This window comes from Cajanus cajan, chromosome 8, assembly GCF_000230855.2.
Source record: "Cajanus cajan strain Asha chromosome 8, NIPB_CcT2T_4, whole genome shotgun sequence".
Taxonomy (NCBI): Eukaryota; Viridiplantae; Streptophyta; class Magnoliopsida; order Fabales; family Fabaceae; genus Cajanus; species Cajanus cajan.
The window spans coordinates 5,553,365-5,625,453 of NC_138524.1; the positions used below are offsets into that span (position 1 = coordinate 5,553,365).

The 72,089-nt window shown below is 31.4% G+C and overlaps 6 protein-coding genes across 10 annotated transcripts; 2 read left to right on the forward strand and 4 right to left on the reverse strand.

Annotated features, from left to right (window-relative positions):
* Positions 1–8,715: 8,715 nt before the first annotated feature.
* Positions 8,716–19,553, forward strand: LOC114915910 (uncharacterized). The gene is made up of 9 exons (XM_083062494.1): positions 8,716–8,917; positions 8,962–9,188; positions 11,416–11,860; positions 11,946–12,305; positions 12,381–12,559; positions 12,716–14,983; positions 16,055–18,900; positions 18,983–19,038; positions 19,149–19,553. Exons 1-7 carry the CDS (start codon positions 8,716–8,718, stop codon positions 17,600–17,602), a joined length of 5,229 nt encoding a protein of 1,742 aa, XP_082918620.1. The 3' UTR covers positions 17,603–18,900; positions 18,983–19,038; positions 19,149–19,553.
* A 7,076-nt stretch (positions 19,554–26,629) lies between these two features.
* JMJD5 (2-oxoglutarate (2OG) and Fe(II)-dependent oxygenase superfamily protein) lies at positions 26,630–31,141 on the forward strand. Of its 4 annotated transcripts, none has more exons than XM_083062726.1 (7): positions 26,638–27,255; positions 27,518–27,727; positions 28,749–28,817; positions 28,898–29,032; positions 29,137–29,280; positions 29,739–29,831; positions 30,739–31,141. In XM_083062726.1, exons 1-7 carry the CDS (start codon positions 26,782–26,784, stop codon positions 30,925–30,927), a joined length of 1,314 nt encoding a protein of 437 aa, XP_082918852.1. In that variant the 5' UTR covers positions 26,638–26,781; the 3' UTR covers positions 30,928–31,141. The 4 variants fall into 4 exon arrangements, with proteins under 4 accessions (XP_082918853.1, XP_082918852.1, XP_020214972.2 ...); XM_020359383.3 differs by having other exon boundaries at positions 28,752–28,817; XM_083062727.1 differs by lacking the exon at positions 29,739–29,831 and having other exon boundaries at positions 26,630–27,255.
* Positions 31,142–33,500: 2,359 nt separating this feature from the next.
* LOC109799067 (IRK-interacting protein) lies at positions 33,501–36,469 on the reverse strand. The gene is made up of 2 exons (XM_020359557.3): positions 35,991–36,469; positions 33,501–35,140 (listed from the first exon to the last, which is right to left on the reverse strand). The coding sequence occupies exons 1-2, from the start codon at positions 36,228–36,230 to the stop codon at positions 33,611–33,613; spliced, it is 1,770 nt and encodes a 589-aa protein (XP_020215146.2). The 5' UTR covers positions 36,231–36,469; the 3' UTR covers positions 33,501–33,610.
* Positions 36,470–44,251: 7,782 nt separating this feature from the next.
* LOC109798269 (Transducin/WD40 repeat-like superfamily protein) lies at positions 44,252–59,495 on the reverse strand. Of its 2 annotated transcripts, none has more exons than XM_020358476.3 (18): positions 59,344–59,495; positions 59,158–59,254; positions 59,027–59,080; positions 58,886–58,938; positions 58,209–58,242; positions 57,527–57,614; positions 56,804–56,895; positions 56,401–56,475; positions 55,498–55,586; positions 52,061–52,190; positions 50,279–50,368; positions 48,409–48,474; positions 47,412–47,503; positions 46,949–47,014; positions 46,783–46,849; positions 45,947–46,035; positions 45,580–45,706; positions 44,252–44,711 (listed from the first exon to the last, which is right to left on the reverse strand). In XM_020358476.3, the coding sequence occupies exons 1-18, from the start codon at positions 59,400–59,402 to the stop codon at positions 44,655–44,657; spliced, it is 1,425 nt and encodes a 474-aa protein (XP_020214065.2). In that variant the 5' UTR covers positions 59,403–59,495; the 3' UTR covers positions 44,252–44,654. The 2 variants fall into 2 exon arrangements, with proteins under 2 accessions (XP_020214065.2, XP_020214066.2); XM_020358477.3 differs by having other exon boundaries at positions 59,158–59,251; positions 59,344–59,494.
* Positions 59,496–60,625: 1,130 nt separating this feature from the next.
* Positions 60,626–61,318, reverse strand: LOC109798323 (histone H3.2). The gene has a single exon (XM_020358545.3). It carries the CDS (start codon positions 61,242–61,244, stop codon positions 60,834–60,836), a length of 411 nt encoding a protein of 136 aa, XP_020214134.1. The 5' UTR covers positions 61,245–61,318; the 3' UTR covers positions 60,626–60,833.
* A 4,587-nt stretch (positions 61,319–65,905) lies between these two features.
* LOC109799124 (uncharacterized) lies at positions 65,906–69,582 on the reverse strand. The gene is made up of 5 exons (XM_020359644.3): positions 69,364–69,582; positions 68,820–69,263; positions 67,466–67,749; positions 66,674–66,901; positions 65,906–66,576 (listed from the first exon to the last, which is right to left on the reverse strand). The coding sequence occupies exons 2-5, from the start codon at positions 69,244–69,246 to the stop codon at positions 66,109–66,111; spliced, it is 1,407 nt and encodes a 468-aa protein (XP_020215233.1). The 5' UTR covers positions 69,247–69,263; positions 69,364–69,582; the 3' UTR covers positions 65,906–66,108.
* Between the last annotated feature and the right edge of the window lie 2,507 nt (positions 69,583–72,089).

The window sequence follows — 72,089 nt, forward strand, 5'->3', positions numbered from 1 at the left end:
TATTTTATTATGCATCTGTCTTAGTAAAAATTAAACTGTAAATTTTAACTGAATAAAAATTAAGTGATACAATCATGCTTATGACTTATTTTATTTGAAATTTTCAAATAAGTATTTGTTGGAAAAAAAAAAGTTAAAAAATTAAATAAATAAACTTTTTTATATGTTAAAATTAGTTAATCTATTTTATTTTTAGATTTAGATTTTGCTCATTTAACTTTTCTAAAAATATTAAATTGTATAACTTTATTTTTCTAATATTCTTCCTCTTCCACTTGTACATGCTTGAGTTTAATTCCTAGCTGTGAAAATTTTGCTTCCCTTTATTACTGGGAAATGACTTTTTGTACAACCAATTATACAATAAAATTCACAACTAAGAGAGAAATAAAGAATGAAAAAATAAGAGAATTTTAAAATGTAATAAATGATAAAATAAAAAAAAATTATGTGGTATATATCATTGTTTGAATTGTCAGCTATTTAATAGAATCATATTGAAACAACAATAACAATATAATAAAAAGTTTTATGCTAACAATGCGTACATATATAATCATTAAATTCACTAACATAACACTGAGAACGAGATTTAATTGAAATATAAAATAACATCGATCAAATCCAGTCAATTGAAAAGAAAAAAAACAATACCAGCTGAAATATAAAATAACATTCAAAACCATTCAATTAAAATTAAATACCGGATTTCACGGCGTAATAGTAGCATAATAGCTGCATTGAATTACAGCACAATGACGTTCAAACAATAGCGTATATAACATAACATAACAGTGGATATTATCATATTAATATCAAATGAACATTCCATCAACATAGACTAACGTTAAATATAACAGCATACAATATAAAATTCAATTAACTAATTCAATCGAATGACTATTGAATGGATAAATACAACATTGAATTACAATATATGTATATGTTGCAAGCAATTCAATTGAAAATATACTTGGATATTGTAATAATTAACATTTTATATATATAATCCAATATCCACAAACCTAAGCGAGTGAGAAGTGTCTTACGTCACTTTGCCGAGTAATAAAATTCTAATTCTTGAGAATACAAGAAATTCAACTTGAGAGAGGATATTCTCCAATTATAAGTAAAAAAAAAAAAGAAATATAATTGAATATCCTTACAATAAAAAAAATTACTTTGTTCCTATTTTTTTTCCTTGTAAACTAAGGTATTCTTTAATAAAAAAAACTAGAACTAATCTTAGGAGGGTGTATTGGTTTAGGATTTCGTAGGATTTTAAAAGACTTTTTTTGAGTAAAAAAATCCATTGGTATTCAATCAGGATTTTATGTCACTTAAAAACAATCCAGTGGTATTCAATATGGATTTTCAAGATTTTTTAAAGAGTCCATTAAAATCTACTGGTATTCATTTGAGATTTTTTACAACTTAAAAACAATCCATTGGTATTCAAAAATATAAGGATTTTAAAGGATTGTTGTGTGAGAGGGATTTTGAAGGACTTTCTAGTGTTATCTATAAATACCAGATTCATAAAACAATCTCATCCAAACCCAATGGATTTTGAAGGATTGTTTGAAGTGATTTTTCAAGTGTTACAATAATTTTCAAGTGAGTTTTTCATCTTTTTTTTCTATGCTCCTGTCTTCTCCATTTTTTCTCAACTAATAATACTATACTATTATTCATTGCTCATATATAATATTGTAGTACTGTTCTCATCCCATTCTCCTATTTTGTGAAACTCTGATATGTAAATGATAGTGTCATTGACTTGCTCTATTTTTCTGTTCGTTCTCTTTAATTGACTTGCTTTATTTTATTCTATGTAGTTGAATTTGTTCCTTTATATAACAAAAAAAAATGCTTGAAATTTCAACTTTTAAGTGGTAATTTTTTTTATAACATACGTCAAGAAGAAAAAAAAGGTGAAAGATGAAATTGATATCATAATCTCTAAATATATATATATATATATATATATATATATATATATATATATATATATATATAAGATGAATTTGTTAGGGTTTCTGTGAGTAGAATGAGATGAAAATGGATCTTAGTTGGGGGAAGAACCCTCTCAGCATAAAAATTGCGAACTCTCTCATTCCCTTGAATTTGTTACTCTTATCCCTCCTTTTATGACTCAACAATTATTTTATTTTTTTTACTATGAATTTTTCTTTTTATTTTTATATTGTGAATTTAAGATTTTTTTTATATTTTTAAAAAAGAAAATTAACATAAGACATTGCAGTATCTAATTTTTTAGGGTTTAGGATTTATGCCTTCATTAGCTTATTTTTAAAAAATAAAATATTGTTAAAATATTTGTTAGAATAATTTACATTTATAAATATCGTTAAAAATTATCATATAATATATAACTAAAATAAATAAATAAATAAATATATATATATATATATATATATTTTTTCTATATCTAAATACTCCCATTTATATAAAAAGATTATATATCTAAATATTTTCTCAGTATCGAATATACTAATTTTTTTTTATATAAAAAATTATCTTTTGTTTCTATATTTTCGTTTTTACATTTTTTTTATAATGATTGAGATATTTGATCCATTTGGATAGCCAAAATATATTCGATCTTGTATAATTGGTGTGCTTCTAAAAATAATAATATAATTTTATTGATTCTGTCTCTTATCCATAATTATTTATATAACTGATTTTCAACATATATTATTTTAGTAATTCAAATGGGAGATTCACATGGAAATAATAAAGAAAAAGGAAAAGAGAAAGAAAACTATGAAGCTTGGACCAAGGAGGATTCCGATGAATTGTTACAATTGATAGTGGATGCTATAAAAAGATGATAGAATATTATGGAGAATTATTATTATTATTTATCTAGACATTATTGTTTTTTTTAATTATTTTATCTTTGACTCTTTTTAAATTTGAATATATGAATTTTTTTTTAAATCTTATCAAATGTCAAAACTCCACAAAATCCCACAGAATCCATTAAAATCCTGATTTAAAAGTCTTGTAGAATCCATTAAAATCCTGATTTTAAATCTTGTAGAATCCTGCAAAATCTTAAAAGTCATGAAAATCCTGCAAAGTCTTTTAAAATTCGCAGGATTTTTTTTCACTAAAAAAGTCCTTTAAAATCCTAATCCAATACACCCCCCTTAAAGTATGAAGATTCATTTACAGAGTTTACATTTGTTCTTATATATAAGAAATAAATAAGAAAATTACTTTAATTATAATTATAAGAAACATTTTTTTTACACTAAACATAGGTTTACTTTTTAATATATCATTTGATGATTTTTTATATTCTTAAATTATTATGAATCTATTAATCAATCATGTCGCATTTTTTTATTGAATAAATGAATTTATTTGGCTACTAATACTATAAGTCATTTATTAATCGAGATTTATTGACCATATATTGGTTCATGGTTTTTCTAGATTTTGTAGACTCATAACTAATGTTCGGGTGTAATTTATTTGCCATATATCAAGGACTTCTGTTTGCTTGAAATTTTGATTATAGCATACAAGTTATAATTGTGATCTGTCTTTGCATTATCACTAAACATGTTAATTGGATTCGGTCCTTTTTGAACAAGCCTAATACTCTTTCTTTTTATCATTTGTTTATGGGAGAGAACCAATATTGTGTTGACCGATTATTAAGCATGGACAATTTATTTATTTTAAATCAATCCATAATTAAATTGTTCTATATTAAAAAAATTTATCTATTCATTTTGTAAAATCAATTTGGTTATCTAATCTATTTTTACAAACTAGATTGGTTTAGTTAGTTCGATTTTCTTAAAAAGAATTGATCATATTTTATAAAAAATTGAACCAATTTATTTTATAAAAATTAATTAATTAATTAATTCATTTTTATAAAATGGATCGGTTGAGTTTGATTTGAATTTTTTAAAAACTCAATCTATAAATATTCTTACCAATTAGTTAAGCAAATTTTTATGTCTAAAGACAGATTTAAAATTTATAATCTATCTATCTTTTGTGCCGGTAGATGTGATATGAGTTTTTTTATAGGGTGTAATGTTTGATTTTATATTTCTCAACAATAAAAAATATTTATTAATTGAAAAAATTATTTTGATTTATAAATAATGTTATTAAATATAACTACCATTTATGTAATTTAATTTTATGAATATTTTTAAAATAATCTTTTTACTACTTCTAGGACCTTATTATAGGATATAAATAACTAATTTATCAAGATTAAAAAAAGTTAATTTTTTAATTTTTGTTAAAATCAATAAATATGTCTTACATTATTGCTTTTTTTACTCAACTATCCTAAATTAGCAGGGGAAGTGTGCAATGTAATTAATGTTTTCAAGAAAAAAATTGCATTTCAAGAACAAAAGAAAAATGAGATGATTTGTTGAAAAAACTATTTCTTAACTTATAAATAATGTCAATATATTTATTACTTGTCTAACTTAATTCTATGAGTATTCTTAAAATAAAATTTTACTACCTCCAGAACCTTTATAGGATCAAAATTTTACTACCACAAATCAAGTCATCTACATTTCATTTACACATCAATTACATAATAGGCCAAATATACTCATGCCTATGTCCCGTCATAAATACAACCTAAGCTAAACATAAATATATAACAATTACAAAAATAATAAACATCATAACCTTCAACATTTTCAACTCTATCATTAATTTATCTAGTCGAACATTCTAGTTTTCCACCCTTGCTCCATTGTAATTTGTTCTACTTCAAACATATCCCCTAAGTTTTGTTCATTATGTCCATTTAACCAAGTAAAGAAATTGCAACTACTTGAATGATTCACACCAATAAAAACAACCTAAATGTTAGACCATTAAGAGGAAAGAAAATCCAAAAAAATTAAAACATAAATAACATAACTATTATACCCTTAGCAAAGGATAAGTGAATAAATTTTTTTTTGGGCTTTTGGTTGTTCATAAAATCCTCAACAAAATCTTATTTTCAAAGTAACATAGAGAATAATTATTATATTCCTAAAGTAGTAATTAAATTAGACGAAGAAATTAAAGATGACTGAAAAAAAAAATTAAACTACAAGAAATCTTACGAAACTTAATAACAACTTTTCATTTTATCTAAAACACCCATGATCAGAGTATTTAAATATGACAAGTGTTTATTACGAATTGAAAAGTACAAAAATATTGTATTATGATCCATATTAGGTGATTAGGTAAAAGAATAAATGTTAATCTAATACTTGACTATTGTTTAAGAAATTAATAAAATTAATAATTAAATATAATTAAAAAAACTAATTTATTTAATAAAATTAAAATTTAAGAATTCAGATGTCACTAAAATTTTTTAGAACCTATCAATCACCTTTATCAAATTTTATGAAACAAATTAGATATTTATTTTTTATTTTTTACATAACATGTCCGAAGGATTTCCCTGCAAGTAAAAAATATTTTTTAGAAACCCATTTTTTTTAATTTTTTTAATTTACAGATCTAGAAACCCACTGAGTATGAACAAATATTTTTCACAATAAATTAATTAATCTGGATGACCGACCGCAGATACCTTTTTAGAAATATATGCCATTAATAAAAAAACAAAGTCATTAAGCTTAATTGCGACGTTGATAACAGTGACGCTTTTTTTACTACACCGCGCCACCAAGAAAAAGACACATAATTAAGCTTAATTGCAAATCGGTAACGGTCATGTTTATGCTTCCATTTTTTACAAAATCCTCGTGTCAAAGGAGCAAATAAATTTCACTGCGGATAAAGATATACGTAATGTTCTAAAACAAAAACGAAATCTATTATTAAATTATAGTAATGTAAAAGGAAGAACTTTATGCAACTTCTTCCTTCCCTCTAAATCTTCTTCTACATTTTCTATATATATCATTATATATAAATTTAATTTATTATAAAATAAACTAATATTATAAATAAATAAATATATCAAAATCATTAATATCATAATAGTTAATAAAATATTATAAGTTTCACCTCTATAATTAATAAAAAAAATTATAATCAAAATGATAAATTGGACAAAATAAATAAATAAAATTGAATACAAATAATTATAGATTTATATAAACAAATAAAAAAATCAACTATTTTAAAAAAAAATCCACACAAACAATTCAATTAAAATAAAAAATATAATATTAATCAAATTAGTTTCTTAAGATATATTTGTCAAATCAAATTATTCTCTTACAGTATATTTTTTAAAAAATTCATGTAAAGTATTTATATAGAAAAAATTGTTAAATCATTAGGCACCAATAATAGTGATTTTATATTTTAGAGAGATAAAAATAAAAATAAAAATATTTTACAAGACCAAAATTAAAAATTTACACATTTTACAAGAATCAAAAATATATTGTAAAGATTAAAAATAATGTTTGCTAATTTTTAAAAAATGGAAATAGAGAAAAAAAATTTCAAGAACCAAAATTCATGTAAAATATTTATACTAATTATTAATATATGATGGAAAAATAATTATTGAAAAATAATGTTATTTATTGAGATATTATTTTTCCGAAAATTCTCACCAATTTTTTTTTTATAAAACTCACATAAATACATAACAAATTATTAATATAAAAAATTATAATAACATGACATAATATACAATTAGTTATAATGAAAGATTAACTATATTAAATAATAAGTATTGAAGGTTTTAAAATAAATTGAAATTATAAAATTTTAGAAAAATTATCTTAGAAAAAATTTGTTCATTTACACAAACGTTTATATTTAATTGCAACTAATTGTATATGTTAAATTTGAATGATAATTATTATTTCATTTAACTAAGTCATTAAAAGTTATTTTTAATTTTTTTTAAAAAAAAATCCTCATGTATGAATAATAGTGATTTTATATTTTAGAGAAATAGAAATAAAAATAAAAATAAAAATAAAAATATTTTAGATGACCAAATTTAAAATTTACACATTTTAAAAGAACTAAAAATATATTATAAAGACTAAAAATACTGTTCACTAATTTTAAAAAAATGAAAATAGAGAAAAAATTCAAGAACCAAAATTGATACTCGCTTATTTTATAAAAACTAAAAATATATTTAAAACTTAATTATATTAAAAAAAATAAAAAACAATGTTTACAAATTTAAAAAAATAATAAATAAAAAATTCAAAAACTAAAATTAAAATACCCTTATTTTGTAAACATTAAAAATATATTTAAAATTTAATTATATTATTATTTACGCACTTAAATTGGTGGATAACTTTACTAGTATAAATTAAAAAGAAAAAAAGTCTAACAACAATCATAGTAACTTCCGCTGTTAACCGATCGTGCCTCCCAAATCCCAATCAAGAATTGGTATCTTTTGAAGCATAATCCCAGTCAACAACTGTTTTGCTTCCATATTGGTTACATTATGTGAAAAACTATGAATGTAATTTTCGCATTACAGTCTGTGAACCCATCATGCATAGCATATATAATATTATGTTAGAAATGTTACTCCATGGATGACTAGGCATGCAGATGAATTCTTTAAAAGGTGGTAATATTATTAACATGACGGTGAAGAATCAAAACTAGAATATCTCCTGATCCTGAGTTGAATTATTCTTGACGTGATGGTGATGATATTCAGGAACTCATCGTAGCCTAGCCGGTGAACAATATCATCATCTACTTGTCTATATTCTATGAAGCCTTCGACCCTTCTTTGTATATAAACACTTGATAGTAATGAGCTTAACAGCTTCCACTTGTGGAACTGAAGCCACGTACCATTCTCTCTCTCATATTCTTACACTTTTCCTACTTGTCATTTGGCATATACACTTAGAACAACCATACGTGTTTCATGGTCGCTCAGGTACTGACCAGTTAACTTCTTTATTACCCTTTTCTGTTTTCATCATGCTCATGTTTAGCACTTTACTAAAATGGGTTGCACTGAGCATGAGTGATTCTGAAAATTTTGCATTGATTAGTGTGCATTTGATTCTTGTATGTGTTGTTTTACGCTTTTCTGCTCAGTGCTCACAATAGAAGTGTGTAATTACAGCGAGAGCTGCATGTAAGGCACCGAGCTGATTGACAAGTGCTCAAGAAGATTGATATTAAACTGCATAGCTCTCATCTCTTCTCAGGTATGTTTATTGTTAAATGTTTCTATATTTTCTTCTGTTAAATGATCAATGAAAGACTAACAACAATTTGTCTTTTCTGAATTTAGCTACCAACATACCATAAGGTAGTGTGAAACACTTGGTTTGGAAAAGAGCATATTTGTTTTAACATTAATTTGATTTTTAGTGTGTAATATTTCTTAACTTCCCTGTGAAAACTTCTCTTGTCATTTGTTGCTGTTTCTCAGCAATTCAGTTTAATTTTCAACCAGACTATTATTTTACCACAATACATACCCCACAATACTATTCTATTTAGTTATCTGACATGTACGTATTGTGGGGGATGATAAATTTGGACAACATTTTTATGTTACTTAAAACATATCACCACAACCCGCTTCATGTTGAATCAATATAATTATCTTTGTATATAAGTAATGAAGTACTACTGAAGTTGATGATAATTGGACTTAGTTTGTTACTTGATCTCAACAGGTTTCACAGAATTTTTGTTTCAAATTCATACAAAATGGATTTAGAAAGATCGATAGAGGACCAGTTCTCCAAGTTACACCCTTCCTTGCCAGAAAACACCAGAATCGGAATAGTGGGTGCTGGTCCAAGTGGCTTATCAGCAGCTTACGCACTAGTCAGACTTGGTTATAAGAATATCACAGTTTTGGAGAAACATCATACGGTTGGTGGCATGTGTGAATCAATAGAAATTGAAGGTATATTTTGATTACACTCTCTTAACTCATTCTAATGACAATAGATTTTGACTACGCGATCTATGCAGGAAAAGTTTATGATTTGGGCGGGCAAGTTCTTGCAGCAAGCAGTGCTCCAATCATTTTTCACTTGGCAAGAGAGACAGGCTCAACACTAGAAGAATTGGACTCACACAAGCTTGCTGTTATTGATCCTTCCTCCGGAGAATATCAAGATATTAAAGTTGCCGATGATTATGTATCTATTATGTCACTTACATTGGAAATTCAAGTTAGTCTCTCTCTTTTTTTTTTGTCCATAACATGTTTCATGTTCCAAAGTTAGGGATGTAAGCGGTTACGAGTAATCCGCAAATCATGTTCCAAAGTTAGGGATGTAAGCGGTTACGAGTAATCCGCGAACCTGAACTGATCTAAATTAACTCAATAAGTATGGATTGAATTTTTTCAGTATTTAAGTCAGACCTAATCCAACCTGACCAAAATCTGGTAATATATAGATTGAGTAATGAGTTTTATGTTTTCAACCCGTTAGGACCTGACCCAACCTGGTAATAATAATAATAATAATGTTTGAATGATTATTTGTTCAAGATAATATTCATTGTCACTCTTACTTAATAACAAGTTTTGTATTTTTAGATTGATAACATTGTAATAATATAATATATTTATTTTAAATTTTATTTTGTATTAATTAATGTTAGATTTTTGAGTTGATAATGATACAACAAAATTAATAAATTTATTTTAAAATTTAATTTGTGTCATTGTTTGTTTTATACGTTGATAACATTGAATTTGTAACAATGTATCAAATGATTTACATCTATTTTGAAATGTTTAATAAATTTTTACAAAAAAATATAATTATTTTGACCCAATTAACCAAACTCAACCCAACCCATTTTGGGTTGGATTAGATTTTAAAATCCAACCCAACCCAACTCAACTTATTAAATTTTGATTGGGTTGGATAACGGGTTTATCCAAATTCGATCCAACTCAACCTGCTTACACCCCTATCCAGACAACTAGGCATGACAACGGGGCGGGGCGGGGGCAAATTTAAATCGCCCCCGCCTCCGCTCCCACCTCCGCCCCCGATACCTGCCAGGGTAAAATCTGGGTCCCCATCCTTGCCCCTGGCGGGATTTGGATTTCCCTGCCCCGCCCCCGTCCCTGCTCCTATTTTTTTTCTTTTTTTCTTTTAAATAAATATGAACAATTAAAAAAAATAAAAAGAAAAGTAAAATAATATAAATTTTTACATATAAATATTTTTAATTTTGGTTTATATATATATAAAAATATTTTTTTAATTATATTATTAAGCAGGATAGGGGCGTGGGCAGGTATGGGGGCGGGGTGGGTATTAACATCCACATCCCCGCCCCCGCTCCCGCCTCCGATTTTATCAATCGGGGAAAACCCGAACCCGATAAACACGGGTTTTTCCCGTCCAAATCGAGGCGGGTTCGGGCGGGTACTCATAGGGCGGGTTAGATTGCCATGCCTACAAACAACTGAAAGACTAATATGCATTTATGAGGTGTGCTTTCTACCAACCAAATACTATTGAGAGTATTTGTTACGCGAAATATTTTTACTTTCATAAAAAATTTAAATTAGGAATCTTAATTTTTCATGTTTGGTAATCATTAAAAAAAACTATTTTTATCTTATTTTCTCACGAAAACATTCTCATGAGAGACAGAAAATTTAACTTTTTCAAGTTAGGAAAATTTTTTTATCTATATAAAAAGATCACAATATTCCTTTTTAAAACAAAATCTCTTTCTTTCTCCTTTTATTTCTCTTTCTCTCTTAATCTCTCTCCCTCTCACTCCCCCTCTCTCTCCCTTCCATATTTCTATTTTTCTCTCTTTTTTCTATCTCAATATTTCTCGTTATTTCTTGACCTTGTTAATTTTAATAATATTATTAAAATCTATTTTATTTTTAATAGTATTTGTTAGCACTTATTTTTTAATAAAATAATATCTTTTATCTTTAGCATTTTTCTTTATTTATTTCTTTTGTTAAATTTTGTATTTAAATAATTTTAACTATAAATTTTTAACTTTTTAAAATAATTTAATATTATATGTGTAATAAAATTTTAGTAAATAAATATATTTAATGAGATTATTTTAATAAAAGATACTTTTGTAAAAAATATTATATATTCAAGAATATATTATCATAACTAAACAAAAAATTTTAATTCCCTAAAATTCTATATGAATATTCACAAGAACCTTTAGGAATAATCAAACAGATTTTAGCTATTCTTAGTCATAATTCACAAGATTTATAATTCACAAAATTTTTTTTTTTCAAGAATCATAATTCCTTAACATCCCCTGCCAAACTTCCCCTTAGTTCATAGATACAATGACCAAACTTCCCCTTAGTTCATAGATACAATGGTTAGTTAATCCATAGTTCTATAACTTGAAATTGTATGATGTAAATTCTTCTTGTGCTATTGACAGGAAAAAGTGCAGAATTGTGGTCGTATTGGCGTTCATGCTGTCAGTGACATTGCTTCAGACTTAACTCCAGAATATCTTGAGCATCATGGACTCAAATCTCTTCCTAAATCTGTAGCTTATGGTTACACTGCTTCAGGATATGGATTTATTCAAGACATGCCTTATGCCTACCTTCATGAATTTACTAGAACGTCCATGGCTGGAAAAATTCGACGATTTAAAGATGGATATACTAATCTTTGGCAGAAGGTTGCTGAATCACTTCCTTTAAAACTTTGCTGTAACACTGAAGTATTGTCAATCAGGCGAAAATCTGATGGTGTCACTGTTAATGTCAAGAGCTTAAACCAAGTTGAAACTTTGGAATTTGATAAGATCATAATCTCTGGCTCGTTTCCATTTAGATATGGAAGAACTTACAGATCATTGCCTTCAACCAGCATAGGTATGTAAAATTCTTACAGCTCCACACTTATGTAAGATTTTTTTTTCTCTTCAGCTTAAACCTGATTAAACAAGTCCCGTGGCAGAGTGTGAAACAGAAGTAATGGATGCAAGTGACCTTGAAAGGGATTTGTTCAGCAAAGTAGAGACAAATGACTACTACACCACTGTTTTAAAGATTAAAGGGCTAGAACATTTGCATGTTGGATTTTATTATTTTAGTGAATATATGGAAGATCCTAGCACAGTTGGGCATCCAGTTGCTATGCAGAGATTTTATGCTGACACTGATATATTCTTATTCTGGTCCTATGGCAACTCTGTTGATATTAAGGGACCAACAGTCACAGAGCTTGCGATCAAGACAATAGAAGCCATGGGGGGAGAGGTTGAGAATGTCCTTCTTCAACGTCGCTTTATGTATTTTCCTCATGTTGGTAGCCTAGGTATTTCATTTGTTTTTTTGAAAGTCTAATACTCTTTGCCAAGTAAGAACTCTAAATTATGAAGCTTCAATGCAGATATGAAAGATGGATTTTATGAAAAGTTGGAAACAAAGCTTCAAGGTTCAAGAAATACTTATTATGTAGGTGGACTTATGGCGTTTGAGCTTACAGAGAGAAATTCATCTTATGCCATGGCTTTGATCTGCAAGAACTTTGCAAATAGCAATGATTTACCTATATTGCCTTACACCAAGGTAATTTGTCATTTATATATATTTTGACAAATCAATGGTTTGAAAAAACTGGCACATCCCCAAATTAATATTGGCTCTTCGCCTCTTCCATTATTAATTTTAGATAGACATATTTTCCAAATAGACCTGCACTTGATAGAAATATGTTTTATGCAGAATTTGTTTCCCTTGCAAACTGAGTGCCAGAAAAAGAATCCTAAAGAATTAGGCGAATTGCCAGAACTGCAATTTCCTAATTTGCCTACTTTGGATAGCTACTTAAAGCACTGGGGAACTCATCCAATCACTCAAAACAGGACTCTCTATACTTGGGTCAATGAACAAGGGATTCCGGTATGCAAAAGGACCTATGGAGAACTATATTTTAATTCTTCTTGCATTGCTCATAAGCTCCTAACAAGCCAAAATCCAGTTATCAAGCCAGGTGACAAAGTTCTCCTTGTCTATGTCCCCGGTTTGGATTTTATTGACGCCTTCTTTGGAAGTCTAAGAGCCAAAGTCATACCAGTGCCTATTCTTCCTCCGGATCCCATGCAAACAAATGGACAAGCACTAATGCAAATTGAAAACATTGCCAAGTCATGTAGCATTGTGGCAATTTTATCAACAGTAGCTTATCACTCTGCAGTTCGTGCAGGTTCATTGAAAAATTTATTCTTATTAACTGGAAAAAATGGGAAATCTTCAGCTAGATGGCCAAATCTTCCCTGGTTTCACACTGATACATGGGTCAAGAACTCCAAAAGTATGGTTTTGGAACACCTTGACAAACAATGTGAACCCCAGCCAAATGATATATGTTTCTTGCAATTCACCTCGGGTTCAACTACTGATGCTAAAGGAGTCATGATCACTCATGGTGGCCTAATTCACAATGTAAAGTTGATGAGAAGAAGATACAAGAGCACCTCAAGGACAGTGCTAGTAAGCTGGCTTCCTCAGTATCATGACATGGGGCTAATTGGGGGACTTTTTACATCTCTTGTTAGTGGTGGGTCTGCAGTTTTGTTTTCACCAATGACATTTATCAAGAAACCACTCTTGTGGCTTAAAACTATTAGCAAGTATCAAGCAACTCATAGTGCTGGCCCCAACTTTGCCTTTGAGTTAGTGATTCGAAAAATGGAGTCTAACAAGGATAAGCTTCAGAATTTAGACCTTTCATCCTTGACTTTTCTTATGATTGCTGCTGAGCCAGTGAGACAGAAGACCCTGAAAAGATTTATTGAGCTAACAAGTCCTTTTGGCTTATCTGAAAAGGTGATGGCTCCTGGATATGGCTTAGCAGAAAATTGTGTTTTTGTCTGTTGTGCATTCGGCGAAGGTAAGCCAATCATTGTTGATTGGCAAGGAAGAGTTTGTTGTGGATATGTTAATCACAAGAATGTGGGTGTTGATATTAGAATAGTTGATCCAGAGAGTTGTGAAGAGATTCAGGAAGATGGAAAGGAGGGAGAAATCTGGATTAGTAGTCCAAGTGCAGGCATAGGATACTGGGGAAAGGAAGAATTGAGTCAAAAAACTTTCAGGAATGAACTTCATAATCTTCCTGGCCATATCTACACAAGAACTGGAGACTTGGGACGAATAATAGATCAGAAGCTATTCATCACTGGAAGGATCAAGGATCTTATCATTGTAGCTGGAAGAAATATTTACTCAGCAGATGTTGAAAAGACAGTTGAGACTTCATCTGAATTTCTTCGTCCTGGTTGCTGTGCTGTCATTGGAGTCCCTGAAGAAATTTTATCAGCAAAGGGGATTTCCATTCCAGATGGCTCTGATCAGGTTGGCTTGGTTGTGATTGCAGAAGTGAGGGATGGTAAGCCAGTCAGCAAGGATGTGATTGAGAAAATTAAAACTCGTGTGGTAGAAGAACATGGAGTTGGTGTTGCTTCTGTCAAGTTGATCAAGCCTAGAACCATCAGCAAAACAACATCAGGAAAAATCAAGAGATTTGAATGTGTCAAACAGTTCACAAACGAAACACTGAACTTGGTACCAGAAGGTCAAAGGCCTATTTTAAGAAAGAAGTCGTGGTTAGGATCATTTACTACAAGAATGCTAAGAGAAGGAAAAACACCTGAGCTACTTGCACCTAGAAAAAGGATAAGTAAGAATGAAATTGTAGAGTTCTTGAAAGGGCTAATTTCTGAGCAAACTGGAATCGCTGTCAACAACATCTCAGTTACAGACAACCTGACATCCTATGGAATTGACTCGATTGGTGTGGTTAAAGCAACTCAAAAACTCTCAAATTTCTTAGGAACTCAAGTTGCAGCTATAGATGTTTTCACTGCATCTTGCATTCTAGATTTGGCTAACTTCTCTGAGGATCTTATATCAAAGTCTGAGCCTCAACTTTCAAGCAATCCATCCAATGTTCCAGAAGCTGAGACTGATTCCACTGAACTGATTGTGGAGGTATCCAAGTCTCGCCTATTTGCTATCCGTGTACTTCAACTCCTAGCACTTGTTTATATTTCTATCATGTTGGTATCTCCTGCATATCTATCCATCACTACTTATCTAAATTTCATAGAAAGTTCCAGTGAATGGATAGAAGGATTTCCCTGGTTGAATTACTTAATTTCCCTGACTTTTGCACCTCTTGCTTGGATTCTTTGCATTACTTCTACTTGCATTTGCATTTCATTGCTTAGAAGCTCTTTCTTGGGACCAAATTATGGTCTTACCTCTGAAATCTCTATCTATTCAATGGATTTTGTCAAATGGTGGGCTCTATATAAGGTTCAAGAAATTTCTTCTAAAGTTCTGGCGGTACACCTCAGGGGAACAGTGTTTCTGAAACACTGGTTTGAGATGCTGGGTGCTAGAATTGGATCCTCAGTTTTACTTGATACAATTGATATCACTGACCCATCTTTGGTATCAATTGGAGATGAAGTTGTGATTGCTGAAGGTGTTTTGATTCAAAGCCACGAGGTAAAGAATGGCGTTTTAAGTTTCCATCCTATTAGTATTGGCAAATGTTCTTCCACTGGACCTTATGCTGTTATCCAAAAAGGAAGTGTTATTGGAGAAGGTGCAGAGGTGCAGGCCTTGCAAAAGTTTGGCCAAGGCCAACATGTCTTCAAACCTGCAAAGCTTAATAATGATAATAAGGTATGTTATGTACAAGTAACACAATGCTTACAAAAGTATTTATATATTTTGAACAAATATTTTAGGTTACATTTTATATTTGGCATTTTCTTTCTCTCTCTATCTCTCAATACACACACACACACGATATCACCAAGTAGTTTGTTTAATTTTGGGGTTCCATTATATTGCTACTACTAATAAGGCATTTTCATCCTTTTTTGCTCTAAATTTCATCATTTCACATAAATAACTCTTGTAGTATTTTTCTCTATTTATTGGGGGATCTGCAAGTCGTGGTCATGCATGTCTATATCTACAACATAAATTCAATACAGATAACAATCGAACATTTAAGTATTAACTAATACCTTTCCACATTTATTTTAGAATGCAGAGTTCCCAGTTATTACCAACAAAATTCAACATGATATTATCTACCATTTTATGGGAATCTACCTCGTTGGCTTTCTCAGCTCTCTTTCTGCTGTTGTTGCCTACTTGTTATATATTAGATTCTTCAAGCAACCTCCATCACCTCAACACTTTTCCTTTGTTTGCATATGTGGGGCCTTCCATTGGATCCCGTTTACCATCATTGCATATGCTACCATGTTTTCTAAAGTCTCATCAAATTACATTACCTTTGCCATTGCATTCACCACTGCCTACTTGCTTCATGGTTTCATACTCATTATTCTCTCCACTGCTTTTACTCGCCTCCTCAAAAGTAGTCAAAACCAAACCGAATTTAAAACCCGGCTTCGATGTCAAGTGACAACTTCCTGCCACCTTAGATTTGCAAAGCTTCTCTCAGGAACAGAAGCCTTCTGCATATATTTACGCCTTTTGGGGGCAAAAATTGGCAAGCATTGTTCCATTAGAGCCATCAACCCAGTTTCATATCCAGAGTTAATGTCAATTGGTGCCGGTGTCCATCTCGGTGATTTTAGTCGGATAATTACAGGTTTTCATTCTTCAAGTGGATATGTAAGTGGAAAAATTGAGGTTCAGGACAATTCTGTTATTGGTAGTCAGAGTCTAATTCTTCCTGGTTCACTAGTCCAAAAGAATGTCATCCTTGGAGCACTTTCAGTTGCTCCAATGAATTCTACACTCCAAGAGGGTGGTGTCTACATTGGATCACAAACCCAAGTTGTCATAAGGAACTCAGTGAAGAATGCTTATGATGAGGGGATAGAAGAGATGGACATGGTAAGCAAGAAAAAACTCGGTAATTTGGTGCAGAAAAATGACTCACAGAAAGTGACCTTGACCAGAACATGGTATCAGAACTTCTCAGCACTTTTCACTCAACCACTGCTACAAACAGTGTTACCTCACATGGTGTTGGGTTTGGCAATTTTTCCTCCCTTGAACTGTGTTGTTTACCTGAAGAGTGCCAAGAAGCTTCCAATATATTGGTTGTTACCCTTGTTTTGGGTTCTCTCAGGAGCCTTAGCTGCATTAGCATGTGTGATGGCCAAGTGGATTCTGGTAGGAAGGAAGAAAGCTGGTGAAACAGTTCCTATATGGAGTCAAAGGATCACATTGGACAGCACATGGCAGGCTATTAGAACCTTAGTTGGAGACTATTTCATGGACATGACATGTGGATCATTTTGGTTTGTGATGTGGATGAAGTTGATGGGTGCAGATGTGGATATGGAACATGCAGTTTACGTGGATAGCATGGGAGCCTTGTTAAACCCTGAAATGGTGAAGATTGAGAGAGGGGGGTGTGTAGGAAGAGAAGCCTTGCTCTTTGGACATGTGTATGAAGGAGGAGGGATGGTGAAGTTTGGAAAGATCAAAATAGGAGAAGATGGGTTTGTAGGGAGTAGAGCAGTGGCCATGCCAGGTGTGCAATTAGAGAATGAGGGCAATCTTAGTGCTTTGTCACTTGCCATGAAAGAAGAAATCATTAGATCAAGGTGAAACATGTTGATACTTATATGCTACTGCTAGCTTGTCATTTGTGCAATGACAAAAGCACTCGAGTCTTACAATAAACAAAACATTATGGTTAAATAAAATGCATCGTGCAGTGAAATTCCACTAGAATTTCACGTGTATTTCTCATTATATACTCATTTGAATGGATCTTGGTTGCCCTTTATTCCATAAAATCAGTAACAATATTATATGCTTCTACATGGCTTATAAATTGAAATTCCATTAGATATATCGGAATTTAATGTCACTAATGCTATAAAATCTGGTCAAAATTCGTAATGTCAATAGAACAGATCTATGAGACTGACTACTGAAAAACTTTCCGAATTCTGACTTGGCAAGCCACTAGCAACAAAGTGTAGAACAGAGAAATATTGAGAATGTTTAATCAAGAGACTGATCTCTAAAAAAAAAAGCAAAATAATTGAAAAGTGCATTACAAAATAATTTTTACCTAAACTAACAAATCAACATAAATTACTCAAAACAACTCGCTTAAAATTGACTTAATATTTAAAATTATTACATGAATTACAATTGAACACAGTAACTCACGTCTTTCTATTGATATAAACCTGTAATCTCATAAGAATTCAACACTAACATCAGAAGTTTGTCTAAATCTTAGTAAAACAATAGAAATGGGTGGGTTACAAGACAAGCATGGTGAGAGTGCGGTGAAGTGACCCCACCCAAAATGATTGGAGGTAGATCATATCTTTACGCGGTTTTTCTTCAGCTTCCCACCAATAATGAAAAGCCACGTGCCTGGTCAGTGACGGCGCCAACACACCTCCGAGGATGTCTACCTGACACGTGCCAGACTGTCAAACGTCTCATTACCTCGGAATAGTGTCCATCATTGTCACACTGTACCAACTTTGCCCCCTCCTGTCTTTTTCTCATTAACCCTTATCTTCCCTCTACTTCTTACAAAACCATGAGGTTCATATCGTCAACTTCATTTCAAATCTCACAGCAAAAACACAAAAAAAAAAAAAAAAAATTGTCATTTCCTACACTGTCTCCTCACTCACTCCCACCCATCAATCTTTTTGGAGGGGTTTTCAAAAAGCTTCCTCATTTCTGGCCAGAAAGAAAGGAAAAAAAGGAAGCTTTCAAGAGAGTGACAAAAAATTTAAAGGGTTGTTCTTTATTCCATTCATTCCTCTCTTCTTTGCATACAATGGCCATCAAGAAACCTCTCCCTTGCCTCTTGAACCCTGTCATCATTTTCATTTTCCTTGCTTTGCTGCCATTTATTCAATCCTCTAGTTCAAGTGAGTTCAACAGAATCACTCGTTCTTCTTTTTGGTTGCATTAAAGTAGTAAACCATTGCTTGACAAAAAATATACATGCAGGTTTTATGTATCCAACAAACATGGTAGGAAGCGAGTCTACAGCAACAGACATTGAGGTATATATGAATATGATATACATACATAAAATCTTTACATGTTATTTGGGTCTCTTTTTTTTCTTTTTTCTTTTTTCTTTTTTCTTCTTTTTGGTGATATGAGGTTAAAGTTTTGGTTTTAGGTTGCGAGATTTGGGAAAGAAGCTGCTTCTGGTGGCAGAGTAGAAGAGTCAGAGAGAGAAGTTCCAACGGGACCTGACCCTCTTCATCACAACAACCACCCTATAGGCCATTGAGTTAATTTTAAAAAACTCTATAAAGTTGATGTTTGTGTAGGTTCATGCTTTAATGGAGGACCCTCATTAATATTCCACTATTTTGTTTATTTTTCTACATCATAATCGCCTGCTACAGCATATATATTTCCATTAATGGTTCAGTATGTCATATCATGTATTCAGTGCTAACGGTTTCATAATTCACTGGCTATATCTTCTGTAATCGTGCTTACTTTTGTATATAATCTGAAACGATTATATTTGGGGTATACTTGTTTTTAATCTTCTTTGCAGTTTATTTTCTTTTCCACTCTATTAATCGTTTTATATACAATATGTAACTCCTGCCTCTTTGTCTTTTTAATTAGATATTGTATGATTGAAATATTGATTAGCGGTGTCGGTAGCCTTATTCGTCCTTGCTTATTACAAAGTGTCCAAAGTACACAAAAACAACCTACACTGAAATGGAATCCATTTAATGCAAATTGGTACAATTTTCACAGTTGCGGTTCCTTTTCTCTGCTTAGAGCATTGAGGGTTGCTTATAAATAACCTCTAAGCTACATCACTGCCAAATCAGTTCAAATCCACTTTATGAATTATTTAAATTTTAGTAGAATTATTTTTGACAATGATGTGGCATAGGGGTTGCTTGCATATGCTCTTATTAGTATACTTATCCTTTTCAAGTTCAGCCATTAGTCCAGCAAATTGGTACAATTCCCAATGGATATTCATGGGAAACTAAGGAAATTGAATTGGGATCTTAAACTGAAAAAATGTTGCTACCTACTTCTCAAATAAACGGGGGTATGCAGAGGTTTTTTTTTTTTTTCCTATTTAGATTCATTTTTGGTTACCTTAAACCAGATGAAAGCAAATTATACTGTTATGGTAATTTTTAGTTTACCGTTTAAGAAAATTAATTATTATATTTCTCATTTCTATTATATTATTTTATGTTAATAAGATTTAAGAACTTATCCAAATCTATATTGTAATTTTTAATGATGTTCTTTTTTTTTTTTTTTGAACAGCAAAGCGATGTTCTTCTTGTGTCTCTTACTCCATGATTCTTAGGGAAGTGTATTGGATTAAGATTTTAAATTGCTTTTTTAGTTAAAAAAAATCCTGCAGATTTTAAAAGACTTTACAAAATTTTTATGACTTTTAAGATTTTGCAGGATTCCATAAGACTTAAAATAAGGATTTTAATGGATTCTGCAAGACTTTTAAATAAGGATTTTAATGGATTTTGTGGGATTTTGTGGAGTTTTGACATTTGATAAGATTTAAAAAAAATGCATACATTCAAATTCAAAAAGAGTCAAAGACAAAAATAATAATGTCTAGATAAATAATAATGATAATTCTCCATAATATCTTATCCTTTTTTTATAGCATCCACTATCAATTATAACAATTCATTGGAATCCTCCTTGGTCCAAGCTTCATAGTTTTCTTTCTCTTTTCCTTTTTCTTTATTATTTCCTCGTGAATCTCCCATTTGAATTACTAAAACAATATATGTTGAAAACTAGTTATATAAATAATTATGGATAAGAGACAAAATCAATAAAATTATATTATTATTTTTAGAAGCACACCAATCATACAACATCGAATATATCTTGGCTATCCAAATGGATCAAATATCTCAGTCATTATAAAAAAAAATATGTAAAAACGAAAATATAGAAATATAAGATAATTTTTTATATAAAAGAGAAATTAGTATATTTGATAATGAGAAAATATTTAGATATATAATTTTTTTTATATAAACGGAAGTATTTAGATATAGAGAATATATATATATATATATATATATATATATATTATTTTAGTTATATATTATATAAAAATTTTATCGATATTTATAAATGTAAATTATTCTAACAAATATTTTAACAATATTTTCTTTTTTAAAAAATAAGCTAATGAAGGCATAAATCCTAAACCCTAAAAAATTAGATACTGCAATGTCTTGTGTTAATTTTATTTTTTAAAATATAAAAAAAAATCTTAATTTCACAATATAAAAATAAAAAAGAAAAATTCATAGTAAATAAAATAAAATAATTTTTGAGTCATAAAAGGATGAGGGATAAAAGTAACAAATTCAAGGGAATGAGAGAGTTCGCAGTTTTTATGTTGAGAGGGTTCTTCCCCCAACTAAGATCCATTTTCATCTCATTCTACTCACAGAAACCCTAACAAATTCATCTTATATATATATATATCGTAAAGATTATAATATCAATTTCATCTTTCACCTTTTTCTTTTCTTGACGTGTGTTATAAAAAAATTACCACTTAAAATTTGAAATTTCAAGCATTTTTTTGTGTTATATAAAGGAAAAAATTCAACTACATAGAATAAATAAGGCAAGTCAATTAAAGAGAACGAACAGAAAAATAGAGCAAGTCAATGACACTATCATTTACATATCAGAGTTTCACAAAATAGGAGAATGGGATGAGAACAGTACTACAATATTATATATGAGCAAGAACAATAATGTAGTATTATTAGTAGAGAAAAAATGGAGAACACAGGAGCATAGAAAAAAAATGAAAAACTCACTTGAAAATTCTTGAAACACTTGAAAAATCACTTCAAACAATCCTTCAAAATTCGATGGGTTTGGATGGGATTGTTTTATGAATCTGGTATTTATAGATAACACTAGAAAGTCCTTCAAAATCTCTCTCACACAACAATCCTTTAAAATCCTTATATTTTTGAATACCAATGGATTGTTTTTAAGTTGTAAAAAATCTCAAATGAATACTAGTGGATTTTAATGGACTCTTTAAAAAATCTTGAAAATCCAGATTGAATACCATTGGATTGTTTTTAAGTGACATAAAATCTTGATTGAATACCAATGGACTTTTTTACTCAAAAAAAATCTTTTAAAATTCTACGAAATCCTAAACCAATACATCCCCTTAGATAATATATTTTTTACTTCCGTTATATAATGTAATATTTATAGGAGTATTTAAGAACTTACTCAAATCTATATTATCATCTTTAATATATTCTTCCTGTGTCTCTTAAAATCTTTTCTCTTCTCTTGCTCTTTTTTTTTATTGTTTGGCATTTTTAGTTCTTTTTCTTGAAATCGTACATAAAAAATGCTAGTAAAGAAGTTATCTTTTCTATTGATTTTCAAAATGAAAACCAACATCTTCTATAACTTCCCGTAATATCATTAAAAAAAAATTCTAAAATACTAAACTATCCATAATAAAATGAGAAGGGATAGAATTTATTTGAATAAATTAAAATAATTTCCATGACTTTAATACATCTTAAGTCTAAGAATTATCCCATCAAAAACCTTTACATTAAAATCATTCTATAAATTATATGAGCCACTATAAGATTAAAATAATCGAACATTTTTTTTACTTAGATTATCTGATGACTTGAAGATTCAACATAAATAAATGTGCACCATACATTAAAAATATGTGGTCATTATTTTTAATTGAATTAAAATGATTGAATCCATGCAATACTACTATTCTTAATTTTATCTACATGAATGATTTGAATTTTCATAAAAGACAAATTTTTTAATAATCAAACATAACTAAACTTTGATACCAATTGTTGAAACAAAAATTAACCCTAGATAAAAATCATCATGTAGGACTAAAATACCAAATCATGCTAATCATTAAAAAGAAAGTAAATGAAATTATACCTAAATTCATGATAACCAAGTCCGCTTTCGAGTTAAGCGGTTAGGTCTTCCAAAATCTACATTTACTCCCTTGTAGGAAACGTAAAGTAGGTCAATCCACCTAAAGTAAAGCGAAACGAGTTGACCCACTGTTTACGGTGGAATTTGTTTTATGGATTCTTTTTACTTGAACTAGCACGAAAAACGTTTCAATTTAGATATGTGATGTTTCTGAGTTTTAATCTACTAGAAGAGGAGTAGTAGGAAGATTTAGTAATTACTTGTTCTTAAAGATTCTTCAATAATTAACAAGCAATAATTCCCATACATGTAAATGCTAAGATGAACAGAATGAATAATTGAGATACTTGCAATACAAATCATGGTTCAACTTACATAATGTTCCAGAGTTACAATATCAAAGTAATATAACTACGTGATTAAAAGAAATAACTAAGAGAACTAATGCTAAGTCTACTCCTATAAAACAAAAGACAAGTGGCCGAGAGTTAATCATACCCAAAAACGATCTTGTGCACGAAAACCATATGTGTGTAGGCAGAGAGTGCTTCAGAAGTTAATTCAAGTATGAGTTTTTCCGACCTCCATGAAGGTACGTAGCTTCTGTATTTATAGAGCCAATCAAGAACGGTTAATTTCATGCATGTACGCCACTAGGGGATAACCGCTATCCACTATGCTTGTTACGTGACTCTAAATTGTAACTTCCCATAACCGTTCGCCTCACGCTTCAACTTTACTCGATTCGACCCTTAATAACTACCTTAGTGTGCCTTAACTGTTAAGATCCCTTCAATAACACCTCTACAATTTCGAGTTACTATTACATTCTCGAGTTGCTATCGAGACCGCGTTATAGCTTAACCCCTTAATGAACAACAAATAAATTTTCGAGCACTCCTTTGTTCAATTTAATTAATTATATTCGAACACATTCCCATGTGAACAAATAAGGCTCTCAATTTAATCTTGGTAGGTGTTTAACCTTTATCTTTTGTTTCGAGTAATTTTCACACCCTTTTTCGAGTCACATGATTTTCGGGTAAGCCTAACACCCACAAAAGAAACAGAGTAAGATGGGTTGGCCAACAATAAAAAAATGGCTTGAAGAATGTAATATCTGCACTTAATAGTGAGTTGATGGGTTGACTCACTTTAACGAGTTAATAAATTGACAACCTGACTCATCTTCAACACGTCCAAATTAAAAAAAAATATCAATTAAAAAATTTCCATACACATTATTTTAACCTATAATTTTATTATTATTTATAAAAATTGATTAGAGGGGCTATATTTCTCATGCAAGGACCAAAGTAATATATCTATACTTATATATAAAGTCAATTCCTTATTTTGGTGTACACATTATTTGTGACAAATTTAACCCTTTATGAATATTATATAAATTGTACGATAGAAAACAGAAAAGTCTTTTTCAAAGAATTTTTAGTTTTAAAACTATCGATAACCACACACTATCCAACTAACATATATGTATTCAAAAGAAGTTATCACAAAGGCATGAAGTGCTTTCTTTTCCACTAATATGTATAATTAAATTATAAGCTTGAAAATTAATCTTAATTTAAACTAATGCAACTCAAACAAAATGTCAAAATAAAATGCACTCTTAAAAAAAAGGCACTATACATGAAAATGTACTAGTAAAAACATGTGGTTAAAATAAGATATTTTTATTTCTTATATAATGAGAATAAATATCTAAAAACAAAAGATAAACTATAAAATAAAAAATATTGATGCAACATAAATCCACTATAATATTATCTTTTAAGATTGTAAAAAAAAATGGTTTGGTGAGTTGACTTACTAAACTAGTGGATTGGACTCACCAGGTTAGTGTGTTTGATGGAATGGGTTAAATGTGTTGATGAATTTATTTATCTAACTAATTCAACCACAAAAAAAAAAGTTAGATTGACCATCAAATTTAATTCACATTATCAAATTTAATTCACATCGTAATCCTTACTCCCTTAAAATGATTCTTTGATTTTTCCTCTACTAACTTCTAATAATAAGGTTTAGAAAGATAGAAATAATGTGTGACCTAAAACCATAACATATATTATCAACAATCCTATAATTATCTTTTGGATATTTCTATTTTAATTCATTACACAAATAGAATCATCCTTTATTTTTACTCATTAAAAGTTTATATCTTATTAGATGCGCATTAAAGCTCAAATTATCCAAACCTTGTTAGACAATTTTTAATTGGTTTCGACCTTATGTAACTGAGGCCAAACCTTATTAATTTCTACACATTAAGGCAAATGTTATATAAAGAATTCAATAACATATACGACATTATTTAATAAAATTGACTACGATAATGATTGCATAAAGTGTGAAACATTTAAAGTGATATAAGAACACATTATTAGATGTAAATGTAAATCTTTTTATATGAAACATATCAAAATTATGTTCTAGGTTAAATTGTAAGTTAAAACTTTCTAAAAGATTTAGTTTCACATATACCAATTATAAATCTTTTTATCATTGATTCAAATTTATTAAAAATCACATTACATTTGCCAATATTTCTCTTATATAGAATAATCTTACTACTGGTATCTAATTTTTACTATCACAAAAATAAAAAATAGAAAGATTTTGATCACAAAACCTAAAATTAAAATGCTGAGTGGATCTGCAATACAACTTCTTATCAGCAAGTAAATCCAACTTTGAAAGATGGTCTATCATTAATAGATAAATTCTTAACACCAATTTTGATTTATGAATCAAAACTTGAAAGAAGAGAGCTAAGAGTAGGAAGATCTTTTTAAATTAGATTTTTGGGCCACATATCATTTCATAACCATGTAATATCTCTAGTTTGCACAATATCATATCGGCAAGACTTTTGTTCTAATGAACCAAAATCATTCATTTGCAAATAATGAATAAATGATAGTATGACACCGTGTCTCCTATTCTCTATGGGAGGAGACAAAATAATCTCTTTGTGATATTTGTCTTTGATATTAGTTGAATTTGAAGTACTGTAACATTCAAATATCCGTAGTTCTTGATCCAAAATATCTCTTACTAATCAATTATCATTGTACAGCAACTTGCACAATAAAAGTTACCAACATGGTCAAATGCTCATTACAACGTATGATAGCTATTTTATAAACAACACAAAAAAAAAAAAAAAAATCACCGTGAAAAAGTGTTGACAAACGTGATTAATTTTTTTTATTAATACTATTAATAAATTATGCATGTGTCACCTATATATAACCTTATAAATCCATCATGCCCTCATGAAAAGTGTATTTTTTTGGGTTGTAGTTCACTTCATAATTTCAAAAATTTTGTGATGTTTTGCCAATAAACGTGGCTTGACTTTATTTAAATGCATAAGTTGGAAAATTTTGTGATGCTTTGGTAAAAAACGTGGCTTGATACTATACGTGGAAGCAAAGAAAAAAGTGAGAGACACGTGGCAGGGCAATGAAGCGAAAAAATAAAATAAAAGCAAAAACACGAAAACGCTATAACGTGGAGAGTGGAGACAAGAAAATATAAAAAAATAGACAAAAATATCTGAATATCCGTGTGCAAAGAAAGGGAAAATATCTTTGGAGAAGCTTATAATAAATAGTGGTTGATTGGCAATGATTATTTACATTTGGGTCCTAAGATTCTTAGAAATATCTCAACTAGCGGGAGCATCAATCATCAAGCACTTTTTCTTATAGTCTCACTTTTTAAGTTTTAGGATCGAGTCGTCGGAGCTCTCCCCCAGCGCCGCCGCACCAATGTCCACGACCACCGCATCCGCCGCCGACTCTCCCTCCCGCCGCCTCCAAACGCCTACGCTCGACCGGGAGTCCGCGGCGCTGCTGCACTCGATCTCCGAGCACGGCGGCTACGCCTACGTGAGCATGGCGGCGCTGGCGGCCGGCGGCGACCTTCGCGCGGCGGAGGCAGCGCGCGAGATGGCGTGGGAGCAGCTGCACTCGGGGCCGTGGCACTCGGTGCTGCCGGCGTGGCGCGACGCGTACTCGATGGCGTGCCTCCACGTGGCGCGCCACCACTACGCCAACGGAGAGTTCAGGGAGGCGCTTAGGGTTTTGGATTTGGGAATCATCATGGGAGGGACGCTCCTCCGAAAGGATTTGGACTCCGCCGTTGAGAAAGTGGCGGAAGAAACACGGAGGGGCGGCGCTAGGGTTTCCGATTTGGGGAACTCCGAGCACCGACTCGTGGATCGCGAGTTTAATGTAGCAGAGGTGAGGTCCGTTCCTCTTTGTTCTCTTTCATCGTTCAGTTTTAATCAGCATTTGCCAAATCTCAATCGTGAAGTTTATTTAAATAGCTAAATATTCATGTTAATCGAAACTATTTTTTTGAATAGAACATGTAGTGTTAGCGTCACTGATTGATTATTCATTAATATTGGAATTTGATTATTTATGTGTTATGGCTGCGTTTGTTGTATGTATTGCCGGTTCTTGTGTTCTAACGTTTATGTTATAGCTTTTTACACTGTAGGTGCTCCAACTTTTACCTATGAAGTCACTTTCTTCGAAGCTTGTGGTGAAGAAATCAGAGCTGTCGTTGGAGAAATTCCTGAAGGATCATTACCTGTCTGGCTCCCCGGTTATTATCAGTGATTGTATGGCTCACTGGCCGGCCAAGATGAAATGGAATAATGAAGACTACTTGCTAAGTGTTGCTGGTGACCGCACGGTTCCGGTTGAGGTAATTCCTTGATTGATATATCTGTGATTGTTAAGGAAGGCACCTGGTCTTCTGTGAGGAACAAATGTGGAGAGTTGAAGGTTTTGAGATCGGATGTATTTGTTTAATTTTCTTCTTTCCAGAGAAAAATGTTGATGGCTGGTTGACAATTTTCTATCGTTATGTGTTAAGCTTAACTCACGTTAATGAATAATTAGCAAACTGTAACTTAACTCGCTCCTGGGAAATATATGTGTAGTAGTAGCTGCTGTGCTGGATTCAAGCTAAATTATGAAATGTAAGTTGTTTGCAGGTAATATTATTTGTAACTACTTTTTTTACCAGGAGCTTGGGAAGTTTATCGGTTAGTCTGTGGGGAAAACGTTCAAGCTGGACAAATGGAGAGAAAAGAATATTGAGATGTTGAGAGTAAAGTTTGAGTGAAAATGGAAAAGTCCACCTGGGATAGTTATTGACAAACACAAACTTGCTGCACTTAAGTTACATTGATGATGGAATTGTCCTTTGATTGCAACTTATATGCTGTCCTCTATGTAAATTATATTTCCTGAATTTATGTCTACAGACTTCAGGCAACCAAAGTTGGTCATCAACTTATTACCTAGGAAATCATTCACTTGGAACATACTTCCATGCAGTTAATCTATTGCATTGCATCTAATCCCTTGAAATCTGTTGGGTTTTATAGGCCTAAAAATGCTATATGTAGAAATGCCTGAACTTTTTACCTATAATGCATCTAACAATTGAATAAATTTTGTTTGGTGGCAACAGTTTGAGAGAGGATCCCCCCCCCTCCTTTTACTAGGATGTTCCATTGTAGATTCTTTTTTATCCACTAAGTTGTTAAAACTGAAATTAAAAATAGGTCATGAGACAAAAGTTGAATAATTTTATGATTTGTGTGAAGGGAATGTTTGCAGTACCTCGTGTCTTTACATTGTAACATATATGCTACATCTAGTACCATTTGTATTTATGTTGCATTTACCTCATGGCAAGGCTGTTGGAATTTGTTTAGCAGTATACAAGAAATCCCTTCACACACACACACACACAAAGGGAGGAGAACAGGGTGGAGTGGATTTTTGTATGTATTATATATATTTTTTTAATTTATAGGTAAATATTGGGAGAAAAATGGTGAATGCCACTTTTTTTTTTTTCCAGGTTGGGAAAAACTATCTATGTACTGAGTGGAAGCAAGAGCTAATTACATTTTCAGAGTTTCTTCAGCGGATAAAGTCTGATGGATGTTCTCCTGGTGGTCCTACATATCTTGCTCAGCATCCATTATTTGATCAGGTATTTACAATTTAGATTTATATCGTCTCCAAATCAACTTTTTCATTTTTTAGCAAGTGCAGGATTTGAGTGGCTTCCAGTTACTGATATCACTGAAATGGCAGATAAATGAGCTTCGGAAAGATATCTTTATTCCTGACTATTGTTTTGCTGGTGGAGGGGAGCTACGATCTCTCAATGCTTGGTTTGGTCCAGCAGGAACAGTAACCCCATTACATCATGATCCACATCATAACATACTAGCTCAGGTAACTCAGCTGTACAGAACAGAGCTGTCTTTTACACAACCTCTATCAACTCCACCCACCCAACCAACCACACACAGAATTCATTTTATGTACCACTAGCTGTTAGTTGTGGCCCTCATTTTTTGAGCACATGTACAGTTGTACACTAAGTAATTATTACTGAAATAGCTGACATGGCATAGTTGATGTTATTCAAGCTATAGATAAAATACAAAGTTTGGATGTACTATGGCTTATTTTAAGAGAGATCTATAATATATGAGGATGGCATTATAATTTATATCATATCCTTGTTATTTAAATTGTTTAGAAGATGTTGCTTACACTTTCGTTGCAGAAAAATTTCTATATTATTTTTATAACATCATACTAATAGCCATAGCTGTATCATGCAAAGGATTATTGTGCACCATGGAATATACTAATCTATTTGACTGAAATCATTTTCATACTTCTAGGTTGTTGGAAAAAAATACATTAGGCTTTACTCCTCATCTTTTTCTGAGGAACTTTTTCCCTACTCTGGTACCATGCTCAGCAACTCCAGCCAGGTAATTAGTTTTTTGAACTGTATGATTGAACAACTTGTGCTGTCTACTTGTGTCTCTGCTTGGAAGCATAACACTATCATTGCATCCCATCTAAGTGGCCAGAGTTCTTGAAGTATTTTATTAATGTATAATTTTTTCTCTGTCCTATTGTTATGTCTGATAGGGCTATGTTTTGTACTTGTTTGAGATTGATGTATCATCAAGAGGAGGGTTATTATATCTTGTTTTTATCTTCTATTTGCACACACAACTTCACGATGGTAAGATATTGTCAACTTTAAATTTGCACTCTCATGATTTTGCTTTTGACCATTATTCAAAAGACCTTTGACTAATGGAGTATGTATACGTTTTATAAACTTTTATTTTTTCTTTTGTTCTAATGATATGAGACCTTGTTTATATCCTAACAATGTCCTCTAATACTCATATATGACTAGGCATTTTTATCCTTTCACCGGCTACAGATTGTCCAGGGCTCCAGGTAGCCAAGTGGTGAAGTATTTAAACTATTATAACTAACCGAAAAAATTCCATCTTAGATCTGTTATGACTTGTGAGAATAAGTTAGTTGTGACGAAAATGATTCTTCTACAAGTGCAATGCTTATTATTGTCCAAGAGTAGCTGCCAACAGAAAGTAGAATTCATAAGAATATGATTGTAGTATAATGAAGTAATGAACAATTTTTTGCAGTTTACGTATACAATGTGATAGGTTTACGAATTTGCTATGATGCAAAGTGGAAACATTATAGGGGTGTTGATTCTGGTTTAGCTTTACTACAATTTCATTTATACGGCCCAAACTGTGCCATCCATTCTCTTATTTGTTTTATTTATATTTATTGCTTTGGTTATTTGAAATCTGTGTCTCCATGTTGATTAGAAAATTCTTTTGTCTGAAGGTTGATTTAGATGACATAGATGAAGGGAAGTTTCCCAAGGTGCAAGAGTTGGAATTTGTAGACTGTATTTTAGAGGAAGGCGAAATGTTATATATCCCACCAAAATGGTGGCACTATGTGCGGTCTTTGACTACCAGTTTATCGGTTAGCTTTTGGTGGAGTGAGGGTGAAAGTTCGGATACATCCTAATGTTGTATCATCTTCATCTTCATCTTCATCATCATGTTTACTTTTACTTTTCATTCTTTCTTAATGGAGAACTGAGCGTGTTCTAAGCTAATGTCTGTGTGACGGGTCATTTTACGTCCCAGTGACAGTAGTGCATAAACATCATTTTTGGCAATCGTTGTTACAAGCACGCCCTTTAATTACTCATCATAATGGTTTCCGAATTTGATTCTAATTCTATTGTGCCCTCTTTCCCTTTAATTACTGATCGTAAAGCTTTGTGAAACACAGGCCCGAATAGTAAACTAATCGTATACTCTATTAAATAATACTCTCCATCTATAAGGAAATCTGTTTATCATACTAAAATATTCTTGCGTAGCTATGTTTTATCTGACTAGGTTGTTTCTACCAAGGGATTGTAGCTATAGATTTTAGTTTTTCTTTATCTATTGAATTCTCTCTGATACTCCCCTCTTTTTGATCTCATAAATTTGATGAACACCACGATGCATATATAAAAAGAAATAGGAGTCGGTACGGCTTCGGGTAATCAAATTTAAATTGACCCAATTTAAACATTTTGTTTTATTGTTATTTGGATGGAATTTAACTCGACCTAATTAAACTCGTTATTCGGGTAGAATATCTGCTTGACCTAATTGAAGCTAATTCACTTTATGTCTCTGATGTGGAAATTTCTATTTTTATTTTATTTATATATTTTATTTTATAAAAAAATGAGAAAAAATAAACACTTGAATGAAAATCTCAAAAAAAAAGTAGAGGTTGCCTTGAGGTCGTGTCATATGTGGCCAAAAACAAATATATATCCATTTGGACAATGTGAAATATCAATCTTATAGTGTTTATTATTTAACAAATGCTTTATAATAAGTTCACAATTGAATTTTCATTAGTTTTTTAAATATACAAAGTTTGTTGAAGTGTCAATAAATATGGAAATACAATATAATATTTTTGACAGAAAATACAATATAAATTATTTCTTTTACACCAAAATACAATATAATAATAATAACTATTATTATTATTATTATGTGTGTCTGTATTATAACTATTTGAGACAAATTGTGTCAAAAAAATGTTTTTATCAAGTATCAAAATATCATTTGAAAATGAGAAGAAATACAAGGTTATATATATATATATATAATGGACACCAATTTGTTATTCAATGAATTGGTTGAATTTGGAATTGATCGAAAAATTACATATTAATCCAACCTAAAATTATTTTCACCTGTCCAGAATTAATAAAATTTTAACTAATGAACACGCTAGGAAATCGAGGGTATTTTCCCTTGAATATCAATAATTGCTATTTGCTTTTAAACCAACGGGTTTCTTTTCCCAATACCTGTTTATAGTAATTAGAAAAAATATTCCCTCATTTACTCTTGGCTTTATTGTCTTCATAAACACGGCAGTTATTAAGAACTAGTCTGTATCCGTATAGTTAGTAAATTAAGCAAGAGGGTATTATCCATACAATAAATAAAATAGGCTTAATTACGTTTTGATCTCTCAAATATTGTAATTGTGCAATTTTGATCCTTAAAGTTTTAATTGGGTAATTTTAGTCCCTAAAAAATTGCAATTGTGTAATTTTAGTCCTTTAATTTTTAATTGAACAACTTTAGTCCCTCAAATATCATAAATGTGCAATTTTAGTCCCTCAAATATCATAATTGTGCAATTTTAATCCCTCAAATATCGTAATTGTGAAATTCTAGTCTCATTACAAATTTAATAATTTTAATATATATATATACAATATTTTAAAAAATATAATTATTTATCTATTCAAGTTAACGTATATTATAATTTTCGTTAATGTATCAAATGATATATATTTATTATTATTACTAAATATAACTTAGATAAGATATGTATATTTCTAAGTAATATACTTATATTTTTGTAAATGTATATTAATATATAATAAGTTATATTTATCAAATTATTAATTTATCTATAAATATACTAATAATATTATTGATATTAATTTATCAGTAATATTATAAAAATAATAATATGAAAATTTTATTTATTTAGTAATAATAATAAATATATATATCATTTGATACATTAACGAAAATTATAATATATGTTAACTTGAATAAATAAATAATTATATTTTTTTAAATATTGTATATATATATTAAAATTATTAAATTTGTAATGGAAGAGACTAAAATTGCACAATTATGATATTTGAGGGACTAAAATTACACAATTATGATATTTGAGAGACTAAAATTGCTCAATTAAAAATTAAAGGATCAAAATTGCACAATTGTAATTTTTTAGAGATTAAAGTTACCCAATTAAAACCTTGAAGATCAAAATTGCACAGTTACAATACTTGAGAGATCAAAAATATAATTAAGCCAATAAAATATTAGGCCAGAGATGAAAACATGTTTCTTAATACGTTTTCTGTGTTCTTAACTACATGAAATTGAGAGCATTCGTGAGGACAGTACAAGTCATAAGCATAATTTTATTTAACAATCTTTTGCACTTCTGCATCTTTATTCAATGACAAGAACTCAAAATTGAGCATGCAATAGATTAAATCACTTTCAACTATTATTAATTATCCATCCATGTGACTAGTTACAGACATAGAGATGAGAAAGTCTAAAGTAAAAGAAAATGTACATATAAAACTTACTGATTAGGCTGCAGACTTGTACCTGCAAAGAACTTTACACCTCAAGACCCTATCCTGAACATAAAACCCTGGCATCACCATGATCTTAACTCTGCTTGGACCTTGTGACCTCATACACATATCTTCCATGTAGTGAGGATCAAAGGTTTTATTCTCTTCAACCCTCAAAATTCCCAAAGGTGGATTGAAAGAAAATGCAAGCAAATGTAGCAGCCACATGCATTTTGCTGCCACAAAGAAAGCTTGAAGTAGTTGTTCAGGCCAAGGTCTTGTCCATTTTAGACTAGTGGTGATACAACTCATTTTCTGGTCACAAAACTTGCTAAACTCTTCACTGTAATATTTTGTTCCCTTTCTCAGTACCTCATTCCAGCTCAAATTCCTAAGGGCAACAAATGAGGAGAATTGTGCTTGACGATCCTGCTGAGGGTCTAGGAATTTTGAGCAACCGTTCTTTTGGAAAACACAATTCTCAAAGTCTTGGTAGAGAGACTGGTTTATGAAAGCTTCAAAATGGTATAGCACTGCCTTTGAGTGCTTGGAATTCAGAGATAGCTTATACGGTTGGAGAAGCAAGTTCAAGTTTTCTGTCAGAGAATGATCAGTTTCTTCAATGTGGTTTATAAGGGTCTTGCAGAACTGCCTCACTGATAATCTGGACTCTGACACTATCTGCAAGAATCCCTCTACCATTACTTCCTCACTCACAGGCATCAAATTTTCTCCATTCCCCTCAAATGATTTCCCTCTCTGAGGAAGACTACTAAGTTGGTCACAAAGTTGAGAGTCCCTTGTCTGCATCGCTTGCTTCAAAGCTTTCTTCAGCTCTTCACAATAACTCTCCAAGTACTCAAGCTTCTGTTTCAGCTCCCCCAATGAATTTCTCATCTCAGAAACTTCCATTAAGGCCACATCTCGGTTCTCGTTCGCTTCCACCAGCTCTTTCTTCAATGTCTCAATTGACATTATTCCCAAGTCCTTGAGAACCTGAGAAACATCTTCAGATTCTGCTCTATTGGGAGAATTCTCATTCTTATGCTTCTTCTTTAGCCTAGGAAACAACCAAGAAATCACCCCTTTGCTTTTGGGTTGTGGTTGAAGAGATGTGTGGGAATCTGTGACTGGGACAACAATGTTGGAACTCTTGCTGTTCCTTGCATTCTCAAATTCACTAGTTATGGTGGGAGGGTTACATTTATTGCAAGAGGAGGAGGATATGGACTTGAAATCCTCCATACTGTTTCTCCTCTTACACTTAAAATAGTCATTTGCTGGTGAAGTTTGAAGAACAGTAATTTGATTTGCACAAGAGCCGGTCATGGATTTGTTATCATCAGTAGTACATATGTGAGATTCAAGGTTGGCAAAACTAGAAAATAGTCCCTTTCTTGAACTTGACTTCTCCTTGTAATCTGCCACAATGGTTTCTATGCTGTTTCCTCCTTCTAACACACTCCCATCCCAACTTTCTGATACTGATACGCTTTTCATGGGGTTTTGATTGTACCCCACCAGTGGGTCATCTTCATAGCTCTGTCAATATTTCTCACATTAAGAAACTTTTTTTTACTTTGAGGATAACATTTAGAAACTAATTACTCCCACGGTCAAAAAATGACTGCAGATTTAGCACTTGAAAAAAAGTAAAATCAAAATGACTGATGTTTTCATTTTTTTTTCTTCCTAATTTGAAAAAAAAAAAAAAAAAGACAAAGACTATTAAAGGGGACCAGAGAACTCGAAGCCACAAATAATGACAGAAATAGAAAATAATAAAAGAGAACAGATAAAAATATTAAATTATCCTTCAAATTAAAGAACCAGTCAGATAATAAACGTCATAGTTGCAGAATTTGCCTTAGGATTCAGTTCAGTTAACTAAATGAACCATAAAGAGTTCCTTGACACGGAATTTAAAGCAAGAATCCTAATATGTTCAAAAAAAGTCAAAACTCTCATTCAAGGTCGGTGTTTCCCCGAGAACAATTAAGAAGAAAGGGGAGCAACGATTAAGGATGTAACCGCAATAATAATGACATCTACCTAACCCCCTATAAAGAAAGCGGCAGTTTCATAATTCTTTCAATTGTGATTAATAGCCTCGTTCAAGGAAAAAGGAGAACAACACAGACAATTAAATCAGGTCTAAAAACATTTCATATTCCACAAATTGAAGTAACTTAAAACTGGTAATTATCATCATCAACAGCAACAAATAACAATTAATTCAAACATAATCCAGCAACACTACTCTGTTGCTTAGAAAAAAATAGCTGTTATGAAATGACTTTGGATGATTTTAGGATGCCCAATTCATCAAAAGAAGTTAAAAAAAAAAACAAATTTTCAAGCCAAATTTCGAGAAAACAATTCCAATACTCACAGGAGTGAAAACAGGGTAATCTTGGGCAGAGAAGTGAGAAACAGGGCGCGAAGCAGGGGAAGGGGATGGTAATCTAGCATTGACTGGGCTATTTCCTCGCATTAAAGCCGCGTGAAGAGCCCTTAACTCCACAGCTTTGGCTATGGCAGCTTGAATTTCATGCCTCGTAATTTCAGGGTTTCCATTGTTGCTGTCCTTGTAGTCCTTGAAAGCCTGTGCTGAAGTTGCTGTTGCGGCCATGAAACAGAACAGAGGAAAAAACAGAGTGGAACATGTAAATTTCGAGAAGATAATATAGGCACTATATGGAATAAAAATTAGTTTTTTTTTTTTTATATGGAGAGAATTACAAAGGGGGTGACCAAGTGGTATTTAATGGTTGGATTTGATTTGAAGGCTATATCTAAAGTAGAACCTTGGAGAACCAGAAAATAGAAAGAGGGATAGAGAGGGACACCCCAAGTCCAACAAATTTTGTTTTTTTCCTCATGGGAAAATTAATGTTTTTGAGGGCATGTGATGATGTGAAAAGAAGAGGAGGGAAGAAGGAAATTTTACTCTTACATGTTTGTAACACATCAGCAATGTGTTGCTAGTTTACCAATTTGCCCACATATTCCAAAAATTACTAGAATTCAGCATTAGGTGGTGGTACCACTGTTTCACATTATTACTTTGGTACGAACATGAGAAGTTCCATGCCACTATCTTCCACTTTCATGTCTGTGGTCAACTAATTCTGTTTTCAATTTAGGGATACTTTGAACTAGATGTTGCTTTAATGCTAATTCACACTTCGTGTGTAATCATCACAATTAATGCACGAGTATGTTGCCTTATGGAAAGGCATCAATTAACCTTGGTGGCTTTTCTTTTTCATGATGAGAACATGTTCTTGTGTGATAAGATAATATATTACATCCCATTATGCTACTTTCATCTACCCATTTTTCTACATGTGTATGTCCTTGTGTATCAATTTTGTTCCTTACTTGGTTTGAGCCAAAGATCTATTTGAGAAGAAGGTTCCTTCTCTTGAATCAAATGCCCAATGCACAAACTGTAGTATTGGGAAAATTCATAAGGGGAAGCCCACTTATTAAATTTGTTGATGTAAGCTCAAATTGGACATTTTAAAAGCTTTTTACTTACTCCAACTGGAAAAGTAACTTCTTTTTCTCTTTTGCAAATCCCTAACGTGCAATTATGTTGGTTGAGGTCCATGTTCTGCAAATAAAAATAAAAATAAAAAATTGATCAATGGTATTGAGGCGTGAAAGGTGCAGTTTCTTTTTGGCGAAAAGGGGAAAGAAAAATAACCAAAACGTTCCAAAAAGCTTGACACTTCACAGACATTGAATCATATATTCGAGACAGAGTGTCACAGTGGGGATCAAGTGGGCTTTGGGAAACTTCAAATTACAAAAAAGCCCGTCTCATGCCATATATGAATATTAGTCTCTAAAGGGTATTTTTGAAAACGGAGAATCTTTATTATGCAGTCTGCTACCCTTTACATAACTAAAACTACAATTTCACATAGGACAGTGGAATCTTTGGGACATATTGACCCTAATATTATATGGTTTAAAATAATTATTTAAACCTAGTATGTAAACATAGTTGATTATTCTATGTTTATCAAAATTTATTTTATTTTTACTTTTGGTATCAACATTTTTATATTTGTAATTTACAAGTTACAACAGTTCAAGGGTTTCTTCATCTATAATGGGAGCAAAACAGCATATAGCTCAAGCATGTCAAAAGAATTATATAACTAACTCACATTAGGTAGTTTGGCCAACTCATTATGACATGGATGTGATCGGTCTTGACAACAGAAGAAAATTTAATAAGATGAATAGAGAAAAATCCAAAGAGAAACGAGGGTAAGAATCATCTTAGACAAAAGAATAAAACAGAAAAATGACCAAAAAAAGATAGAAAGAAATTCAATTGAACAACTGAACAAAGCTACGTAATGTATCTCTTAGGGCTTTACCCCACTTAAAGGCCTAATTCCTATAATCCTTTCTTTCTTTTTGTACACAAAGTGCCCATTTCTCTATTTGTCGAATTATATCTTATTCAATTAAATGTTTTTTAGTCACTAGCACTTAGACAGGTCTGAAGTCTCCCTCAGCAATATTAAGAAATTGTATCATTGCTAATACAGACATACCTGCAAAGGAGCATAGAAAGCAAATATTAAGGCATTGTACATTTCTTTCTCTATCAAATGGGACCCCATAAGGATATATCAGAGCAAATAGGGGTTAATCATGGTGTGAGATTTTGCTTAGGAAAGGTATCTTTCTGTCCGTTGTGTCAATAATTGACTTAATTGGCAAGGAGGTAGGGGACAACAAAGGTCTCCAAAAATGACTTAAGATAAGGGAAGCCCTAAGATCAACGCTAATCAATTTAAGCATCTTTTAACTTCTCTTGATAATTTAAACCATGCAGACAACTTTGTTGTGCCATCATACCCTTTGCATGCTTTGGATATAAAAGGAAACCACCCTTTGGAAAATCTGAGACAAGGAAATGTAGGACCTGATAAGGCCACGGGTTCACATAACCCTTACACAAATGTCGCATTGCACTAGGAGTGGCCATTTAGCAAGCATTATAGTAGAAGAAATGTACTCAAAGTTTTGTTGCAAATTAAAACATCTTTTGTTTCCTTCCACAGAGAACATGGGTTCTAGATTTGTGTGCGTGAGGATCACTTCTCTTTCGTTTTCACAATGTCACAGCCTAGCCTGAAAGATACAAGTGATATGAATTTGGCGTCTCTTCCAGGGAATAAAAAAGGAAATTGTAAAGAAAGAAGTTAAACCGAGTACAGGCAACAAGTGTGGTCCTGTTTGTTTTCTGTAAAATGACAACACCACCTCAACTCACCTTTTTATCAGTGGTTTATATGCTTTACATTTGTCCATGTTATCTTCCTTACTTCTCTTCATTCTTTATACTTTATTTCTCGTAGCTTCAGTGGGTGTTGTTGATGAATGAACAAATGTAATATAATACCACTCCTCTCAATATCAAATTATCAATTTCTACAACAATCATCTTTGAACACCCTAAAGTTGTCACCTTATCACACCCCCTTCATCGGATCCTTCTACACACCAAATGCACATGTTAAACTATAATATTGTATTAATATAAAATAATAAAAAAATGACACAAGCCGTATCAACGTTAAACTTTTCATGAAGTTTCTGTTAATAATATGTAATCCAAGGCAAAACAAGTTTACTTGTATTTGCATCTAAAATTGGGCTGAGTTAGTGAAATAATGATTGAGTCACAGGAGATGGGTCAGCCCATTTATTTAGTTTAACCTTTCAATGGGTCCTTCTGTCAATTAATGGACAATAGACCTAAAAAAATAATGGTACCCACACACATAATTGTGTAAATTATATGAAGGATACTTGGTATTTTATAATTTATATGGATACGTGGTATTTTATTCTTATTTTATACCTACCGCCCGTATTCTATTCTAACCCACTCCATGTCGTATCTGATTGATTGAAAAGGATTTTGTGACATTTTTTATTGTATGATTAACCGATGCTCACTCTTTATTTAAAAATAAATAAATTTTATTAAAAAAATTATTAAATATTATTACATAAAAAAAATTTATTAATAAAAATGTGACACATTTAGTACCCCAACACATATATTGTAATAATAAAACTAACAAATAAATTTCTCAACATTAATAAAAGGGTTCACGTAAAAACCTTCACAAATGTTCTTCAATATCTAAAATGATTGAAAATGAACATTGAAAAATAAAACATAAGAGTTTACAAATTATTTTTAAAGTAATAAGTACAACTCCAAATCCATATAAAAATTCATGTCCTAAAAATTCTTTGCCCCGATGTCACAATATCAGAGCATACCCACAATTCAACTGTTGGCATTCTAGATATTACTCATAGTCGGATCTTCCTCACCTAAAACATCCACAATTGCACGGTGAGAAAAGAAAACATCTATATGTAAAGCACACAAAGAAAAATACAACATAATCTCATCAATTAATGAAGTCTTTACAAGCATATCCATACATTCTAATTCTATCAATCATGCATCATATTCACATCACAATTTCACAATCACATCAGTCTATCAAAAATCTTGCAATTAACACTATGTCAAAGGACGGAGCCAAGGGGGGACCTACGGGTGCCACGGCCCCCCCAACAATTTTAATTTTTTTTTATATACATATATATTACTATATGGCACCCCCTATTTTTAATATAAACTCATATGTATAATTAAATGAATAACCCAAATTTATTTTTTTATTCAACTTTTGGACTTCTGGTACGGCCTGCTATGTGGTATCACTTTGGAATTTTTTTTTTTTAAAAAAAATGTAGCGCCTCATTTGATCATTCCAATTCTCAATTCTCAATTCTCAAGTAATACTGGCAATAGGAATAGGATTGGGTAGTGACTATCGGCCCCCCAGTATTGAAATCCTGGCTCCGTCCCTGATGTCAATGGTCACGCCACCTCAAGGTCGTGTCACTCTAGACATAAGTGATACGTATTAATTGTCTCACTCATCCCACACTATGTCCAGGACACGCCATCCTTGTAGCATCACTTACCCATGGTCGTCTCATCCATGGTCATATGTGTGAGGAACTACAATCACATCACAATCACAATCATCACAAATCTTACTACGTCAAGGTCACGCTACCCTTCAGCCTAGCGTCGTGCTCACCCCTGACATAATAATGTGTCAAGGTCACGCTACCCTTTTAACAGCCTAGGGTCGTGTTCACCCCTAACATAACACTGTGTCAAGGTCACGCTACCCTTTTAACAGTCTAGGGTCGTGCTCACCCGTGGTCATCAGTATAAGGATCCACAATCGCATCTCATTCACATTCCACACATCTCATTTCATAACTCAAATTCCATATTACATACAAATAAGTCCATACAATACAATGATTCACATACTCATCAAACGATTCACCATGAATACACATCTATAACAATAATATTTATAAATTAATATAAAACCCAATTAATTCACCAATTTAATACAATATTAAATCAAATAGTAAAACCCTCAATTTTTTAAAACCTAACTCACATGCACTTTTCTACAATTTTATTTTCTCTCCCAGATCATCATTTTCACAAATTAAATATATATTTCTAATCTTCAATACATACAGAATCTAATGGGATCATAAATTTCTCAAATATAAACAATTGTAAAATTACCCATAATTCTAAGGGACTCTTTCTCTACCCAAATCACCCATGTAACTCTGCATACAAATAATCTCTTTTTCTCCCGTACCTCGATAAATAGTAGCTAAAACTAAAATAGAGATCTCCTTGGTCTCCTCCTCTGAGTGCATCCCGATCTTCAGAGAGTCTAGAAGGAAAAGAAGAGAATGTAGAAGAAAGAAGTCAGAACTGAAATAAGTCAGAATTGAAAAGTGTGATTTTGGGAGTGCCAGAACACTCTATTTATAGGCATCAGGCGTCCCGGAACGACCCGTTTCAAATCTGGAACGGCCCGTTCTGGACTCTGACGACATGTGTAAAATTCACAACCAGAATGGCCTGTTCTCAAACCAGAACGGCCCGTTATGGGATTACATTTTAACCCATAACGACCATTTTTGGAATGGTCCGTTCCCAACTAGGGTTATAGGCATTTTTTGTGGTTTGGAACGTCCCGTTCCCATCTAAGATTTGTAGACAATTTTTGTATTATGGGACGGCCCGTTCCAGTTTGGAAACGACCCATTCTGGACTACAAAATCACTCTCATTTTAATAGTTTGGAACGGCTAGTTCTAATTTGAGAACGGCCCGTTCTGGGCTACTAAATCACCCTTATTGAACCTTTGGGTCCTCAAACAATATGTGAAAATCAAGCTGTTACAAAAAATATCAATTAATAATATATAATTTTCTCGGTATGTTATTTTTAGATATATTATTAATAGTTAAAAAATTAAAACAAGATTTTAAAAGTTACAGAATTAAAAATAGTGATTTTTAATTTAAAAAATAAAAATAATTTTATCCTAAATTTAAAAATAAAAAAAAAAAAGCATTTAATAAAAAAATATTCCGAAATAATTATAGAATTAGAAACAAATGAATTTCCGATGTCTGACATGACAAGACTTATGTGACATCAAATTAAGGCCCCTAATAATGTCATGTTGGAAAATAAGATCAGTCGACAGTCCACTGTACGGTTAAAATATAATATTTGAAGTTAATTTAAAATTCATTTTATTTCTTATAAATATTTATTAAATTTAATTTTTTGTTTTAAAATATTGTTAATTTTGATTTTCGTAAATTTTAAATTATGTTTTGCAATCATTTAATAATTTAATAATAAGTATTCAATCATGTTATATTATTAATAATTTTAGAATAATAAACAAAATATACTCAAATCGTTCATCTTAAATTACTTTTTTTTATTATTTTTATGTATATATTAGTATTTTAATTTATATATTACATGAGTCAAGTTTGATATATAATTTTTATGATTTTAATCAACCGTCCTAAAAAATGTTAAAAATTATCTATATTGTATAATTAAAAATTGATAATTTATTCGTAGAAGAACATTAAATATATATTTGTATATAAAAATTATTAACTTTGAACTACTCATAACATAAGTGGATGATTAAGGATTTTAATCTTCTTGTCGGTTACTCAATTGAATTCAAATGAATAAGAACCGTCACTTCATATACAATTCATTAAACAAAATGTACTCGTCATTTACAATAAATTTAATCTTTTTATTCAATTGATTTTCTGCTTCAACTTTATAAGAGAAATACATCAAATCAAAGGCTCTATTATTATATATCTAATTAGATAAAGCTTGGTGTATCTGGAAAATTCATCTATAAAGGTTATTTAATAATATTTACCTTTTTTTCATGGTTTATATTAAATCTCCTAGGTCAGTGTGTTTTAAACTAATGAATTTAGATTCACGTTTAGCCAAGAAGAAATAAGTTTTTAATTAATTTTGATTCAACATACATCACATTTTCCAAGTTGTCTATCATGGAAAAATAATCAAACCAAGATATTTCAATTTAATAAAATACTTAAGAGTTAATATGCATGTCTCAACTAAGGTGTCATATATGATGCGAGACAAATACACAAAAGAAGATAATGCAGTTTCATTCTGATGGTTATCTTTCGTATTCGACGAATATACTCTGTAGTAATGAAGGGAAAAAAATAGACCATTCCCAATATCCTTTTCCTATAAATTCACTGTTCATTATTATTACAAATTACAATCTTATCAAATTCAAGTGGCATTTTACCTCTAACTTTTTCAAACAATGCTAAAAAATCTAATTGGTTCTAATATTAAGCACGTTTAAAACTAAGGTTATTCCACATGTGCGAGCTTCAACATAACTTTGTCTTTTCCCAAACTAAAATGGTCTTTGAATCACCAAGATAGATATGTTCTTCTCCATCTCCTATAGAAGTGTACAAGAAAGGAATAGGAGAAATAAGTTGTAGAACATAAAGTTCAAAATGATCTTTCATGATCATTTAAATCCTTTATATTGTTTTCTATGTAAATGAAAAACACTAACTAAAAGTCTGATATGTTACTATATATTATGTTAAAGGACTTGTTGGGAAAAGAAAGAGAAAAAAAAAGGACTTACACGTACAGTTTGCAAGTTTTCCAAGATTTAATTTTTTTTCAATAATTATCAGGACAACAAAACTAACAAGTTTGTGATCAATATTTAGGGACACAAAAAACTTAACGATGTAGAAGAATAGAGAGATAAGTATTTTAAAACATAATAGAGATGGCAATTAAGAGTTTTTGATAAAGCATTTAAATAAGTTCAAAATAAAAATAATTTTTATGACTATTTTCTAAACATTTGAAACTGACTATAACATCGCTCCTACGTTCTAACCAATTTTCGTAATGAAAGACCAAGTTAAAAAGCAGTAACAAAAGTTTTATACTTTTATTTCCAAATAAGCCTAAATTTGAGTTTCAAAATTATTTTCGAAATTAATTATTGCAAAAATAGAGGTCCAATGAAACTCATTATTGGACACAAGTGAAATGTAAAAGGGTTTGCATCGCACCATACCCAATCTCGTAAACTTAAGTAGTTTTGACAACAAATCAACTAAATTTTGTTTCCTTGACACCCAAAAAACTAAAACATGTCATCGACCATAAATTGAAGAATTGAAATTTAATGTTCGCAGCAGCAGATCGTCAACTATCCAATTTAACAGAATTTGGCTTCGTGTTAATCCAGCAATTGTGCAGAAGGTTGTATAAGTGCATGTTTGGGTTTCAACGCAAACGTGAATTTTCACGTTTAGTTGAAGCAAAAAAATTTTGCTTCCACGTAAAATTCATCTTCAACGTGGAGAGAGAGTGTAAAATCAAGTTTCAAAATCCAATCCAAACATGCACTAAAATCAATTTTCTTTTCCATTTTGAACTTAAGTGGAGATTCAATACAATATTTTACAGGAGTATAGCACAACGTTATATATGCAATTGGTAATGGGACAAAAACTCGAGCATGAATTCCGTCATAGCTAGAGACTAATCTTCACTTCTGCACGACTCTTGTCTTTGGGAAATCACGAGCAAAGAAGTTTTCTGAAACCAATAATCAATAGACCAAGTCACAAACTTAACAGCGAAAATCAAGTTAGAAAACATTTTCATGCATGCACACTTGAATGTTAATTTGATTACTTTCAAACATGATCACTTAAAATCAATGGCTTTACCGTTAAGTTCAACTAAATGTACTTCAACCATATTATAGAGAAAGGAAACGAGGTTGATTTCGGAAGAGCTAATTGAAAACCGGTTCGTGAAACTGACGTCGTCAGACATGTACATCATGAAGCTAAGAACACCACAATGAGGTTGTTCTTAATTATATATAGGTATGTTTTTCTGATTATATAGGGGAGCAATTTCTGATGTTTTCCCTCCACTGATTCTGTTTTTTCCCACTTTTTTTGCCTTAGGTTGTTGATCAAAGAAAGTGATATTTTATTCATAAGCTACCGTTGCTTATACAAGCAATGTAGCTTAATTTTAAGATAGGGAGGTTGTCACATAAATGCTCTCCAAATGTATTCAAAGTTTTTTTTTACAAGAAATGGTATTCAAAGTTAAGACACGGTATTTTGGACTTAACATTCTACCACTAAAGTTGCTCCAAACATCTTCAAATTTAAAACGCATAAAGTTCTATGAATACTTTATTAAAAAATGTTATTTTAACTTTGAAAAAACTTTTTTGAATAAAATAAACAATGTTCTATTTTTTTGTGTTTATTTAAGAAAAAAAAGAAAAAAAAAGCTTTTGTGTGTTTTTTTTGGTGTCGTGTTTTTTGTTGTTTTAAGAAACAACTCCAATTTGTTTCTTGAAAAATCACTTTTTATACATTCTTTTTTATTTTAAACAAACCGACTAAAGAATGACGATAATTGAATTTTTTTGTACACAAACCTTAGTTCCCACTACGATAGCATTATACAAAGGGTGAGCGGCACATGAGATAGCTCCTTCAGATAAAGAAATAAATCTGTTCTGATTACTTTGGTTGTTTCGCCTCGAAATTTCTTGCATATCCTCCCTGTAAAGAATGAAAATTAAAATATTGAGAAAAGAAAACTGCGCATTGCAGCTTGATAACTAAATTTGGGCATATGAACACTTAGATAATTGGCATTCACTATAAAATAATGTGGTTAATTTGATCTGAATAATGTGCATTTTAATGTAAGTGCGCTTTCTCAATTAAGTGTTCAATTGCAGTTATAACAGGGACTTTGGAGTCTATTAGTAAACGTCTCTCATTGTTGGAGTCCCTTACTCGTAATCCACATGGCTAGGTGAGTTGGCGCTGGGATAGAAATCTAGGAGATTAATGCCAGAACCAGATGATGACTCAGCCACATAGATCTGTACAAGATTATAACAGAAATAATTATTTCGTGAATGATTAGAAAGAAAGTATGCTTACAATGAGAACTCATACTTAGAAGACAAAAAAACGGAATAAGTGTATGTTACTATTTGGCTCTTCCTTGAAAAAGTTTCGAATTATTATTTTGGCAAAACTTTGTTTCTCATAACATTGTCAAAATCATAATTTAGAGATTCTTAACTGAACCAAACACACCGCAAAGATTAAAATAAACAATAAGGTATAAATAAAATTTTCTTCCGTATAACTTTCATCCATTTATCTTTTGATCCCTGTATTTTTCTTTTTATATTGGTCACTATATTTTTTTATTGAGGTTTTGACATATTGTAAAAGTATTGGTACCTGATCCAATAATCCCTATATCTTTCACTCATTCGGGTTTGAAACTCTCTTCAGGAGTCGAGACCAAGAGACTTAAAGGGATAGGATTACATCAAGATTCAGCCCTTAAGTCCTTACTTATATAATCTCAAATCGTGAATGTGCTTAACAGGGATATACAATAGACTATTAATTGTATTTTTTTGTGAATGATATAATCTCTCTATAGTTAATTCAATCTAAACACCCAAACTGCCACCAGATTTGTCACAGGTACTATATTAGAGGTAGAAACTGATTATAAGTATAAGCTAGCCAATATGACTAGAGGTAAAAGTTTTGTTGGGAATCATGTGAAAAAGTAAAGTAGGTGCATTATATTCAATAAAATTTCTTACCGAACACGTTGATAACCATGCAGGTTTTGCTGTATATGATAGGTCAGGGTGAACATAGGTATCGTTTCTAACAAAAAAAAAACAGAAAACAAAATAATCAGACATATTTTGACAATCCATGTCACAAATTTCAACAAAGTGACTCTAAATGAAAACTGAAACTTACAACCAAAAAGGCGGTGGGCAATGTATATGTGTAAGTTGAAAATTATTAATATCCAAAACGCCTGACCTACATGAAAATATTAAAGGAAAAAATTAGCACAACGAAGTATTAAATGTAGTGAAGCTTTTTTATTGACTAGTAAAATTCAGTAAACAGAAGAGTAGCAAACAACTACATTTGATGTACATAACCCCTACCGACATCAAATGACACTGTTTAAAGGTAGATAATAAATACAAACTAATTATTTCAAAATCAAACACTGAAGAAAATGAGGCCATTCAGAAACAACATTAACCGATCATGTGATAAGGAATTAAGTTCTGCTTTTAGTTTATAGTCTAATGATAGGAACTTTTTGAGGATATAATTATGGAAATTCTCCTTATTAACAGTCTCTGAAGAAAGAAACCAGGCAGGCAGGAAAACACCTAAACAGCCTTCAATACATTTGGCAACTTACCAACCATCGACAATATGGAATGCTAACTGATATGGGCATGATGGATTAATATCGATAGAGTGAATCTCCTTGGGAACAATATCTGCCTGTGCCTGCATACAATAAGAATGGCTAGCCATATTAACTGCAAGTCAGCTAGTATGCAGAAGACAATTATCACATGGTAAAATCTAGACATCGTATTGCAAACTATATGCTTATTGCCATTGATTTGAAGAATTAATACTTGTACAGTTGAATTCTCCCTAACGTCACTCAGTCACAAGCATGACATCGGTCTTAGGCTCGTAACACATTCTGACATGCAGTGATATTATATCAAACAAGTGACTATTACGAGCACCGATAGCTGACCCATATGTATGCCTATCAGGCATAGGAAATCTAATGAACATTCTCAGATAATACAGTCAGTTCACAACTTCTAAATCACGGTAGAATAAAATTATGGACAACATTATCTGAGAAAAGCATATAAAATTTATCTATAAATACTGTCAATTTTTTGTCTTTATAGTTGTATAATCACTGATATTCATTAAGAACAACGTTACATCGCTAATTTATTCATATCACGACTGGAAATTTCAAGAGAGGAAGTAAAATAGAAATTAAAAAAGTATGTGTATGTGCGCGCACATGTGGATTCCACTGCAGCAGCTTACATAAATCATGCATATAAAGCAAAGGTTGGTAAAGGACATGCGCTTTGCACCAAAGATTAGGAACCAAACCCTACCTAAAAATACATTAATACACAACTAAAATTCAAAAAAAAGACGAAAAAAATCCCCAAAATACTTTAAATGTCTAGAGAGAAGCCTGCAGTGAAAACTAGTCCTACTAGAACACCAAACTTCAAATAAGATATGACTTGGTTATGATATTGAAGTTACAGAAGCTATATTTCTCATCACGAAAAATAATCATTCATATGTAGCTCTAGACATTACAAGCACACAAAAGTAATAGATACAAGCAGGAAGGACAACTACACCTTCAAAGATCCAATCTTCTCTAGCAATGTTGCCAACTTCACTGATGTTACAGGTTGATGGCGTATCTAGAAAGCCAAATAAAGAATAAAATCACTAAAAGCATTGTAAAATATATTTTACAAAAGTTGCCCAATAAGTCATGCTTCATTCAACAAAAGTATGTCGCAATTAAATACATCCTCTGCTGTAAAAGGTAGTATGGACAAAGGTGATAAGATAAAAAATTTAAGTGGTAAAAAGGCATATGTCAAGAAGTCACGAGCTTCTGCATCAATGTTTATATGCTACAATTTATATCCCACGTATTTAGGCAGATATATAACATATCGACAATAGAACAGTATTTTAACATCATAATCGCAATATCAGCCAAAGAAATAGTGTAACTTCATCGGCACCATTGGGCCATGTGATATTACTGTAATATCCAAAATCAACGTAAACTGAGGCAAGACAATTTGATTGCCAAATTGCCACATACGAAACTGTTTTTATCTTCCCCAGTAATCTTTAGCCCAGTGTTTCTGGAGAAGAGCCGAAGATGTCGTGGTCATAGTGGGGACTGGGGACCATGGATGACCCCAGAATCTGGTCACCAGTGGTAGAGTACTCCGGAGGCAAGCCATAAAGTACAAAGAACATGAAAAATGTGCTGCAATTTTCAAGTTCCTTCTTAGCTTCAGCCTGATTAGAGGCTGCGCGAGGTAAGAGTTCATTGAAGTCATGAAAAGCATCATGAACTCGACCAAGATAGGCCGACATAGAACCATCAAACTTCTGTGGACCTATGTGAGTCATTAAATTGTGACACCCGTCATAAAGGCATTGAGTGTCATTGGTGTAGAGCTCATTGGTGCAGAGCACTCGGGCATTGGACCAAACTGATTCGCAGGTCACATGAGGGAGAAAAATAGGTTTGATGGATGGATGGAGGGTCACTTAATGATACTACTACACAGTTGGGTATCAATCTTTTCCCATTTTCCGCGATCAGCTGCCGCTACGGTATCGGCGGTATTGGTGAGATGGTCTTTGTACCCTTGACTACTAATGATTTCAGAGGCCCAAGTGGCGTAACTGGAACCACCGAAGTTCTCGATAGAGAGGACAAAATTGGAGAAAAGAGGGCCTTCTGCCTTGGGAGGATTTGTAGAGCTAGAGGAAGCCATGATTAGAAGAACCAAGAGGGAAGAAAAAGTCTACAGGATAGTGGGAAAGTCGTCAAGAAGTCACCGGTGACTAGAAGTTGGCAGCGGATCGAAGTGGCAAACTGGATTATAACATGCAAAAAAAAAAAATTGTCAGAGGACAGTGATTCCACCTTGTAGGCACAGTTTCTGGAGTCTCCTAAACCTATCTCTAGATACCATATTTAAAATAGAGTAGGCATAGTTGCAGAAACCGTGTATAAAATGACAACACGGAGCTTGATTTATATAGATTTATTACAATTGATGCAACTGATTATAGGACATGTTATTCCAATAAATCAGATATCACTTGCCTATAAATTAGATGACTTCGCACAGTAAACTCACTACTCATACTCTGAATCACTACAAGCCCAAAGACTCTTGCGTGAAAAGGTACGTTAAAAACATCAGATAAAACCATTTATGTGTCTTCAACTAACAACTTAAACTTTTGAGATACTTGATTCTTGAAAATACACTTAAGACTAAGCTTTGAACTTGTAAGTAAGCCAACAAATGAGGAGCCAAGTTGAATGCAATTTGCCTCAGCCTAAGCAGGCATGGTCTCTTCAATTAGACCACCAACGCAGTGGATGCATTACAGAGTGTCCAAGTAGTATTTATGTGTCTTTTTCATAGCATTTTAGAAAGAACAACCACTATGTATAAGTATAACCTCTTTGTGACTTTGAAAAGTAGCGGATGCTCTTCCACCACGAATATCCCATACATACACGAACCCATCTTTCCCAGCGCCATAGATAATCTGGAAAGGATATAATAATCATTATTTTCAATTTCAAAATATACTAACTGAACACAGTAAATGAGTACTCCAAAATTCGTTCAAACCAAAACCTAATCCAACAACACATGTATTATGTTATCGACTGGAATTTTATCAAGGTTAAGTAGACTAGGTGAAATGGCTCGTTTCAATAAGAATTATAAACACCTATATATGGGACAAAAAATATCAATCTTGGGGGAATTTTAGTACCAAACTTTGATTTATTACTTCAAATGAGAATAATTTTTTAAAAGAATTTTATAATTAAGATTTTTTAATTTAGATTTTAAAAGATTTATATATAAGACTTTACAAGATTTGAAATGACTGGAGATTTCAGTAAACAACGTAAATTTTTTTAAAAACAATACAATTAATAAAAAAACATAACATAAATGATAAATTTTGAATAAAGAAAAGTAAGCAAATACAATTTTTTCAATCTTTTAATAAATAATTGATTCAAGTGTTTCATGTTTTGGTAAGAAGGATTTCTTTACATATAGTCCTCCATGCATTGACATTTTATTTATGCTCTTTGGTTTTGAACAATTAGTTCAAAAATTTAATATTCATTAATTGGTTACAGTTGAATTGGAAATTCATCAATAAACATTCTTTTTTTTTATATTTCGCATCAATATTTCAAGACTTCACCTTAGACTAATCTAACTCAGTCGAGAAATAAACAAAGTCTAACTAAGGATTTTTCCGCCAAAGATCGAACAATTTGACCTTAAGTTCATCAACAATGGCATTCTTTCTGGTAATGTTACACGTGCTAACATAAATTTTCTTGATTTAAATTTCCTTTATTTTATAATGGTTTTGATTGAAAAATTTAATTCAAAAGCTTTAATTAAGACAACACAATATAATTTTCACCATATGCAAAAACTATTTTTAAAGGTATGTTTAAATTTTTAAATTTTCAATAGTAAATTTTATCGAAAATATACATTATTCAAATTTTAAATATTTAATAATAGATAATATTTATCAATTAAAAATAATTTTAAATATATGTAATTCAAAAGAATAAATATTGATAAATTTTACATCAATATTGATAGATAAAAGAAGGATAAGAGAAAAAATATAGAGGACTCATATGTGAGAGATGAAAGAGAAGAGGAGAGAGAAAAGAGGAGAAACACAAAGATGCTTGAAGAGATTAAAAAAAAAAAAAAGGAGAAATAAAAAAGTCACACAAAATTAAGATTTTGTAAGTGAATGTTGAATGAGTGTATTGTGTATAAATTCTTACAAAATTCATCGAAATTTGTATATTTTTAATATCATATTTTTTTAAAAAGTCTAATTAAGTACTACTGAATTTTGACATATTTTTTAAAAAAATTGATTATCTTAATTAAATAATATAAGACTTTTTTATGTTAAAAAAATTGATTAAATATCATAATTCCTTTTTATAAAAAAAAATAAAAACAAAAGTATTTTAAAGTTTTAGTCCAATACACCCTTAAAAGTCAACTTAGTAACTTAAAATGTTCAAATTGCATTCAATTGATTTTATATTTTGAATCCTTGACATGTGTTTGAGAACACATTTTGCATTTGTCTAGAAAAAGGGAGAAGTCGGAGTTAAAAAATGCATCATACCAAAGAATTGCATAATTACTCTATAGACTAGATAAAATTCCGAACCTGATTATCTGCATTTAATTGGATGCGGTTAAGCGTAAAACATGAAGCAGATTCGAACTCAAGGCAAGGTAGAACATTCACTCTTCTATCCCAGACATTAATTGCACCAAATGTATCAGAAGCAAGTATCCTGTTAAAATTCGCCAGCAAATTGAGAAAAGCATATTGACGAAAAGAAAAGATTCACCAAATGAAAATCAATATTAAGTGTTGATTGTTACGCAGACTCAAGTATCTGGTGCAGTGCAGGTATGATAAACGAGTCCTACCAAACACCAGTGTCACTGCCATTTTCGTCAAACAGATTATAAGATGAGAGGAAATACAAAAATCTGAAAGAACACGAGTCTATCTTTGGCTATATTTGAGGAGATCGCTTGGCGCACATAAGGATTATGGTTAAAAAAAAAACTTCCGTGTAGGGAAACTTAAAGAAAGTAGTAAGCACCGGAAGCAAAAAGCCTGGGAGTGGACCTTTCCCTACCCTTCAAGATCTAGGCATGTCCCCAGAACAAATCTTTATTGACATTCTATATTTAAAAATATATAAAGAGAGAAAATGGATCTACTTACTCCAAGAATAAGTCTTGATAAACTTATTTCACTCAATAATTCATGTTTTATATCAAATTATAATAATCCAACATTTAAATTAAAAATCCTTAATGCATAGATCAAGTTTACAAATTTTTAAAAAATTTGAAAACCATGATACTTCAATATATAGATTCAAATTAATATACAAGATGTTAAACCAATTTCAACACCTATGTCTACCTCGGGTGATCTTGCTATTTGTGGTGACACACCTTCATGTGATGCACAAGAGTATCGTCCCTTCATTAGCTCAATTCAATACCTCTCCTTGACTCAGCCTGATGTTGCATATTTTGTCTTCAAACTCTCCCAATATATGCACGCTCCAATGGCAGTTTACATGCAGGCTATCAAACGCCTCCTCCGTTACCTTAAACTTAAAGGCACTTTGCAATATGGACTTTACCTTAAACATTCTTTTGACTTTCGCTTACAAGCATTTTGCGAATCAAACTAGGGTGGAGACTCATCAGACATGAAATTAATTGTTGTTTATATTATCTACCTTCGTTCCAATATTATCTCTTGGTCTTGTAAAAAACAAAAAACAGTTGCCAAATTATCCATGGAGGTAGTATATCGTACCATTAGATAACTACAATTGAAATTCTCTGAATCAAGGAGCTATTCAAGGAACTTCAACTTCCGATTGTTGGTGAGGCACTCATCTATTCTGACAACATTGGAGCCATATATCTTTGTGCCAACCTGGTGTTCTACTCAAGTATGAAACATATTCTCATTGATTATCACTTTGTATGTGACTTAATTATCGGTAAGAACTCAGTGTCTCATGTTCCTTCTAGCCATCAACTTGCAGACTTGCTCACTAAACCCCTTGGCATTACACAACATAAATGGTTAATGTCCAAGATTGGTGTTGCTCTCCCACCACCATCTTAAGGGGCGTGTTGGTGTAATTAGTTAAGATATTATGATCAAATTATTCAAATAATTACAATTAATATCTCATCACATCTTTCGAATATTTATCTATATCTTTTAGATATTTATTCTTTATTCATATATATATATATATATATATATATATATATATATATGTGTGTGTGTGTGTGTGTGTTGTATTGAAAATATTCAAAATAAGAAAACTTGATTTTATTTTTTTCTCTATACATATAATCATAAAAATATTTTATACATTGATTTGAATTTATATAACAAGTATCATGATTTTCAAAATTTTTAAAAATTTATCAACTTAAGCTATACATTAACTTTTAATTTAATGGTTGGATCATTAAAATTTGATGTAAAACATGAGTTATTAAGTGAAGTAAGTATATCAAAACTTATTCTTGGAGTAATTAAATCTCTTCACATATATATACATATATATATATAGAGAGAGAGAGAGAGATCTTTGGTCACCCATAAGTCGGGTGTCCTTCAAGTTTAGGCCTTAAATTTCGGTTTACTGAGTCAAATATTAGCAAATTGCACGTTCCCATGGTAAAGTTTATGATAAAAGAGTACAAATTTTAACTTGTAACGTTACTATGCAAATATCCCATTTCCCAAATGTTTATTTTATTTTTAACTGCAATTCTGTTAGGCATTCATATACAAGACACAGTGATGAGTAAAGGGCAGAAGAGGGATTTTGAGTACAACAACCTTGCTTACATGGCAAGAAAGGTAGGATGGAAGGGGAAACAATTACAGGCAAGGATAAAAGAGAAAACATCATATTTTCTGTTCTATTTATACATTTTCTTGCATTTTTTCCTACTGTAATTTGAGCTTTATTCTCTGAATTTTCCTGTAATCACTGTAGTGAACTCCAAATTCCCGTCAAATTCATAGGAAAGCAAAAGTCTGCTTTATAAACTATCATTTAAGAACCCATTCAATTATATGCATGAAAGAAATATACTTGAGGCATTAGCTAACGGCTACTGGTTATCAAGCGAACAGTAATGGCCGTCCCTTTTCCACTTAGATTTCAAAGAACTATACGAACATAAGTGATAAATCTACAAAACGTAGATTTTTGGGATAAATTGATGGATAATTATGCAAACACGTGTTAGAATAGAACATTTTAGTTGTTAAGTTCAATAATAGTATCTTGAGTTATCCGAGACATTACTTTAGTTTTATTTTTTTTTCTCATTTTCTATTGACAATTATTTATATTACATATTTAGACAGCTTAAATATAAGAAAAAGTATATTGACATAGTTTTAGGGTTTAGGGTTAAATAATATTATGAAGAATCATCCTAGACATTAGTTTAGTTTTATGTTTTTTTTCTCATTTTCTGTTGACAATTATATTACATCTTTAGACATCTTAAATATAACGAGATCACTTGGGCAATTTTGTCCTTGCATATTTTTGCAAGCTTGATAACTGTCCAATTATCCAGGCTGAGCTTTGGGCACTTTTCTGCTGTTTGAAAGCTATAAGAACAAGGAATTCTGAAAGAGGTACAGGTTTAATCAGATTTAGCCATTGCAATACAATTCCTGAATGATAGAGTTAACCATCACCATGCTTGTTACTCCTTGTGTAATTTGGTAGGGTGTGACCGTTTTAAGCTGTAAGTGAGGCTAACCAGGTAGCTAATTCATTGGCTAAGAAAGGTTTAGGATTAGAAGATGGTTTTCATGTCTTTGATCCCCCTCCTATGTGTATTCGCTTTAGCTTACTTACAGACATCTGCTGTTTCATTTTTTAGAGGATTTTAGTTTGAGCTTTAGCCTCCAGTAGTACCCAAAAAAACAAAAAGGCATCTTAAATAAAAGAAAAAGTAATAGTAGTAGGAATTCATTACTCCAGTCAAGCAATTCCTCTAAATTAAATCGGAGTTACCAACCTTGTGTCATTTGACGTAAAAGCTACGTCAGTGAGACCTTTGGGTATGCTGGATCCATGAACTGGGGTTGTAAGTCTTGTTCTTAACACCTGTATTATGTAATTTAAGGGGAAAAAAATAGTTAGCCTGGCATCAAAAAATAAACACCTTTATGACTGCATTTGACCCAAAAAAAACACTTTTGAAGAATAAAACAAAGCCAAAATAAGGAATTGTGATGAAAATAGCAATTTCCTAGCATATTCCTAGAAAACAAGAAGATAAGAGCTACGTTTGATTTGATGATGTAAAAATAGCTGAGTTTCCTGTAAAATGTATCTCTTTCCAAGGTGTTAGTATCTACAGAGTTTCCTAGTTCATTCTTCTTTGTAGAGAGAAATGCTAAGAATACACTCTCTACACATTTTTTAGAACACACTCTCTCCTATTGGTTGAAATTTATTAGAAATCACAAAATTGTGTGGGTCTCAGATTATATTTAATAAATATCTCTCATGATTTGGTAGTTTTCAACAAATATTATCGGAGATAGTTTGTTAGGAGGAATGTGTTAAAGAATATATTGCTTGCATTCTTCTTTGTATAAATATGAATCCAAAAGAAATGGTTAGCAAGATATTAATCCAACTGACTTTATTTGAGGAAATGATTTGATGAAGGTTGGTAAAGGTGTTATATTTTATCATTAACAAATAATTAGACAAAAATTTCAGAGCTCGGGTAAAGAGTTAATAATAATGGCAAAATGCAACAAGAACTTCATCTGAATTTGGTGGTGTCAAATATCAACAATTAAAAGTAGAAACATTTTGTGATTTTTGAAAGGAAAGAACTGGCAACATAATGTCCATGTAAGCAAGATTTAACAAGAAAGTGCAATAACAGATAAGAATTGAAATTTACTTCAACTGGATCTGATGAGATATATCCAACATCGAATATGAGTAGTTCATTACTTTTTATAGATGCACAAACAACCTGAAATGAAAAAGTAAAACAAATAGCAGGGCAAATAGAATATTGAATTGTTTATAACACGAAACATATCAATAATGAATTCAAAAAATCACTGGTCTCACATAAAATGCGCAAGCATTTGTTAAATCTGATAATTTCATTTGAAAAAGTGCCAAATCATCATAAGATTATCCTTGACATACAACAGACAAGCTATAACATAAAAAACTACAAAAGATAAAACCAAATTCACGTAGTACATGTCATTGATATTATTTAGAAATAATCAACGATTTATAAACTCCATATTAAAATGTTGAGTAAGAAGGTAATTTAATCAAGCTGAAACCTCATCCTGATTAAGAGGATTCCATCTGACAGCATCAAGTTGTCGATTTAGTGAGAGGTGCATTAAGTGCTTGCTTTCATCTTCCCTCAAGCCTATCATCAAATTAATACAAAACCAATTTTAAATGATAAATAACACTTCATTTGAAATTCCTCCCGGTCCAAGGAAAAAATAAATATAATGCTACTTAAAAATGAAGTAGGCAATATCAAAGCTTCTTAACCCTTTTTCTTACTCTTCCAAAGACATAAAACAGTAAAAAAAAATGTAAAAACAAACCCAAATTAGTTATTTAACTCCACCTAATAAAAAAAAAATTCATTGCAAGAGAAAAAAATAAGTTGGACAAATTTGGAAGAAAAATAAATTTTCACTATTTGAAGCCTATAACAAAGTTAAGTGCATAGTATTAGGTTTTCAAAACAAACTTTAGTGAAGACAAATTTCATTCATCAAGCCTAACATAAAAATGTCAGCTGGCAAGAAAGTTTACATATAGGCATATAGCTAATAATTCTTATCATTGTGTAATTGAATACTGCTTATAAGTCACTTGAATTCTATTCTAACACTAAAAATGCTAAGCCAATAGTTTGGTCACAATATCAAGATTGCTATGAAGAGAATAAAGCCATAAACATTCTCGCACTAAATCCAACAAATTTAACAAGCACAGCAGCATTTAAAAAATAAGCAAAACATAACCACCATAGCGGAACTTACACGTTAATTCAGGTATCTGGCAATAAAGAGCTTCAAAGTCGTGAACTGTTAGGCAACCTGATTTTGTCACAGACACCAAGTATATTCCCTAGAGTACAGTTCAAAAAATGAATGGAATACTTAAAATACTAAAGCAATGAGAAATAAAATAAAACAAAAAGGCTATCAACAAAACAGATACTCATACAATTACTGTGGTGAATTCATATGGACAGTGGTGTGCAAGAAATATAATCCATTATTAAAAAAAATTATACATATATAACAATAAGAAAGGGGCACGAATGTACTCGAGCATGTGAAATTAGTGTCACAAGACTCACAACCATAACGCAGCCAATCATGTTTGGGATTTGGGAATAGATTTTTTTAAGGGGAATCACTTTTATTCCGAAAGCCTTCTAACAGCTTTTGATTAAAAGTTTAGTAAAAAATAAGAATGTTACAAAAATTCTAATTTTTTGGTAGGAAAAAATTTTTAGTTTAAGAAAAACCTAGAAATTATAACATTAATTCAAATGCTAGCTCTGATTAAATTTAAGTGTATTTGAATGTGATGTTTTTCTTATTTTAGAACATTACACACGAATTATTTACTTTTGAAGCATCAAGCATCACAATGACATTTACTTAAACAGTTTCTCTTTTCAACTAAAGCCTTTCAATATCAATTTGTATTTACCTTGCTGTCAAAATCTACTGCAGTGATGCCTTGCCTGTTAACGAACATATGTAAGCTATTTGTAGAGAGAAATTACTAATATCATGAAAAGCAACACACCACATATGGAACATTACAAGTCTAGCAGTTCACCATTGCTAACTACTAATTCAATTCTTTTCCAAGAAAGCATTTAAAAACTTCAAATGCAACAATAATAACAAACATACCTTAAAATAATTCAGAAGTAGAAAGAATCAGTAGAGCTTCATGATGAAAAGTAGGAGCCCCAAAAGAAATGATCCAATTGGATGTCAGCGCAGGGGAGTTTACCAAATTAGATGTGATTACCAAATTTTAGGTCGATCATAAATATGGTTAACACTACTGACTACACTACTGTCATATACTGGTCAGTCTGAAACAGTATCCTTAGACAAATAGTCTGGTCAATTAAATCCTGAATCCTTGTGTAGCTGATTCTGTTTTATTGACTGAATATTTGCTTCAAACTACAAGTGTGCTGCAGAATTTTAATAGCTCACTGCAAATTTTACATGCTAGGCATAAACTGGCAAGTGTGAACAGGAAGGGAAAAAAAAACTCGAATTCGTTCACACAAACACTAAAGGAATTGATATTTACATATTTTCAATCTTGATTAATGTCATCAAACATAAAGAAGGCAGAATACTAACTTTCTCCATGGAAGATAGCCATCACCATTTGCCTCACTAACCAATCGATTCGTCTGTACATCAAGCCCAATGAAACTTAAATTAAATTAAACCACAGAACTTGGAGTGAAATGGCCAATACGCAAAGTTATGAATACATACATGAGTTTGGCACGGCGACCCATCCACTTGATACAAATGCGGAAACACTCCAACCTTCAGACAAAGTAAGCATGGCGTCAGAAACACGGTCCACATAACCACAACATAATCACCTAAATATCCAAACGCACCTCAGAATAGGAGCGCATTAGCAGATCCATCATCTGATGACGATAGTTAGGCTCAAATCTCCCATTTAGTTCAACCGAACTCCTCTTCCAATGGCTTCTTCGATTGCAAGATCACAGCCATGACAAACCTCAATACCTATATCTAATTCCATAAACCAAAATCGATGACAGTGAAGGCAAATTTACCTTCGAAGAGGCCGAACATTTTCAATTGAGGGTTTTTGCGAAACCAAGTATTTCTCCATTTCCCGCGCATTCTCTTCAGAGATGCTGCCTTTTTGCACTCTATGACCCCTTTCCCGCTAATAGACTGGGCTCCGCAACAACTAATTCTGTATTTCGGCCCCAAAATTAGCCCAATCCATGTGGGAATATTTTATATATATATATATATATATATATATATATATATATCATATTATTATTATTTTTTTTAAATACTTAATTTAATTTTTAATTTATCATTCTTGTTTTTCTTTTAAAATTAAATATTAATATTAATTTTAAATTTTTAATAATTAAAAATAATTTTATATTAAAATATAAATTATTTATTACTAAATTATAATATAACTTACATTTATATAGAAAGATATATTATAAATCTTAATTATAATATTTATATATTACAAAAAATATACTTTTTATAAATTTTTAAAAAATATAATATAAATATTTATTTGTACATTGCAATACACGTACCAAAATATTATTATTTAAGACACGTTAATAGTTAATAAGTTTAATGATTATATATTGTAAATATAAAAGTTTTACAGATAATTAATCATTACCATAATTTTTAAAATAATTATTATAATAAAATAGGATTAGGTCTAATATAAGAGATTAGTTCCACATTTACTACCTGATTATACCTCCAATAGATTTTCAACAAGGATACTCAGGCGAAAGTAAAAAAATAATAAATAATAATACTGAATTATAAAAACCAATAAATTTACAAAAGTTTTTTATTATTTATTTTTTCTCCTCATGTGCCAAAATTAATAGGCAACAAAACAATTTAAATCTACGACAACCTAAACCTCTTACAACTTACAAGTAAACCTATCATAACAATTAAAAGTTAGTAAGTAAATTACACCATGATTTATAATTAAATAACCATTTAAAATTATTTTAAATTATTAATATATAAAACTACTAGAGTTAGTTTAGTTGTTAGAAAAAAAGGGGTCAAAATAATTAGAAATATGAACATCTAAATTTAATCTTCATTACAATCATCTTTATAATATTTTTATTTTTATCAAAAAAAAAAGTTATTACTATATAACTAATTTTTTAAAAAATTTAAAGATTGTTTATCACACCATCAAAACAAAACAAACAAACTAAATACATTTAAAATTTTAATTTTGATAAGAACAGGAAACGGATCCTGAGAAAGTAAAAGAAAGAAATCGGGACATGTTTCAGATAAAAGAGGTGGTAAAAAGAGACATCCATAAACGCTTTTTAAATTCGAGGAAAAGCTAAAAGCTTAAATCAAAATCACCTGTCTAAGGATACAAACAATGCTAAGACTTAAACATTCAAATTAAACTTGATTATCCTCAAATTACAGAGAGGGTTATTCCACTTACACCGAAACTAGAAATTTCACACTACTGCTAAGTGAAAGCAATCGATTACAATACACAAGGAAAGCCCTAAGCCCTCTCGCCCCTAATCCTACGAGCAAGCTGAATATCCTTGGGCATAATGGTGACTCTCTTGGCATGAATAGCGCAGAGATTTGTGTCTTCAAAAAGACCAACGAGATAGGCCTCGGCGGCTTCCTGAAGAGCAGAGACAGCACTGCTCTGGAATCGGAGATCGGTCTTGAAATCCTGAGCGATTTCCCTCACCAGCCTCTGGAAAGGAAGCTTCCTGATGAGAAGCTCGGTGCTCTTCTGGTACTTGCGGATCTCCCTCAGCGCCACCGTGCCCGGCCTGAAACGGTGGGGCTTCTTCACGCCGCCGGTGGCCGGAGCAGACTTACGTGCGGCCTTCGTCGCCAGCTGCTTCCTCGGAGCCTTTCCTCCGGTGGACTTCCTTGCGGTTTGCTTGGTACGAGCCATTGATATAGCAAAGGAGGGTTCGAAGAGTGAGAGAGAGAACGAGAGTGGTGTTTGTTTTGTTTGAGTTGCGTGTGACGGGGTGTATTTATAGGGGTACACATCGCCAAAAAAGGTTGAGCGGGAATTTTTCATTTTCATTCTGCGAAATTTTGATTCAGCCGCGCGAATGTCACCGTTGATGCCGGTGTCAATCAACGGATGAGGTCTTTCCTCAACTTAAGCCACGGATCGCGATCCGTGTCGCTTACAAAAGCACCAATAGGCACTGCCTATACTTTGTTAGGCACTTGGTGAGTTTATAAACTTTATATAGTCAATTTAATTTAAACGTAATTTTTTTCTCTTTCTTTTTCTTTTAAAATCTAATAATAATAAAAAAGAGTAAAAAAGTGAAGAAAAAATCTCCTTGTTCAAATAAGTGAATAAAAAAACTTACATAGTTGATTTTATTAAATAAAAAAATAAGTAAAAAAAAGTAATTAAACACTTACATGTATCTTTGCAAAAAGTTTTTCAAAATCAACATAAGTTCAATAAATAATTAATAATATCAATAAAATTAATATTTCTACTCTAATCTCATATGTTTCTCGTAGTAATATGTCATATGTAATCTTATCTTACTCAATGTGATATTTACTTGAAAATAACAATTAATCCAAATAATATAAAACAGGAGAGTAAGAATATATCTTACACAAGTTTAAAGCATGTGCAAGAAGGACAAGTAGTAAATTAAAACATGCCAAACAATATGACTCAAACACAAATACACAACTCAAACCTAGTGACTCGTGAACTCTCGTGCTCTTAATTGTATATGCATGTAGTATTATTAGCATAATGCATTGGTGAAACAACCTAGAAATACATGAAAAACACAAATTACCACATAATGGGTAAACGACACATTCATTCTCTTTATAACAAAAATACAACAATAATCAATCAGAAAAACACAACTTTCCACACATCACATGTATTAACAACATGTTCCTTATTATTAAAACTCATAAGGCCTAAGATAGAAGATCATGGAGACCTTTATAATTAGATCGCATACCACTACCTCCAAACAAAATATGCATGAGTTATATAAGACAACACATGCAAATGGAATGTAGTTAGGTAACACCTATACTTAATACATGGCTAGACAAGGTCTAAATTTCACAAATGACTAAACAAAGCTTAGAGTTTACACACGTCAAACATTGTTTAAAGTTAACTCTTGGCACATGGATAACTCAATGACACGTATAACTCGCAACTAACATCTAAATTATATGACCATTGACTCTTAACACATGTGATTATTACTTGTTCTTTATGCTTCAAATTGTTTTATACTTTTTTTCTAGTTTATTTGACCCTTGCTAAAAAATCTCAAACATTCCCAAAGTTAGAGCACTTTTATTGGAAAAGTAACATTAAATTTTTTTATTAATGAAATTGCTAGGCAACACACCTTCGCTAAGTGAACTCCACTATAAAGACCTAAATCCGTTAAGTGAAAAACCACTCATAGAGTGAATTAAAAAGACCATCACATAGAAACCAATCATAGTTGAGCGAAATATTTTTGTTTGACCAATCATTGTTGGGCGAAATATTTTCACTTAGTGACCCAAAAGAGACTTATCATAAGAGTTGAAATTCATTGAGTGAAATCTCATTCTCAAATAAACACATAGAGACTAAAACTTGCTTAACCAAGTGATTTCATTGAGTAAACTACCAAAGTCCAAAAAAACGCAGGGTTTTGACTTAGGGAAAGCTATCTTTGAAATACGCGAAATAACACATAATAATGGAGATTGAATTGTGTGTTTAATTTATTTTTTTTCAAACTATATTTTCAATCAAATTAGTTAAGTGCATTAATCATTAAGTAAATTCATAAGTGGATAAAATAAAGAGTAAGGGAAAATAAAGAGTAAAGGAAAGAGATAATCAAACAAGGATATTATGTCTTCACATTTAACCTTGAGGGGACGTTTAGTACCCAGAATGTTGTTACTTTCATAAGAATCTCAAATCGAGAATCTTTGTTCTCCCTATTTGATAACTATTAGAAAAAATAAATTAAAGAAATATAATTTTTTGGGAATCATTTTTATTCCACTTTCACACAAAATCATTCTCATAGGAGTTGAGAATTAAACTTTCCTAAATTAGAGAGAAAATTTTATGTATATAAAAAAATCATAATATTTTTTTAAAATAAAAAATATAGTTATAATTCATCTTCTTCCAAACACATTAATTTTTTCACACACTATTTTGTTCATTTTTTAAATATTAAAAAAAGACAATTGTTAGAAAATGTTATTAAAAAAATAAAATGAAAGAGAACATTGTGTCATAATATTAGTCACTATTTTAAAAACAAATTTCGATAGACCTTCATGCAACCCAAAATCTAGTTTCTTTTTAAGGTTAACACAATAATGTGTTTAAACCATGCATTTGAGGTCAAATATGTTAAAGTCTCATAAATAATGTCCATAAAATTATAGTGAGAAAATATTAAGTGTATAGAATAATTGTTGTACCTAAAGTGTGACGGTCATACCCTTTTTATAGTACAAAATATTTATCTGTTGGTAATTCAGTAAAAAAACAGCCAAATGCTAACAAAATCAATATTTTTTTCTAAATGCTATTGAATGGGTATTAAAGTCGCAAACCAAGAACCCCAAGCGTGTGGTTCAGCGGTAGGGGTTGATCCACGCTTAAGCAAGGTCAGGGGTTCGAATCCTGCCTTGTGTATGCAGCCGCGTTAAATCTTGGGGCCAGCTATCCCACCCTTTGAGGTGCCTCCAACGTAGCGAGGAGATTAGTCACTGCTGTCGGCGGTGGATACTCCAGGAACGAACCTAAAAAAAAAAAAAAAAAAAAAGTCGCAAACCAAGAATTAAAATAAATCAAATGTTGCGAACAATCATGAGCATGATACAATGGGAAAAGGGAAATTAAAGGCCACCATAATTCTAGCAACATTTTTTTTCCCTTTTGTGTTTTAATTTACGCTACCAACAATTTCCATTCAAAGACCTAAAGCAATCTATCTATTTTTCGCTGACATGTTAGCGCAAACATTCTCTACATTTTAGACCATCCTGATCTTCTCAAGTTCTCATACCTTTTTAACTCGTTGATTTCGTGTTCTTTCCTCTTTACTCTGTTTCACCTCATAGAAACAAAGTCTAACTAGTTTTTCTCTTTTGAAATCTCCATGCATTTTACGAGGTTGATTATCTGTTTATAAATATTTAGATGATATGAATTAATTTTAGAGGACTGGATGAATTTGTTAATATTATTTTGTAGGAACAATATGGGGACTATACAAAGATTTGTGTCAGTGGATCGGTTAGAATCTATACTTGTCAGAATCAGAATCAAATTTCTGGGAGCTATTTCTAATATGATTTCTAAGGATATATATATATATATATATATATATATATATATATATATATATTTTATAATAATTAGCATGATTTGTTCCCAACTACATGGAAATCTGATCAGTTCGACATAACTGTTTCCATATTATTTGTTGTTTTCCTTTTTTAGATATTGATTCCCATATATTGTTATTTCCATTCTATGCTATTTAAATCTGTAATGATTCAATCAGAAATATAATGAATATTTCTGTTTTTCATTCAACTGTATAATGTAACTCTCTTTAACTTTTAAGAGATTAGTCACTGGAATGATTAGTAGTGCGACGCTATATAGGATTTTGGAATAATGTAAATGAATTTTGCTTTTTGATATAGAAATGGGCATGTATTGCTGTATAATCACCGTGGTTTATTTCAATTTTATTTTAGCATTGAATATTAAATTAACATGAAAAATTTGCAAGTTTAAATGGAATGTGTAGCAAAAGTAATTCCACGTGTTATTTAGTAATTAAAAAACAAGATCGTAATGAACAAGTTATACTTATATTATCAGTTCTATGCAACCTATAAAATGAATATTACAGGTGCGTGTGTTTATAGCGCAATGATCTATTCAATGAAGACATTGATTCCCTTTTAAATATGAAGGCAAAAGACAATTTAACCGAGTATAAAGATCCATGTTAAAAGATTCAATAATAGTTTACTAACATGGAATATAAGCAACATTCTTCTTTTTACTTTCTTTATAATTGGTGACTTAGTGAATAATTATTCGAAATTACAAAAATTTTGTGAGCTTTGAACTCATTTTAATGAGTTTCTCTTGATTTAGTGGTGAAACACACAAAAATTGTCATTTTAAACCAATAATACAGTAATAGAATGACTATCAGCTAGCAATTTTTCTTTATTAATTTATCTTAAGTAGAATACATTAATAATATTTTTAATAAAAAATGCTTCCACAGATAATGCTTTTATGACAATGGTTACATTTGTCATGATAATCATAATAAGCCGCTAAAGAAAATATTGGCATTGACAAGAAGAAACTCAGATTCAGATATTTTAATTGGCTACTCTCGCCAGAAAATGATTAAAATTAATGAGTGCGGTTGTTCTGTAGGCGCCGTCAGACCAACCCCTTTTTTCACAATTTATTGTTTGTTTCGAAAATTCCTTGGTATTTACGTACTAGTCAGCAGTCACATTCAGATGGAAGACAAACAAAGCCCATGATTTCAACTAAGCAATTCTAGAAGCTTTATTCTGCTTTTCTGTGAACAAGCTAATGAAGCAAAAACAAGCTCTCAACTCTTACGAAAGGCCCGAAGATGGAAGCAGTAATACATATTCTTTATGTACATCAAGAAAACAAGGCAAAAAAAAAGAAGAAAGACATGGAGAAAGTTCCTATGATGTATATATAATATGTTAATGTATCATACCCAGTTGCTGGACAAAGAGAAGTTGTGGAATCTGAAAGAAAGATCCCCAGCTGTGTCTCTCTCAAGCTGCATTGGCTGGGAACCATCACTGCTGACACCACCACCTGGACCAGACCCTTCAGCTGGTAATGGTAATGGTAATGCCAACACCGAGGGAGACAATCTTGTACTTTCAACACTTGAAGAGGCCAATGCTCGGTCCCAAAGGAAGACATGCAGGAGAATAGGAACTTTGGTGTGTCTATGCAATGAGAGTTTCTGGCTCAATGAAACAGTGTCATAACACCTAATGGCTCCTGTTGAAGAAACCATCCATGGGAGGACTGTCTGATTTGAAAGTCTAGAAACTACCAACAACCTTGAAGTGTCTGATGCTGCCTTGTACAGATTGCTCAGTCCTGAACGTGTGGCTGGTACATTTTCTTGGCCATCATCAATAACTGTTGAGATGAAAATAAAACCCTGTTGGTCACAAACAAAAGTGTTATAAGCTAAAGCCAACAACAAAGCTATCTCTGTTTGACAATATTAAGTGTTTGCATGATTCAGTGAGAGAGACCTCTTCTGTACGACTAATGGCAAAGCCAAGCTTTGTATCATCCTCTTTTAGTTTTATCTCAATTGAGAACTCTCCTCCGATTGGAGCATACCAGAGCCGAACTGCTCTAACAACACCAATATCTACTCCATGATAATCCTCAAAACCATAAAGGCTTGCATTTGCAAGGTTAGATAAGTCAGATAATGACCCTGCATTTACAGTGGAAGAAGCTGTCTCTCCTGAGATCTGTCACATAAAAGAACTTCCAGTTACCACATAATGCAACAAGAACGATTACTAATCTCTCAAACTATTATTGTAATATGACAACATTCTAACCAGTGTCTTATCACAGTGCCTCCCCTAGTGTCAGACAAATAGTGTAATGTAATTCCAACTTCAAAATTCAGACATGATGTGGCACAAATTATTTATGTTCCATAATCTGAAGTGGGAGTGTGATTTTTCTTTTTATGGGGAGAAGTGGAGAGCTGATGTAACAATGCAGTTGGGTATCATATAAAAATGGAATTTACAGAAGTTCAGATGACTCATGGACTAAAAAGTTTTAGTGTGAAATGAGAGGAGCCTAAAATCAGTTTATACACACCAGGTGACCTGTTAGAAATCAATTTCTTAGTAGTAAACTTGTAATAGAGTCGTCACATTGTGCTAGCATGCCACAACCGAATGTGCCTCAATGCAATAGAGAAAAATATTAGGTAGTCCAATTTCAGCAAGAAAATATTGATAGGTGGTCCAAGACAACATAACAATTTCTCCGTTGCAACGAGGGAATTGATCAATTACCTTGGTAAGTAGGGACTCGGTTTGGATGTTCATAAAGACAATAGGGACCCCAGAAGCTTGAGCAGCATTGAGCCATGTATTTGCCCTGGCTAGTGTGTCCTCCACATCATTGTAGCGAGAAGCTATCCTATCTGAAACTTTGGGAAGAAGTAATATGGAAAGAAAATTGCTAGAATTGGGAACTGATAGCTGCTCTTGCATCCTCCTTTCCCATGGATACGACACATATCCATCCTGTAACCGCGTCCTAGATAGCGCATTTACCATCCTGGTGGTCCTTGAAGCTGCAAAGTGCACTTATTGTTAACAGATTAGATAAAGACACATATCAAAAAGTAACAGTTACAAACTGCATTTACTTTAGTCAACATCAACGTCTATTATTCCATATTACTGCCATGAGCAACACCAAACAGAACTTTTTCTACTTTCCTACTCTCCAAATTACTCTAGATGTGAAAAATGCATGTTTATAAATGATCCATAACCCAAAAAAGCACTAGGATAAACGTCCACATCCTTCCCAGAAGGACATCATGAGTGTCACGCAACTTGAAAGCTATATGTAGCAAAGGTTGCAGCTTTCAGTTGGGAAGTTAATGCGTCAAATATCTTCTAATCCATACTCATTCCACCCAACATATAGTGCCAAACACCAACTAACGCAACGCAAAAGTCTTAGAAAGTGGGAAGAGGTGACTCTCACATTTGTGTGAGGTTGTAATTTGTAAATACTAACAACCATTTAACCAAAAATAAATAAATAAAAATAAAGCAAAGGGGTCACCCAGGGAAATGAGAGAAGATGCAGGGACTCAAATTGAAAACACCAATTGGCACTTCTTGTTTCCTTACTTCTTTTTTTTCCAATAACCCATCATTTTTCAATTAAAAAAAGGTAATTTTAGACAGCTCAACCATGATAAGACAACAATGCCATACCTCGTCCTGTGTAGCGTCTCCTATCATTTTATTTCGAGATATAAAATAAATAAAATAATAACAGAACAGATCAGGGCAGGAATAGATGAACATATCTACCATTGATCCACTCAATAAAACCTAATCAAGTTTTTCATCCATTCCATCTAATTTTTTTTTAATCATGATATTAGTTTAAAATATCACTAATTTTGTCCATGCCTGATATTAAAAAAAAAAAATTGTTTGCAGATATAGTCAGACAATTTAAAGAAATTGAAGCCGGAAATCGAGGGGAAACAAAACAAAACAACTTAGGATCGATGTTAACAGAACTCAATCATTCGAGCATGTCGTGAGGAACAAAGACAATGAGAAACTAACAAACAAACAAACAAAAACAAAAAGCGTTTGATTAAGGTGAAACGACAACCTTGGAGTTGGAAACACTCGGTTTCGGTTCGATTCGAGAATCCAACGACGTAGTTAGGGTCAGTGATGGAGCGGAGAACGTATTGCTTCTTCCCGGAGGAGTCGTTGGGAACGATGCAGGCTTGCAACTCGGCGAACTCGTGGGGTCCGCGGCGAACCCGAACGAGGATGGATGTCTCTTTCTTCTTGTAAGAGTCTTGGAGGATCTTGTTGACGCCGCTTTTCCCGTTTTTGAAGGGCGATTTGAAGCGTATAAGCGCGTTGGGGGAAGCTCCGATTCGAAGCTCTTCCACGATGTCTCCGCTTTGAAGCATGTCTCCGGTCCACTCATCTGCTTTCGAGCTTCCTTTGAGACATTCTATGGACAACACTTTCGACTCTCGCGACGGCGAGTCTGAACTGCTCTGTGACGCTCGGTCCATGGTCATCGTGTGATGCTAATTCTCTATGATCCAGATCCCATATCGATCGGTGTAAGCTGCGTGACTAAAATAGTACACTATATATATATATATATTAGTAGTAACAAACTAACAACACCTTACCTCACTAACTCTTGAACACTTATGAGAGCAGAGGAGAACGAAATTCGTGTTTTGAGAGGGTTTTGGATTTCGTGCTTCTTGTGGTTGATTAATAGCTAGCTATGCTTGTGTGAAAACCAAATGTTGAATAGTTACAGAAACGTTGAATGGTAATTTTTTTTTTCTTTCTTGTTAGTGATGACGAAACTATGGAAGAGATGTCAGGCCGGTTGGATTCTGAACGTATTGCGTAGATAGTGACGTCTTGTATTTAATACAAGTTTAATTATTATATATTTATATATATTATTAAAGTAAATTTTTATTTCTAATTAAAGAATAACATAAGTTAGAGAATCAGTATAATTTCTCATATAAAAAATTTGCAGCAAATAAAAAAAATAAAAAATATATATATATTTATTTATTACAGAAATGCTTGTGATTAACAAGCCAAAAAGTCAATGAAATTCTTCGGGTTAGTAAATGTGAAACCATTCTCAAATTGTTCATTTTGGCTTTGTCTTAATTTTACTAGTTTACATTAATTTTTTTTCTTTTAACTTTTTAATAACATGTTTCCTTTTCTGGTTACGTAATTCACAGATAAAGTTATTGCTTCTTTTGGAAATTGCACTATAAAAAAAGCTAAGCATCTTATTAGGTGTTTGAATTAATTCTTTTATTTTATTTTTAATTATTCGATGTAAAAATATAATAAAAATAAAAATATATAATGCTCCGACTAATTTATTTTTCTTTTTGAATTCATGAATTTTAATAGTTCAAAAAAAAAACTTTTTGAATTCATGAATTTCAATAGTTATAAAAAAAATCATTATTTTTTATATAATGACTCATCATGTTTTTTATATTTAACAGTTTAACTATTAACAATGAAAAAATAAAGTTATAATTACCTATAATTGACATACAATCAGTTCTTGAATTTTACAAGTAATAATATAAGTATATATGTAATGATGAATTCATCTAAAAGAGTAATCATTTCATAGTGAAACTACAACACCTCCTATACACATATATGCATATACAATAATCACAAAAATAACTGTAATGTAAATTTAGGTTATTGGTTAAATATCTCTACAACACCTATATAGAAGTAACATCAAGCTACATCGCCATCAAGCATGGTTCTCAACTCTCCAGACGCCTCCAACTTAACATTGTCTTACTCTTATATAAATATGATTATTGCAGTCTAATCACAAGGAAACATTCAAAGTAAGTTATTATTTAAAAGAATAAATATATAACAAGTATAAAAGTAAAATAATTATACTACAAATACCAACATGTAAGCACAAAAACATGCAATTCATGGGTTACATCATAACAACACAACAATAACACTTCGACATGACATTCAACAACCTTACAAAAATAACAATTTGTTCGTGTCACACATATCAACTTATATCACAATTTATTTTATTTATTTAAAATATAAAATATAATTATTCAAATATATTTATATTAAAATGGTTTTAAAGTAGAAGTAAGAAAATAAAATCCTAACCAATTTTAGAGGTTATGATTTAGAGTGGATTAGAATAAAAGATAGTTAATTCGCGTAAAGTTAAAAAAAGTTAAGATGTTTAAAATGAAAAATTTGTGAAGATTTGAAGATAAATAGAAATAGACATCATAAAAAAAATCTTAATAATAAAAGAGATTCACAAAATTAAAAAAAAAGATAAAATTTGTATTCATTGTTATTTTTTTCATTATATTAAATAATAGTTGAATATAATAAATTTAAAATATTATTTTTCTTTTATTTATTACTTAATTATTCTCTATCAAATAATTACAAATTTTATTATTTTTTATCAAATTAATTCTCACAAATTCTCTCTTATTCCTTTTCATTCTTTCCCATCCAAACAAAATATTAGGTAAACTTGAAAGTCCTATTTTTAGTCAAATACTTCATAAACAAAAGTATAAAGCAAAAATATAAGTCATTGTTATTAAAAAAAAAGTACTTTATGCCAAAACATTATTTCCTAAAATGTGCGCTTTTAAATAAAGCAAAAGTATAAGCCATTGTAATCTAAAAAGAATACTTTATGCCAAAACATTATTTCTTAAAATGTACACTTCTAAATAAAGCAAAAAATATAAGCCATTGTCATCTAAAAAGATTACTTTCTGCCAAAACATTATTTCCTAAATTGTACAGTTTTAAATAAAGTAAAAAATATAAGCCACTGTCATCTAAAAAGATTACTTTCTGCCAAAACATAATTTCCTAAATTGTACACTTTTTTAAACAAACAACACAACAGTAACAAGTAGCGCAACTTACATGTATGATAGACAGTAAAAGTGATTAAAGCAGTCAGATGAGGTGAAGTCTGAAAAAGGGCATGGTGATAAGATGGATCTAAGAAATAAGAATGGTATTGTACATTTAGGTGTGAAAAATAAATTTCAACTATGATGCATCTAGAAATTAAGTCCAATTTCATGATTCATGTCACATTTAAGTCTTGCACATGCCTGGTTTTGAAATCAGACTCCCCACGCAAATGGGTCCCCTCTTCTCAAAGTACATCACTTACGTGCTGTCTACATGTTTTATTTTTTATTTATAAATATATAATTACTCTTTTTCAATTAAAACAAAATAAAATACCACTTTATTAATAAACATTTTTAATACGTATAATAATAACGTTATGTTTTTTCTCAAAAAGACAATACTAAAATACTCATGT

Coding starts and splice junctions, on each gene's coding strand:
- JMJD5 (XM_083062726.1), top strand. CDS start 26,782: ATGTCCACGACCACCGCATCCGCCGCCGACTCTCCCTCCCGCCGCCTC. Junction 27,256..27,517: donor GCGAGTTTAATGTAGCAGAG/GTGAGGTCCGTT, acceptor TTTACACTGTAG/GTGCTCCAACTTTTACCTAT. Junction 29,832..30,738: donor TGCTCAGCAACTCCAGCCAG/GTAATTAGTTTT, acceptor TTTTGTCTGAAG/GTTGATTTAGATGACATAGA.
- LOC114915910 (XM_083062494.1), top strand. CDS start 8,716: ATGGATTTAGAAAGATCGATAGAGGACCAGTTCTCCAAGTTACACCCT. Junction 8,918..8,961: donor TGAATCAATAGAAATTGAAG/GTATATTTTGAT, acceptor TAATGACAATAG/ATTTTGACTACGCGATCTAT. Junction 12,560..12,715: donor CTATATTGCCTTACACCAAG/GTAATTTGTCAT, acceptor TGTTTTATGCAG/AATTTGTTTCCCTTGCAAAC.
- LOC109798269 (XM_020358476.3), bottom strand. CDS start 59,402: ATGGAGAAATACTTGGTTTCGCAAAAACCCTCAATTGAAAATGTTCGG. Junction 46,036..46,782: donor CATGGTTATCAACGTGTTCG/GTAAGAAATTTT, acceptor AATCTTGTACAG/ATCTATGTGGCTGAGTCATC. Junction 45,707..45,946: donor CCTAGCCATGTGGATTACGA/GTAAGGGACTCC, acceptor CATTCTTTACAG/GGAGGATATGCAAGAAATTT.
- LOC109798323 (XM_020358545.3), bottom strand. CDS start 61,244: ATGGCTCGTACCAAGCAAACCGCAAGGAAGTCCACCGGAGGAAAGGCT.
- LOC109799124 (XM_020359644.3), bottom strand. CDS start 69,246: ATGACCATGGACCGAGCGTCACAGAGCAGTTCAGACTCGCCGTCGCGA. Junction 67,750..68,819: donor CGAGTGTTTCCAACTCCAAG/GTTGTCGTTTCA, acceptor TGCACTTTGCAG/CTTCAAGGACCACCAGGATG. Junction 66,902..67,465: donor CCGAGTCCCTACTTACCAAG/GTAATTGATCAA, acceptor TTTATGTGACAG/ATCTCAGGAGAGACAGCTTC.
- LOC109799067 (XM_020359557.3), bottom strand. CDS start 36,230: ATGGCCGCAACAGCAACTTCAGCACAGGCTTTCAAGGACTACAAGGAC. Junction 35,141..35,990: donor ATTACCCTGTTTTCACTCCT/GTGAGTATTGGA, acceptor AAATATTGACAG/AGCTATGAAGATGACCCACT.